General features: G+C 32.9%; 2 protein-coding genes across 4 annotated transcripts; one reads left to right on the top strand and one right to left on the bottom strand.

The window, feature by feature from the left end:
* Positions 1–15,655: 15,655 nt before the first annotated feature.
* LOC132719024 (death effector domain-containing protein-like) lies at positions 15,656–28,122 on the bottom strand. The gene is made up of 5 exons (XM_060702759.1): positions 27,767–28,122; positions 26,167–26,282; positions 25,498–25,642; positions 23,418–23,672; positions 15,656–19,848 (listed from the first exon to the last, which is right to left on the bottom strand). Exons 1-5 carry the CDS (start codon positions 28,089–28,091, stop codon positions 19,739–19,741), a joined length of 951 nt encoding a protein of 316 aa, XP_060558742.1. The 5' UTR covers positions 28,092–28,122; the 3' UTR covers positions 15,656–19,738.
* Positions 28,123–31,007: 2,885 nt separating this feature from the next.
* LOC132719025 (uncharacterized) lies at positions 31,008–42,416 on the top strand. 3 transcript variants are annotated; one of them, XM_060702760.1, is made up of 5 exons: positions 31,008–31,150; positions 35,149–35,275; positions 38,612–38,691; positions 39,861–40,561; positions 41,443–42,416. In XM_060702760.1, exons 2-5 carry the CDS (start codon positions 35,188–35,190, stop codon positions 41,909–41,911), a joined length of 1,338 nt encoding a protein of 445 aa, XP_060558743.1. In that variant the 5' UTR covers positions 31,008–31,150; positions 35,149–35,187; the 3' UTR covers positions 41,912–42,416. The 3 variants fall into 3 exon arrangements, with proteins under 3 accessions (XP_060558743.1, XP_060558745.1, XP_060558744.1); XM_060702762.1 differs by having other exon boundaries at positions 31,032–31,134; XM_060702761.1 differs by lacking the exon at positions 31,008–31,150 and adding an exon at positions 33,891–34,030.
* Positions 42,417–51,140: the final 8,724 nt, after the last annotated feature.

Here is a 51,140-nt window from a genome sequence, read left to right on the forward strand (position 1 = left end):
GATATGACAAGGTGAACATTTACAGTGATTATACTCATGATACGACCAGTCATAGTTCAGCTTTGAGCCACTTTGGATAACTATTTTCTGGTTGTTTAAGATTTAATTCCGTGATAGATAATAATACACGCATAGTCTGTAGTCGTCAGCGAAACTAATATCTAATTTTGAGCGGCTTTTCATATAATCAGTGTGGATGAAAAGAAGACTAGTCATGACTATGTCGTAATGATAACCCGGCGAATGCGTATAAAATAACACAATTTCAGTTCTTAAATGTCTTTATAGTTTTAATGAACGTTTCTTACAGAAAATGCGTCCGTTGATAGGGTTTCGCAAAAACGCACTGACAGACTCGTCTTTAACAAATGACAGTCTCTCTCGCATATCGTAGCACAGGCTAGAATGCCTTAGACACGTGGCGACCTTTAGGTTATTATATAGCATTGATCTGGTACATCATAAAAGCTTTTAAATTGGCTTACAGAAAGCACAAGAGACAAATAAAAAGGACGATGTGTCGTCATATTGGTAAAAGATTATATATGTTATAGCGGTGACCAATTGTCGACACCTTCACACCGTATTACAGCCGCCAGTGACGACAGATTACTGCAGTATTGACAGCAATATAATTTTGGTTGGTACATTAACATTAAGCAAATAAAGACAATTCCATTGCTTCAGACTTATTGGCTCTGGATACTTTCATGTAATTTTGAACTCGATTCCACATTTAATATTATATTTTGAGCGGGATAAAATGGCGGCTTATGACGTCGTGTGTTCTCAGCAGCGTGTCTTTCACGGTAGGGAATCACGTGACTTTTACGGTTACGCGTACAGACAATATGGCGGCCTAAAAACCTCGCTTCACATGTGTTTTTCAGGTAATTCTTTATTATATCCCTTTTACTTACATACGAGACCTGTTGCAGCCTACGCAGAATAAAGAATTGTTGCCGCCTATACCTTATTTTCCACCCCTGTGCTCATAGCTTTTACAAACACTCAAAAATTCAACAGAAATTTTCAATGTAAACAATTATATCTCGGGTAACATTCACGCAAAATTTGTATTTTTTATGAATTTGATTAAACTACGTCGAGTTAGCAAAGAGAAAATGTTCATAGAATTTCTTTATTTGAAAATGTAAATATTAGGCATGTTAAATGTTGACTGGTCATTTTCTATTCCATTACACGAGAGAAAAATGATTTTGGTAACTCCCACGCATACTTTTATTGTTGATAACTCCCACGCAATATTTTATGTGCAGGCAATATCTATGCAGGTTATAGCCTAGATATTGATTGAAAAAAAATCATGATTGATGCATTTAGCATCAAACTTTCATAGAATTTTGAAAAATATTAAAAATACCGCAAATAGGTCCTTGATAGAAGTAACCCAGCAGGCACATCAACGGTAAACGTTGAAGTATGATCAGATTTCAACGTTGAAATAACGTTAGATTTATGTTCGAATTTGAAAGTTTAAAAAACGTTGAAGTTCAACGTTGGCACAACGTTGAAGTTTCAATGTCATTTCAACATACTTTAATATAAATATAAAGCAAAGTACTGTACGTAACAGAGTTTAACAAAAAATCAAGACACTATTAAATACTTCAGCTATTTTATTTCAAAACTACAGTTCAAGTGTAGCTAAAATTCAAACGATTTAAGAAGTCCTTTTAGTTTAACAATTAAGCTACAATCTGTTCCAATCTACCACTAGTTCTTCTTCTAGAGCTCTCTTGGTATGTCTAAAGTGTGTCATGATGGTGTTTGAATACTTCTACTGCTTCTGCAAATAAAATAAGAAGTTACATGTTAAAATTGACTTGGTCAATCTCAAATTATATATAATTAATCAACTTAGTGATTTGTTTTATCTTAAAATGCTTATCTTCTAAGATTTACATAATAAAACAGCATATAGAAATTAAGATACAGCAGCTGAAGTTTCATATTGACAGTAAATTATGTACAAAAACAACAAAAACATTTTAAAAAGAAGCTATTTAACCCTTAACCTCATATATACGCGAAACAACGCACTTTCGACCCCCCCCCCTTTTTTAGGCCTGAAATAGTGAGAAAATGTCCTATTTTTCCCCAAACACATGTTTTCGTTTGAGAAATGTTGTTAAAAAAAAGTGAGCACTTTTTCGGCGCCGCCCCCTGTCCAAAAGATACTTCAGGGGGTTGTCAGAAGGGGGATGTGCCCCCTTCTTTTTGGGGGGTTTGAAGGGGGGCGGTGTCCCCCTCATCGCAAAGAAAATTTTTGACTTGTGAGAGGCTTTAAATGACTCCAGGTCGATCATAAGGTAAGGTGTAACCAACGCTGAAAAGCCTTTGACTCTATCTCAATCCCTTGAGAAGTTGCAGCACTTTGAAGTAAATTTTGATGGAAAAAATCGAGGCAAAATAGTGATTTTTGGCAATTTTGAGATGTCCCCTCGTTGCCATGGTAACAGGAAATTTAACTTGAAAGAGGAGGCTTTTCAGTGAAAATGGCCATTTTTCACAATATGCTCATGGGTGAAAGGGTTAACTTAAAAAATTATAAATGTTACAAAACAACAATTTTTCACCAAAATTAGGTAAAAGACCACATGTTAACATGTAAAAACTAGATTTTGGGTGATTCAAAAGTTTTTCATCATTTTTTGTTAGCCCTTTACCCCTCGTTGCCATGGTAACAGGAAATTTAAGACTGAGCATGTCGTTACAAAAGCAATGGTCCAGTCAACATTTGTGCCAAGTTTGATTAGTATTGAAGCATTTTTCATAGTTTCATAGCAGTTTGAACTTGTAAGAGGAGGCTTTTCAGTGAAAATGGCCATTTTTCACAATATGCTCATGGGGGAAAAGGTTATGTCTGACCTATGATTGGTAAGAAAAACTGCTCCCATCAGTTACGTCAGCATTTTCCCAAGAACAGTCCTTTCCATGTTAAATTTATGGTATAGAAGCTATAGCTGTAATACTTTAAATTTAAGCCAGGACCAGGATCTAGAATATAAAATAAACTTATTATTCCCTATATATTCAAGGCAATTAAACTTAAAATTTAACACTCAACTTTATTATTTAACCACAAACAGTTTAATCAATATTTATTTTGAAAATGCAATGGATTTAATGGATTTTTCAAACTAATTCACATTTAATTTTACTATCACTAAGATATAAAATTAATACAGCTAAATTGACGAATCGTCTTGGGGCGTAAATTATATGGGGCGAACAACACTTCATCTGCTTATAGGTTACAATAATATGATAAATAAATTTCAAAAAGGCATGGCTTGTAAAATCATAAATTGCCAAGGACATCAATAACTTCGCGTAAGGCCTACCAAACCCAAAACATTCAATTAGGTCGCGTTTTGATACAAAAGTCTAAAATGTTAGAAGGAGGTTTTGTATTTCTGTTTTTATTAGTAAAATTACAGTTGTCATTTTTCATATTTTGCAGATATGGAAGGTTCCATCTCGGATATTGTTTGTGATAAATGTGGGAAACATTTCATTCGCGGATAGCTCTGAAATATTGACCACATGAACAGTCTACACGGCACAGGACCTTATAAATGTTGTGGTAAAACATTTTATAGCCCAGCAAATCGGAAACGTTACGGGTTTTACTGCTGATATTAAGATGACATTCAAACATAAGTCCTCTAGATTTTATTACCTAGTTTGTAAAATAAAAGACCCATTCTAATATACTTTAGGTTGTTTTCTTTTATGCTTTAGATTAAAAAAAAACACACACAACATAATAATGTTAAATACAGACACTAATTTGAAAAAAGTTGGTTTCATAAAAGACTAAGTGATAAAATGACTTGAATGTCTTTAAAATCTTAATATAACGAATAACATAAAATGCCATACCTGTCACGTTTCGATTTGTCACAACATTTACAAAGTCCTGTGCCGAGTAGCCAGTTTATGTGGTCATTAAGACAAATATTGCCCAACATTATTCACAAACAATACCCGAACTGGAACCGCCCATATCTGCAAACTATGAAAAATGACAACTGTAATTGTGCTTATACTGAAATCGACCTCCTTCTTATATTTGAGACTTTTATTTTAATTCCTGCGATTAATTCATCTATATCGAAACTTCATTTAATATATTCACGTGAGTATGTATTCTGCTACCTGTATCCATAGGGGCTTTATTCTATCCAGAACCTTTTGGCGGTATTTTTAATATTATTCAAAATTCTTTGAACGTTTAAGGCTAAATGCATCAATCATGATTTTGTTCAATCAATATCTAGGCTATAACCTGCATAGATATTACCTGCACATAAAATATTGCGTGGGAGTTATCAACAATAAAAGTATGCGTGGGAGTTACCCAAATCATTTTTCTCTCATGATTTGGAATAGAAAATGACCAGTCAACATTTAACATGCCTAATATTTAAATTTTCAAATAAAGAAATTCTATGAACATTTTCTCATTGCTAACTCGACGTAGTTTAATCAAATTCATAAAAAATACAAATTTTGCGTGAATGTTACCCGAAATATAATTGTTCACATTGAAAATTTCTGTTGAATTTTTGAGTGTTTGTAAAATCTATGTGCACAGGAGTGGAAATTAAGGTATAGGCGGCAACAATTCTTTATTCTGCGTAGGCTGCAACAGGTCTCGTATGTAAGTTAAAGGGATATAATAAAGAATTACCTTAAAAACACATGTGAAGCGAGGTTTTTAGGCCGCCATATTGTCTGTACGCGTAACCGTAAAAGTCACGTGATTCCCTACCGTGTCTTTTGTATGTTTAGATCTTATCAGCACTGGGAACCGTTCCATTTTATTTTTGTCCTTAACGTCATTTTGTATTACAGCAATTAACATAATTACTAAATTGTACGCCGGTGAACGTTTACATATACATGTTTAATCGGTAGTAGCTCACGTACTTTGACCAAAGTAAGCAAAATGTGAGGACACAAAATAATATTGTCTATAAATTACTGTTTATTCTGAACATATTAATGACTGTTTCTTAAATTATTAAAAATATGTTCTTTTGCAGTGGCTAAGTCGAAATTAAGATCTTGACAAATTCAATGAACGCGTTTGTTCATCGCCTTCTGCTTTGAATGTCAATTTTCCAAATGTCTGTATTATTGAAAATTTTAGAAGATATTTGCTGCACTGGTTAATTGAAATGAAAATAATGCCAGGTCATTGAACTTTTTTTCTATAGCTGGCATTTACTATTTTCAATATTGACTTTTCTATTAACTGTCATAGAAAGGGCTTTACCAGTATATTCCCGTTGCAAATTGGAAATCCTGCTTCATTGATTTACTTGGAAGGTAAGTATTGGTAGGTCATTGAACTGCTGTTCTCTAAATTTGTCGTTTTCCCACTCATAGACTTTTCTATCAACATTTGACATTAATTAACACTCGAGGAAAGGGCTTTACCAGTATTACCCCTATATTTGTCATATACTTAAAGAAAACGGCAAAATCTGATAGTTCAATTCCATATATAATCAAACGATGATCATAAGCTGGTCTAAAAATACAAATCGGTTTACGTTAGTGTATACATGCTCAATTTGTCGCCACCTTTTGTGCAGAACCTCGTGTTAAAATTCATTTTAGATGAAAAAGATGAAATATTTACAAATCGGTCCAGGGTATGGGATCTACGATAATATTCCCTCATTTATGGCATGATGCGGTTATCAATGATAGCTTAAGGTTTTTATTAAGTTCTTTTGATAACGTTTTTTTTTTGGGTGGCATAGGGGAGGGGGGAGATTATAAACAATGACACATTTGTTCAATTGTTCGTGAAGTACAAGACGTCCTAGTTATAATTTAATATTACATGCTCGGCACGAATCACTAAAGCTGGTCGTGAATGATCATTGCGTATGATTAATTGCCATATACGAGTATAGACATTGTGCAATGCATACAAATCAAATTCTTATTTCGAGCTAGCAGTCGACTGCTCTAGAATAATATGTAATATAAAGCGAGAACATAGTTGATAAAAGAATTCATACTGATTCCTTACTTGTACAGTTATTCAAAGCTAATATATATAATAAAGTTATATTGATAATATTAAAGATAGCTAAATAATTTGAAATTTTAACTTTGTTTCACAATATTTTGGTAGAGAACAAATTTCTGTTTGAAAACTATATATCTCCACAAACCCGGCTAAGATTATAATGACAAAATATATTAAGAATACACTTTTTGTAGTTTTGTTTTATTTGTGTATTCCATAAACATGTAGTGCTTTACTTGTTGCAGTAAATGGTTAAGTAATTTAAAGACAATCAAATAAAAGCGTAACCGGATGTTCTAGATCTTTCTACAATAAGTAATAATTATGTTCTACAATAAGTTATAATATATGTTTGTTTATTTTTGGCGCCATGATTTCTTTAAAAGAAAAAGTAAAAAAATGTTGTAAGAAAATCCCAATTTCATTTTAAACATGATTATTGTTATGCCTATTTGCACAATCTATGACAAACCAACATAGTGCGTGTGCGACCAGCATGGGTCCAGGCCAGCCTTCGCATCCGCGGAGTCTAATCAGGATCCAAGTTGTTTGCTTATAAATCCTATTAGAAGCAGAGAAACTGATAGTGGACATAATGAATCATGATTAGACTGCGCGGATGCGCAGGCTAGTCTGGATCCATGCTAGTCGCAAACGCACTATGTTGGTTTTGTCATTGCACGGCTCAATTATTGGTTCAGTTGAATATTTCACGTACCCAGATAGTCTTTCATGTCAATAACGGTCAAAAGTTAAAAAGATAATCTAAATAATAATCTCAGAACATTGAACGTCTGTACAGAAATGCTCAAACTATCTTTCTTGTTTCAATAATATTCCATATGGAAAAAGTACAATAAAGATTTGAAAAAAGGTCGAGTTGTCTACGTTGGAGTAGACATAAAAAAACCTTAGGGACTTATCTATTTTAAGATAAAAACAATGTCTGTACATCTCTAATTCATGACATAGAAATTGTTTGCTGTCATATTAAATTCATACTAACTTGTTCAAGAAAATTGTCACATACGCATTTCACAATGTCATATCATGAATGCTTGCTCTAAATACAGAACTTTGAAAGTAACTATGTTAGTTCATAAATATGTTCACACCAATGCCACGTAGTAAATGACTGATCGGTTATTGATTGCGAAATATTAGAAATACATTTAAAGGATGGTTGTTTATGTAACTGGCATCGATTGTTGATTGTACGCAATAATAATACTCATTAAACGAAATGAATACCATTGAAGTTTGTTTTTGTCACGCAATTATTCATCATCATAGAAAGACAATAACTGACATTTCATTTTTAAAATTTCTCTTTGTTTTCTATTTTTGTCTAAATAGAAAGAAAGTCATTTTACTGTCTTGTACTCTCTTTACCAGAAAGCGATAAAGCACAAAGCAACGTTTAAAGATATCTTCTTAAATTTGTTCATTACTGCATTTATCTACTGGCTAAATGACATACTCAATGAAGAGCAAAGGGAAAACTTGCGCAAATGTCGTGTTGATGTGATTGTATGGCATTTAATGTGTGATAAAAACATAGAAGTATGCTGTCGCACGAAAGATTACCGCAATCGACAATGTCGACCATATTCTAAAAATGCTATGCACTGCCATATTACAAAACCACATTTGGACAGTCTTTAAAGATTGTATGATTATCATGTTATTGTCTAAAATTAAGAAAAACTAAAATGAGGTAGTGTAGTCAATTCTGATAGGACCTTATCATTGAGCATTGATTTGTTTCTATCATCATCTAATGAATTGAAATTTTCCTAATTTTAGTGGCTGATTTTAGATCCAACTTGGAATTTAACCAAATTTTTACATGTTATCATAAAGGGATGCAAAATCATAAACGTGCAGGTCTCTTAGATTATCCAAAACTTCCATCACAATAGGTAAGAAATCAATTGAGAATTATCAAGTCATGTGATTTGAGGAAGAATAATCGTATTATGCACCTAAATAATTATGTAACCACAAAGACAAATACTGAGTCAACTTTGAATTTTATTGTAAATATGTAACACATGTACGTTCTTTTTGTTTTTCTATCAATATTCAGTTTAAAGAACTGTAACAGATCCTCAAAGTTTGACGATTACTTGTATGTAGATTTATGACAGTTTTTCATTTTAAATCTGGATATTTGCATACTGGATTTAAATTGACTTACACCTTATGATATTACAGTATCATATTTTATGAACATCAATTTCATTTACATATTGAGAATCGTGTCAAATTCAAAAATACAGATTTTTCTCATAGACAAAGTGTTGAATATGCCAAGCAAAGTATAACAAAAGAAATTAAACATTTAATTTCAACCTACATCAAAGAACTGGTGATATACTAGAACAGAAATATGTTCGTGTGATTGATTGATTGATTGATTGTTGTTGTTGCCTGTGTGCTTGTGTTTGTTTTTTTTTGTTGTGTTGTGTTCTTTGTTTGTGTGTTTGTTTGTTTGTTTGTTTGTTTGTTTACGTTTTTGTCCTTTACGAGAACACAAGATTATGAAACCTGCGTGTGATAGAAAGCTTTCAATGTTAAATATAATTGTATTTAGAAATATATATCTTTTTTCTCTCTTAAGGCCTCAACAGACGGTAGGATTTTGAAGTACAACACCAATTAAAACTAAGATGTACAGACAAATCTTAAAGGCTACTATTTCTTAATTTCGGAATCTTAAGTCTAGATGTAAGGGATAGGACATGTTCTATTTTGAAAATCTTGTCGTACAGATTTTTACAGACCTCCCACAATGACAAGTAACAGATTACCAAATTATCTCCTGATAATGGGTGTAATGAATGAAATTCCAGAACAATTAGGGCTAAAAGGTAAACATAGAAGTAAGATGGGGTAAAAATGATGTTGAAAAACTCTTCAGGAGACCCAAAGTTGTGTTATGTTCGAATCCCAAATTATTCCGAAAATGATTATGTCACGGTATTGAATTGTTCTCTAATTAGGGGAGGGGAGGTAGTTTGTAGGCGGCCAGATAGCTTAGTCAGTAGAGCCGCAGTACGGTATTCCGAGGGTCCCAGGTTTGAGTCTCGGTCAGGCTTCACATTAAAAAAAATATATATATATATATTTTAAATGGAGGTGTTTCAATCATTACTCATGGCGACAAAAGTATTTAGTGAGTACAGTATGTAAAGAATCAATGTAAAGGGATCCTTTTTAGGGGAAGCCTCAGATGATTCTTACAGTGTAGAATTACCGTCTGTATGCAAGTGTTGTATAGCTTTGAAAATTGTACATCGTATCTCTAATTAGTGCTGTACAACTAAATCCTACCGTCTGTTGAGGCCTTTAGTCTATGTCAGTTACCTTCAAGTTATTTTTCTATATTTACCCACGCAATGTCTTTCATTCTTTAAGCGGCTATTTACTAACCACTTGGTGTGGCTGATGTGTGGGAGTCCTTGTTTGTTAGTAGCAAATTCATGCATTGTTTAGTCAAGCACGCTATCCTACCGACATCTCTTGTTTTTCATCAATGCAAATTTTTATAGTTAAAACATTGATATATTATCCACACAGAGTTGTATTTAGGACTTTTTATACAATTAAACAATACATTTTACAAATAGATAAAGAAGTCATATGTCGATAATTTTTGGTCAAATAATAAGCTTTAAATAAGTTTTTTGTTTCATAAAATTATTCCTTTTATTTTATGAAATAATTTTAACCATTTCTAAATGATAGTGTGCAATAAATTCGGTCTGGACAATGTCCTAACTTTTTGATATTTCAAGATACCATTAACTACTAAATAAAGTTGTTGATGTTTCCACAGACACTTATTGTACGTGTTGTTTTGCTTTTAAATGTTAGAGGAAAATACGTAATATAAGGGTAATTCGGAGTAACATTCACGTGATTGATGACGTAATATTGACGTAAGGCTTAACTAAGGTTCTTTCCTTCTCTCCACATAGTTTATACATGTTTGTAGGAAAACAAATGATGACGCGCTATGAGCTAAAGTGTTTTCAGTAAGTAGTAAAGTACATGCCTAAGTTATAACTTATTTCACATTTATAGATTTTATTTAAGATATTAGTTCTGTAGTGCTGTTAAAAGCGATGAAATATTAATGTCATGATAATACTAATAAAAACGATCTTATATTGGCTTTGTTATATTGGCAAAACAAATTTGTATAATTTATATTAGCTCTGTGTTAAAAGATATAAATACTCCCTATATTGCTTACACTTGTGAATAATTTGTTAAACAAAATATCTTAATTTTTAGTACAATGTGGTATAATATTGGACGGCATGAAAATCAGATGTACAATATATGATCACGAAATCTTAAGGTCTTAATGATCAGTTAGAAATTTCCTATGGATAATCCATTTTATATGTGTAGGTAATGTAACGCACTAACGCAATCTCCGATAATGCTGCAAACACATCATAGAAGTGGTCTTATTTAAAAGAGCCTATATGGTTATGAAATGACATGAGAATCGTAGGTGACAATCACATCATTTGCAATATCCATTAAGTACGAAAGACAGATATCTAAATTGAATACTTCTTTTAAATGTGTATTTCAAAAATCGAGTTCATGCTAGATAGATTATTTACTTGAAATTACAAATATAAAATAGTCTGCACATTATTAATGAAAAACAGTAGAAGAAACATATACATGTATATACCATTCAAATGTTTCCTGTCACAACCTGATGACAATGTCTGAATGGAAATCAAAATATTGTCAGGACTTTGAACGTCTGTATAAACAAGATAAACATTTCCTTCTTGTTTTATTGGTATGCCTGTTGGGAAAAATACAAAATAGATTTAAATAAAATCTTGTTATTTAGTTTGATGAAGAAGAATGGAAATATACTTTAACGGCAATTCTTGGGGGAATTGTACCTCTTTTTAAAATAAGGAAGCGTGGGTATAGCTCCAATTACAGATATGACATTAAAATTGCTTACGGATATAGTTTCAAGGACAAAAAACATTTCATATTCTTAATTGTTCAAACTTTCTGTCAAATTGTCTTTCATAGTTCCATGTAATAAAGTTATAACTCAATTATCATAAGTGACTAGATTCCGACCATTTAGTACCGGATAAAAATTGATTTTTTTTAGTGTACATAACAAACAATAAACGATAGAAATACGATTTTTTTCGGGATTACGTTTGGTTCGAGATCTTTATTTTATACACTTTTTTATTTTCTTGACCGGTCTGAATATAACGTTAAATAGATGGAGCCCGAAAAGCGATCGAAATGATTAATTTATTTCATACCTGGCGACCGTCTACCGGAAATAAAACATTTTTAATAAATATTGATGGTAATTAATAAATATATATATGATATTTTAAAGCATACATGTGTATCCGCTGAATTGAAATGCTATTAATATCGGCATTATCCTTTGTTTCTATATATAGAACAAAACCTGGAATGAGGCTCGTCAATAAGAAAAATGTTCTTTCATAAAGGAAGCGACGCTGACAGGAAAAAATATTCTATGCAACATAATCTTAAATCTTGGTATTTTGTTACGTTTTCTCCAAAATAAACTTTTTTGGCCATATAAAGTAACTATCTTTTGCTTATATTTGCACTTTTAGCAACTGGTATACTTATTATATTGAATTAGTATTTTGTATGGTAGTCAACAAACTACTTTATTTACATTTTGCTACCTTTACAGCACATAACTTTACGTTCAGACAGTGATACTTTCTTCGGTTATCAAACATGTAACATGCTCTAAATACATTCTTAAAACACGACTTAAACACATTGTTGATATTTCTAAAGAATTAAAAAAAATGTAAGTCTGAGTCAAAATGTGCAAATGTAAAACGTTCGGTACGTGGTCTTATCCGGTAGAAGGTAGAATGTCGGAATCCAGTTCTGATAGACTCGAATAATTATAGATATGCATCAATATATTCAATGGCCAATGCCATACTGTCATTTCTTTGTTTGCTTTATGATGATATTTGATCTAAACATAGTTTTAAAAAATACTTGTTTATGTAATTAACTTCAACAACAGTTTAAAACAAGAACTGTCGGAGGACAGTAACGCTCGACTATTCGAAAAGTTGTCACAAGGGTGTTTCATTGAGTATAATAATCCTTACCTATATGAATACATAAAATTGTCCTAAAAGGTACAAACCCTTCAATAGTTATGGAGATGCCAGAATACAAGCAAAAATTTACCTAGAATTTCTAAGTCGAAAAAGGGGCATAATTATACAAAAAAGCAAATCAGAGTTATGGGACTTGTGCCAATCATCTTAGTTAATCACAGAGAACAAATGTGTGAAGTTTCAATCCATTCCCTTCAGTGGTTATGGAGATACCAGCTTACACGCAAAAACTTAACCAAGAATTTCTTAGTCAAAAAGGGGCATAATTATGTAAAAAAGCAAATCAGAGTTATGGGACTAGTGCCAATCATCTAAGATAATCACAGAGAACAAGTGTGTGAAGTTTCAATCCATTCCCTTCAGTAGTTATGAAGATACCAGCTTACACGCAAAAACTTAACCAAGAATTTCTAAGTCGAAAAAGGGGCATAATTATGTAAAAAAAAGCAAATCAGAGTTATGGGACTTGTGCCAATCATCTTAAATAATCACAGAGAACAAATGTGTGAAGTTTCAATCCATTCCCTTCAGTAGTTATGGAGATACCAGCTTACACGCAAAAACTTAACCAAGAATTTCTTAGTCGGAAAAGAGGCATAATTATGTAAAAAAGCAAATCAGAGTAATGGGACTTGTGCCAATCATCTTAAATAATCACAGAGAGCAAGTGTGTGAAGTTTCAATTCATTCCCTTCAGTAGTTATTGAGATACCAGCTTACATGCAAAAACATAACCAAGAATTTCTTAGTCGAAAAAGGGGCATCATTATGTAAAAAAGCAAATCAAAGTTATGGGACCTGTGCCAATCATCTTAGATAATCACAGAGAACAAGTGTGTGAAGTTTCAATCCATTCCCTTCAGTAGTTATGGAAATACCAGCTTACACCAAGAATTTCTAAGTCGAAAATGGGGCATAATTATGTAAAAAAGCAAATCAGAGTTATGGGACTTGTGCCAATCATCTTAGATAATCACAGAGAACAAGTGTGTGAAGTTTCAATCCATTCCCTTCAGTAGTTATGGAGATACCAGCTTACACGCAAAAACTTAACCAAGAATTTCTAAGTCGAAAAAGGGGCATAATTATGTAAAAAAGCAAATCAGAGTTATGGGACTTGTGCCAATCATCTTAGATAATCACATAGAACAAGTGTTTGAAGTTTCAATCCATTCCCTTCAGTAGTTATGGAGATACCGGCTTACATGCAAAAACTTAACCACAGGGACGCCGGGTGACTGCATTAGCTCGATTATTCTGCGAATAGTCGAGCTAAAAGTGGGAAAAAATCTTTGACTTCTGCACGCGATAATTTAATAATTATGCTCGTTAAAAGAATGAAATTGCGGCTCGTAATCATCTTAAATATCTGAAATAACATTTATTCCCGATATTAAATTGTTTCATGTTCCAAATACATTTTCTTCTGTTTCAGGGAAACATTAGGCTGCACGTTTATATTGTATATCAATTATCATCATTTGTCTATGTGTTGATTGCCTTGCACAGTAGAGGACAATGGGAAACTATTACATAAAAAAGACATGTACTAATATAGAAAATAAAAAACATGTACATTTCAAGCCATATTATTGGAGACCATTACATGCTATTATTTCTTTATCTCATTTTGAAATTGTAACTTTGTTTCTTTTTTATTTATACATGGCCTCGGCTAAACTTATTTTTTTATTTTGACTTTAATGAGAAAATTATTCTTTTTCTTTCAATAAGAAATACAAGAATGAAAAGTAATATTTAACTGCTGACAGTAATAGAAAGTAATGATACGAAAGGCTGCCGAGCTGTTAGCATGTTGATATATGTTGCATGTCAATAACGCTGACAGACAAAATGTAATTTACCGAGAATTTTCTAAAATCTGAAGGTGCCCTTGGAAAACATAGCTCGCTTAATGAGACAGAAAATCACATAGTTTCTCTTATTTGCAGTGGAAATTTCAATATAATACGAGGTAAAATGGCTTCTAACAGGTAGTTCCTTTTAACTTTTCTACCGGTTTTCTAATATAAAACAAAATAGATTTCTCCAGTAATATCGACGTCTGTGATATTTTTTAAGATGAAATACTAGAATTGCAATATTGTATAAAAGTCAATTGTTAATATTGGAAACCGTGCCTGTTTCCCAACACGGCAAAATATTGCAGACTCAGATTTATTCGACAATTTATAGTCCAAGTCCCCATTAGTAAACAGCATAAAAAAGTAAAAAGATTCAAGATTACATTTAAATTATTACATAAATATTGAATATTTTATTTTTCCTAAATATTAGTACATTTTTCTCAGGTTTCACTTTATTAACATATTTTGGCATATGCAGCTTTAAAAGCCATAAAACAGCTAAAAACATACAAATATGGAAAGTAATATATTTTTTATAATTTATAACGCTTTTCGTCTGTCATCTTCGATATGACAAAATGCTATTTATGAACATGGTAAATGCGCAAAATATGCATTTATAAGACGTCAAAATCGTTCAAAATCCGTAAAATGTTGAAAGCTTTGTGCGATATGAGTGAAAGCATATGGTCCCTATTATAACATTATCAGAGCCATTTACGTGAATTGGTGTTACATGTTTTCATACAGATTATGACAGCTTGTATTGTAGGTCTTCTAAATCTTAATATACTTGCAGATCAACATTCTAGCTCTTATAGCTTTTGTTTATCTCGTGGTATTGTATAAAAGTGAAATTGTCAATTATACAGGAAACCCTGTTTCCCAACACGGAAAATTGTGTTGGCTCGGATTTATTCGGCCTGATGTTAGTGCAATCCATCGTCTAAGCCTCCATAATACTCGAATTAAATATTTACATGTGTATAAATAAAACGGTGAAATTTTAAATCAAGAAACACCAACGCGACTTCTGGAAAGTTCAAAGCGACATTTTCATGTAAGACATCATGGCCGCTCCAGATGTTTGCGCGCTTTACATATACAAATTTATTGCATTTCCTTGTAGCAAAAGACAAGTCATCGGAAACAAATGAAAAGCCAGGAACGTCATATATAAAAGGTCATTAGACATTTGACGGGTTTCGCTTTGTCAATATTACTAACGTCAAGAGTCGCATTTTTGTAAAATGTTTTATATTTGTCGGCTCCATGAGCAGACTAAATCGTATTTACGCCCACTAGTTTCAGCAGCAGACACCATTGAACTTCTTATAGCTTACTTGTTTGACTTTAAAAGGCTTTTTTGTCCCTATGATGTTTGGTGGTTATTCACCCAACATTTGCCTTGTTGCAAAATCTTATATAAAATGTCAAGGAATAAATTTTCTTGAAACTTGATAAATACTCTACTGTTTCAATATCATGGATTATAAAAAGAATACACTTTACACTAAATTAATTTCAATCAACTTTATTGATCAAAACACATTAACAGAAAAAGAATGGTAGGATCCGATTTACACTCTTCACACAGAAATTTCATATCAACATGTATATAAGTTTACAAAATATCCAAGTTTAAGGTATACAAGGAACATTTTTGCCTCGATTTACATGATAAAACTTCTGCAAATAATTTATTTCCTCATTAATTGTAACGGAAGATAAAACATGGAAAACTGTAAACTATTCGTCTTATACGTAAAAGTCTAAAAGAGTCATTGTTTTTCTACATATAATATACTTTCTTATATACCAAAGTTCATGACCTTTGGTTGCCATCTCAAAAATGCTCACTCTAACAGTTTTACCAAACGTTTATATAACTGATATAAGAATAAATAACACTTCGAAGTAAAAGAATGTTCTGCTTCCAAGCTTTATTTTACATTAGAATTGCTGACGAAATAAATTGTGTACAGCAAAACAGAATCTGTGAAACCATAAATAACGCTCAAAACAAGAGCATAAAATTCATCTGAAAAAATTTATCTATTTATTATATACTTATAAATGAAATATTGAGAAATATTGATGAAATAAAATGCGTATTTTCATTTTCTGTATTTTCACTGTAAAAATTATTATGTACATCGTTTTTATTTACTTGATTATAAAGCTACAAAGAAAAAATCATAAAGTCATAAATCGCTGTAGGAAGTATATTTAAAGTGTATTTATATTTAAAAGATGTATTTTTGAATTTAAAATAGTATGCCTATATGGTGTAATCAGATATGATATTATGCAAGTGATTTCTTTAGTAGTCTTATTAATAGCTTCAAAATAATAATAAATGAAATTAACAACAGATCTTTGACGATAATATATATGTAAAATCAATATCATTATCAATCAATGTAGGGTAAAATTAATATATTTAACAAAAAACAAGATTGCATAGACACTCACAAACAGCGTAGTTTTGTACCATACCCTTTTATATGTGTCCAAGTCAATAAAAATTGTATCCATCAAACATTCCTATATGTGAAATTTAGCTAGAACTGTCTTTGTTTTTAATGATAAGTTTGAATTATAAATGAATGCATGGACAGTTAATATAACATATGATCACTATTCAGAACAGTTTCAATAAATTACTCAAAATTTTCAAAATTTGTTTTCAACTGAACAATATGTATATTCTTTCTTTCCTTTTTTCTCTAAATTTACCACAAAATTGTGATATAAAAATTCATTCTTACAAACCACTTTTAAATGCGCATCATTGATTAGGCTCCTTTATAATGATGATATAATTTACATTTTTTTTTTCAAAAAAAATACAAAAGTTTTATTCTTTATAAAGCAAGCCAGTTATCTTGTTTCATATGGTAATTGTTCGTTTTGTTGAGCTTTAAGTCGCACCTCCATTGTAACGATAAAATGGCAACTTTCTAGCTTTACTGGTGGAGGAAAGCCTTGACTGCTGCTTCATGCACAAGTCGACACCCTGAGTAGAATCACAGATCTTCTGAAAGCTAGCTGGATAGCTTCTTCTAATGATAATAATATTACGTCCCTCACAGGTGGCTTATTACAATAGTTTAGAATACTGAAAACTATTTTTCAAAGTATAATGTGTGTGGAACAAAAGACCCTTAACTTGCCTTAAACGTAACAAATATATAGGCAACACATTGGTGTCCTCTGACAAGGCAGATAGCCTTGGTTTATACTATTATATGCTATACTATACTATTGGTAGTAAAATTCGCTTTTTGATGACAAAATCCCTAAAACTTTGAATGGACTGTTTCAAATTCAAAGCAGAATTAATTATACAATTTCAGCATAATACATGTATGTGTTAAAGCAAAATGTCAACAAATTCATACAAATTTCTTACAAAAATTTACAGTAAACCATTTAAATAATAACAAAATTCCAGTACATAAATTCAATTTGCATATGACACTTAAAACCCACTAAAGATACCTCTAACATGTAACAATTGTAACAAAAAGACATCTTTATTTCATTTAATACTAAGCAGAATATGGTGTTTATTACAACAGTAAATTTAATTTGTTTTGTCTACATTATCTCAAATGTTTAAAGGGACTCCACTGAGGTTTTGTGACATGACAGGACTGGAAATATATTTCGGAGATTTGTATACTATTTGAGTCTGAACCAATAACTTGTGTGCATATTTTTAGACCATTCCCTCATACCATATTTCTAGAATAACCATTTATATTTCACAAAATGACACAAAAATGAAAAGCGTGGCAATGTTTGACACTCAAATCAGGCAAAGAATTGCACTTACTACTGAATTTCTATTTAATTACAAGTATATTTCTTTAAGATCCTTTGCGGATTTTTCCATTTTCTGTTGATCTATGTAATAAATTTCAAATTTTATGTGTTTAGGCTTTTCAACCTCAGTGGAGCTCCTTTAAACTGATTGTGAACATAAACAAACTGCTTTAATTTGTAATACATTTTTCTAAAGTTTCATTCCTTCTAAATTTTCATCACTCACTTGGGAATGTATAGCTTTAAATTTCTCAATTTGTCTTAAACTGTTTACAATCCAACAAACATCCAATAAATTATATCTTTTCTTTGTGCTTTACATTATGTAGATTTATTGGCTTAAAATATCTAATCAATCAATTAAAAAAGATGTTTCACATATTAAAACTAATTATTCACTGACAGTGAATAATCTAAAATTCTATTTTAGAAATCTTTGATGCCGTAAACAATCCACTTAATTTAACTTCTGAGTTGTGTGGGGCTAATAGATCACTTTAAATGCATGTTTGTTTTAAAAGGAATTTCTTAAACTGTCAAAACATGAATCAATAAAATATCTACAATTCCATTTGGATTTTTTTCTCTGACATTAAGCTTGTTCCATTACTACAGTTTTGCTTTAGTATACATTAAAATTAGTTAACTATAATCAATTTCCCTTTTAAAGCCATAAAATTTAATCTTAAATTAAATTCATTAATACCTTAAGGGTATTATTCAATATTTTATTTTAAAAATAAATTTTTCTCTAAAAATAAAGTCAAAATAAATTTATATCTTTTTTAATTTTGCATTACACGTATTTCATTAGAATTCAACTCAGTAAATGCAATAAATCAATGATAATGAAATAAACATTGGATTCAAAAATTTGGTATAAATGTTTTAAAAAATTTCAGACAAAAGTATCAAAGTTATATCAAGTCACCCTTAGTTAAGGTATGACCACCATAGGCACTATAAGGAACTGAAAATTGACAACATAGGTCAGGCATATGCCTTAAGACACCTTTATGCAAATATAAACAAAATTTATGGTACGGTTTACACAATATGGACAACTTTCTGAACTAAAGCTTGGGTACTAGAAGGGCTCTTTTTCAGAAATGAGGAAACCCTAAATAATCTATGATATCATCATTAATAAAGAAATGTTTTCCTAATGATTATTGGGAATAAACAATTAACACATCTAAAAAATCCCACTAGCAAAATGATTTTTGTACTCAAAATGTTTTTAGTATGTACAATGTATAAAAACGCTACCATTTTTAACACTTAAACGTTTGACTATTTTCCTACTTAGAGAGCCTCATTTAAAAATAATAAAATTCACAAAAATGTGGGGCTGTTTTCAAAGTTTGCCCAAATTTTATCAAAAATATATTGGTTGATCTTGTTAAATATCAAATATTTTTACCATGTAGTTTTGATTTTATTAGACTTTAAAAATAAGAACCTATAATAATTATACAATTAAAATTAAATGCTTTTTTTCTTTCCAAAAGGGATCTGAGAGATACATAATGTTAACAGAAAAAAGGGAAAACAATTGACCCTTCAGGGTTTTGAAGTTTCAATGCAGTTGACAGTAATTCTAGCCTATAGAATATAGAATACTTTACAAAGCAGAGGTAATTCATTAGGGTGGTCATACCTTAACAATTTATAACATGTTTAATTACTTTGATAAATCCTTTCCTTATTTTGCAAATTTACATGGTAGTAAACCACTAAATGTCAAGTGTCCATGAGAATAACACATTGTGTCAATCAGTCAAATTCTTAAGCAGCTTCAGTCTTCCTTTTCTATAATCCTCTTCATCAACTGACACAAGGAGACACAGAGCTTCATGCCCTACGGCTTCATTTAATGACTCTGAAAATATATAGAGAAAACAAAATGTCATTCTTAATATAGATATAATTATAAATAATGGAAATGACAAACATGCCAGTCGCAGCAAATCTTATTTCCATATTTATTGTGCATTTAAATGGCTTTCTTTCTAGATAAATGGATGGATGGATGGCTTACATGATGCTGGAAGAGAGAAGGGATGTCAATTATTATTTCTTAGTTTTACGACTTACATAAACACAGCAGTGTCAAAAGTTGAAAATACTCTTGAGGTAAATTATTTTAACATACTACAATGTCTATGTGAGCTATCCTATTAAAATAAAGTGACAATTTCATCACACCCATTAATTCTGCATCTCAGATGCACTGATCAAGATATGTCTTTTCACTGTAAGGTATCCGAAAAAATAGTCATACGGTATCGGAAATTCCCCCTCCTGGACTCACCCCCTCTCAGTTTCACTAAAAAAAAATTCTGTGGATGGCCCTGATATGAATGCTGCAAACAAACAGTGAGACATTTCATACTTAATATATATGTTTCTATATTATGGAACTCAGGTTGTACAAACTGCAAGGTATTTTAATGCTAAGATTTACTAATGTTGAAGATTGACCAGGAATGTATTTGTCATGATTTTTCTTTCTCTTTAGCAGACAGGTATAAATCTAGTAAGATACTAGTAATTGTTATTTTGTAATTATTGGTTTTATCAATTAACTTAATAGTTGAATTAAATAAGGAATACTTTATGGCAAAGTACTGATCAGTTTCTCTCCTTCTTTGGGTTTTGGGAAATTTGAAATAGATCCATAGATCCGTTCAATAGTCTTCGGATACTATGACTTGGTATCCAGGCCCCATGTTCACAAAGAAAGGATCAGGATCAAGTGATCCTGATTTTATTTTCAATGTTTTATGTTACTAAAATTAATTGTGTTTTGCTAGAATTAAATAGTAAATATTCAAAATGAAAGAAAATGCTGATTTGCAAAGAAATCAAACTATTTTGAGATAAAATTAACAAACAATAAAACAAATACAAAATATTCGGATCAAAAAAAGGATCAATTTTAAGATAAGGATCAATATTTGGATCAACTGTAAAATGCCTGTATCATGTAAAAATAGCAATAAATTTACTCTAAAATTTCATTAATTTGCTAGTGCAAGTCAAGTTTTATCAAATTAACATTAGATATTTAATGTATGAGGATGAAAAAAGAAGAATATTAGAGTTTTTAAATTTGATCCTGATCTTGATCCTGATCCTTAAATCTTTGTGAACACGGGGCCTGGTTCCTGCAGGTAAGTATAAGATATCTCAGGTACATGTGCCCAAAATCTGGTACCCGTCCATGCCTTACTTTCTTTAACCCACACCCTGCTGGAAGCAACTATTTCTCCTCATAAAACAAGTACAGGCAAAGATCAGCCAGCATATCCAGATATGTACTTTTTAGTTTATACATATCTTTAATTTCCCCTAAAAATGATTAAGGGATTTGTCCTCACTGAAATATGGACAAGTTCATTTAAGATACAATGTATTTACTGTAGTAAAGGTAAAAGATGCCTAAAAAAGGGTACATATTTTCAAAAAATCATGACAAACTATATATTAGATCAAAGGGAAATAAATGCTACTAACATCAGATTTTTAAATAGTTATAAGTAACGTCCCCATCATGTAATGTTTACTAGTATAAACATATCATATTTATGTTTTACATCAAATAAAACGACACCCTTAAAAATCAGTAAAATGACCAGTAATTAGGTACCACTCTGAAAGTAAAGAAAATCTTTAATCATATAGATAAACGTTCTATTTCAAGAATTGTTCTGGAAAGCTCATATATAGAAAGCTAGTAATAGACTCACTGTTATTAATTGATGCAATCCTGTTAATACATAGAGCAACTTTCAACTTATTTCTGGTAAATAAATACCTCTTATACTATTACCAACATAATTTCAGAATGGCCTGGCACCATGGTAAAACCAGACTAACCATAGACACTACTTGTATGTGGCTAACCACATAAAGAAGGAAGCCTATGCCTTGGTGCCAAATGGTTGTAACCTTTATGATACAAGAGGGCCATGATGGCCCTGAGGTCGCTCACCTGTATATAGGCCCCCCCAACCCCCACCCCCCAAACGTTGCAGGGCCAATTTAACCCAAGGGCTTTTATTTGCACAAACTTGGTAGACACCCATAAGAAGATGTTTCATGCTAAACATCTAAGCTCTAGCTCATTTTTTAAAAGAAGATTTTTTTTAAGTTTTTACTATACACATATAGTTAAAAACAATGACACCCCTGGGGCCGGGCCAGTTTTGATCCCAGGGCTTTTATTTGAACAAACTTTGTAGACACTTACTAGAAGATGTTTCATGCTTAATATCTAAACTCTAGCTATTTGGGTTTTTTCAAAGAAGATTTTAAGTTTTTGCTATACACATATAAAGAAAATCAATGACCCCCGGGGGGGCCAATTTTGATCCCAGGTCTTTTATTTGAATAAACTTTGTAGACACTCACTAAAAGATGTTTCATGCTTAATATCTTAACTCTAGCTATTTGGGTTTTTTCAAAGAAGATTTTTAAGTTTTTGCTATACACATATAAAGAACATCAATGACCCCCGGGGCGGTGCCAATTTTGACCCCAGGGCTTTTATTTGAACAAACTTGGTAGACACCTATAAGAACATGTTTGATGCTAAATATCTTAGCCATAGCTCTTTGAGTTCTTTAAAAGAAGATTTTTTAAGTTTTTACTTTATGCATATAGGGAAAATCAATGACCCCCCGGGGCGGGGCCAATTTTGACCCCAGGGCTTTTATTTGAACAAACTTGGTAGACACTTATTAGAACATGTTTCATGCTAAATATCTTAGCTCTAACTCTTTTGGTTCTTTAAAAGAAGATTTTTTAAGTTTTTACTATATGCATATAGGGGAAATCAATGACACCCTGGGGCGGGGCCAATTTTGACCCCAGGGCTTTTATTTGGACAAACTTGGTAGACACTCACTAGAAGATGTTCCATGCCAAATATCTAAGCTCTAGCTCTTATGGTTTTTTAAAAGAAGATATTTAAAGTTTTTTCTTTCGGTTGCCATGGCAACCAGAGTTCTGCATGGAATTAAATTCTTTGAACAATTTTTAAAGGTGACCACCAAAGGAACATTCCTGTGAAGTTTGGATGAAATTGGCTTAGTGGTTTATGAGGAGATGTCATTTAAAGTAAAAGTTTACGGACGGATGACGGACGGACGGACGAACGAAAAGCGATCACAAAAGCTCACCCTGTCACTTTGTGACAGGTGAGCTAATAAAAAACGAGTTATAACCATTTTGAACCAAGCCTTCAGAATATAGTCCCTGGTATGACATAAACACAATATGATAATAGCCGAACTATTTTGACTGAAGCCAGCTTGAGCTATATAAAAAAATCAATGCTTGTTTTATAGGTAATAAAACTACAAAATCTGAAGATTAGTGAATGAATTCCACAGGCTCACCCTGAAGCATACTGAAAATAACATTTACAAATAACATAACAAACACCTGTTATAAAGACCACTTTTAGAGCCTCCAGTAAAGCACCGTTTGTATAATCCCTCCAAAATGCATCCAGGCTGGTTAACTCAGAAAATTTGATATCACATACAACTGTTCCAAGGTCCCGCGACTTAAGTATGGCACACGCTTGATTAAACTTTTCAAACTGTCGTTCTATCTCATGCTGTTTGTGACTGTGTACACTATTTCCTAGAACAGTCCGATGATCCTCATACTCAACCTTTACCCGTAATCTTACATCTGAAGAAAAACATGAATGTAATTAGTTACTGTATAAATAAACACTGCTGTGATGGCCATTTGTAACCATCCACCACACACTGGGAGAATATTCGGGTGTGAGGGGAAAATGCTAGGAGAACTAGTATTAAGAGTGTTAAGGATAGCTGGGAAACAACAGTTCAAGGGGACAGTAGGGAAACTACCAGGAGTGCGAGGGGACAGTAGGAAAACTACCAGGAGTGTGAGGGGACAGTAGGGAAACTACCAGCAGTGCAAGGGAACAGTAGGGAATCTACCAGGAGTGCAAGGGGACAGTAGGGAAACTACCAGGAGTGTTAGGGACAGTAAGGAAACTACCAGGAATGTGATGTGACTGTAGGGAAACTACCGGGAGTGTGAGGGGACAGTAGGGAAACTACCAGGAATGCAAGGGGACACTAGGGAAACAACCAGGAGTGCGAGGTGACAATAGGGAAACTACAGGAGTGCAAGGGGACAGTAGGGAAACTACCCGGAGTGCGAGGGGACAGTAGGGAAACTACCAGGAGTGTGAGGGATAGTAGGGAAACTACCAGGAGTGAGCAGGTTTCCTTGAAAACTCCCAGGAGTGTGGGGATAAAAGGGAAACTACCAAGAGTGTGTAGAGAATGAGAGATAACTGGAAAAGTGAGCAATGGTCAAACACCGCAGGGTCAATATAGTAATATTATTGTGATGCCAATTTGCCATGTTAATAAAGTCATTTTTCAATAGTGAATTGACAGTACATCAATATATAAAGACAATATGCTGTGGCCCTTTAACAGAATGGAAATGTGCAGTTTTGATTCAATGAAAACTTAACAGTAACTATACAGACTAAAATATTTGAACTATGTTACTGTATGATGTCAACCTTGACCACTGTACCACCAGTCATGTCTGACAGGCCAGTCCCCAACATTTTCAAATTTGGAAAATTTATGCTTAAAAATACATGATGACAATTTATTAAAGTTGATGATAGCAAAAAATAAATGTTAATTTAAATGAAAGAATCAATTTTTGTTTAAAAGTTACATGTTGTATTATGCAAACATTGAACCTACTGAAGTCTGAGACTCGAACCAAGTTCTATACTGTTAGAAGCTCAATTTTTGCACTTTCATATTGAAATTAAGACCCTTAAAATCTTGCATGGACTGATGGAAACTCAAAGTAAGACAAATCAAATTCATACTTTTCAAATTCAACATGTAAAAGGTTAAGATTAGGTGAGTATACCAAAGAAAATCTCATGACATTTTTATAATGTTAAAAGTTATGACTATAAATATATTCCTTTGGTAAAGAGACAATGCTGAAGTCTTATCATATGGTCACATGCAAGCATTTGCCAGTTTACAGATTATGCCAAACTTTAATCAATGTCCCAAAGTAATTGAATGCAGTATAGAATTTAAGTGTGTGCACTGTTACTATAAATACGAGGCCATCAAATCAAAAAACCTGAAAATATGAGACAGCTTTTATGCGACACAGACTATAAATAGCGAATTAGAAAGGTTAGGATTTCTTTTTAAAATGTTTTTCTTTTCATAATATAAATGGTTCTATTTGTTTGTCAAAGTTTTTACTTGTTGATGCTTTGGGATCCATTTATTATTAATTCAAAAACGGTAGCTTGAAATTCAAATGTTAAATCCCAAACACCATAGTTTAGGCATAAAAGTCCTTAACCCCACTGTCTTTACCATGATTTGAACCCATTGTCACGGTGACTTTTGTGATCTGTTGTGAAGACAACTTCCCTAACCACTTAATCATCAAGTCCCCCCAAAAGCAATAAGACAAATTAATGTACCACAAGATTGAATTTGATGATTATGAAGCGAATTATATGAGGTAGAACTACTACAAGTCTGGTCAGTTGTTGGTGGCAGTCTTCTCATTTCTTTCTTCCTTCTCATCTCCAGAAACTCCATGACTTCATCTGTACATATACGTTTCTACAATAAAAAAGATCAGTATCAATGTACATGTACCTTCTCTATACTCAAATGGCAAAAAAGTATCTTTGAAATTCCTATATTTTATAAGGAACAAACCTTTTTATTCTTGATCATTCAGCATTATAGATTTATTTCAAGATTTACAGTGTTACCACTTAGTATTTATGACATAGAAGAAGGTGTTGTTGTCAAATTTTTAACACTTTTATGACCTAGAAAAAGAGCAAAACAAATCACTTTAACCAGACTCTTTGATGTTGAAAATAATCACATTTTGACATCCGATGACAATTACTATGATAGTGAAAAAAAATAAAAGAATCTATCATTGTGCCAGATAGAGTCTAGAGAATTGGGAAACCACAACCCAAAGGATGACCTCCTGGCAATAGCTAATGCTGTACTTAATCTTCAAATACTCAATGCCAATGATTGCAAAGGACCAGAGAAAATTAAAACCTCTAACACTGCTTCTTTGGAATATTTAAGTACATACATTTCAGATTAATAATTATACTAACCCTAATTCTCTCACTTCTTCTTGTTGGAAATCCAGGTATGGGACGGTGATAGGTGAATTCACTAGGCTGCAGTGGTGCAGTCTTCTCTAAATAGTCTACAACAGGATCTACTTCAACTGTTCATGACACAAAATATTTCATCATGTTAAAATTTATGACCATAATAAAATTAAAAATTGCTTAAGCAAAATAAATATAGATAATGCTTAATTGCGTGTTGTAATACTCAAATCTTACAAACTTCACATTAACTGATGACATCCTACTTAGTATTACAGCACAACATTTTTGGTAGAATTGAGACTAAAACTGCTTATCAATTAAAACAAAGTTATTCTGAATTAAATGCCCACCACGCCTACAATCTTCGGGATTTTGTAGACCTTTCCAAAAGGTTTTAAATGGATTTTCCTCGCTTCGAGAGTCAGGCATTTTCCTTACTTCACACTGTGTAAATAACCAAAGGAAGTGGCTAGCCGTACGGGCCCGTACGGCTAGCCAAAAGTTCTAGCCGTACGTGAGTCACGTATGACTAGCCAGGACACACTGTATTGGCTAGCTGTACGGCACTTTTCAAAAATATATGGAAGGCGAAAGTGCATATGTTAATTATAACTTAAAGCGAGAATTTTAGACAAGAATGTTTACTTTTTAGAGATTAATCGACGCGTTGGCTACAGTAAAGAATGTACTTCGTCATCTCAAGACGTCGAGAAAAAATAGCGTTTGGTTGCAGTTAAAATAACATCAATTGAAATAGTTTTACAAAATTTTGATGATAATCCTTTTTTTGTTCCATTAAGTTTAATTTTTAAATTGAAAAAAAAAAACACCGAAAATAATTGTTGTTGGGCTCTGATAATTGCGTCAAATACCGTCGGTATAGAAGTTTGTCCATCGTCCATCATTAAGGAAGTTTGCATTATTAAATTATTTTTTCTTTTTCACTGTTTTTTTTAATATTCTTTTTTTTATTTACATGTATTTATTTTATTCCCCTCCGATCATTATTTATTCGATCCATGTGCTTAACAGATTTAACAATTCATCTTTCATACAAATCATAAGCATGAACATTAAGGACGTTAAATTTTATTAAGCTAGATTATACAACGCTTACTCGTATTCATTTTTTTTGCAAAATTGCGGAGCATCTTTATTGAAGTGAACAAACTAGGACAAATGCGGAGATTTGATTAAAATCGTCATTTAAAGACACAAAATAAAATATGCATTTCGACTTCCATATATTTTTGAAAAGTGCCGTACGGCTAGCCAATACAGTTTGTCCAGGCTAGTCGTACGTGACTCACGTACGGCTAGAACTTTTGGCTAGCCGTACGGGCCCGTACAGCTAGCCACTTCCATAACCAAATATAAGCCGAATGGGGTATTGCAGAAATATAGGTATTGACCACTTTGTTTACCAATTGATCAAATGTCAGCTGGACATCAACACGACTGCTTATCTGCTTGCTTGTCGGACGATTCACAAAGTTGTCCCATTGAAATTTAGACAATGTGACAAAAAAACTGACAAATTATACCAGAATACATGTAAATCTTCTGTAAAAGAAATCACTTAAAAGACATTCATTACCTAATCGACTAGCCTCTGTTGTGACAAGCTCTTTCAGTTCGGGCTTTACTGACTTGATTGTGTTCTGCACAATTTTTGTATTGGTCTCATCAATGTACCCTTTACTTTCCAGGAACCGCAGGAAAGTGAAAGCATCACACTTGTACATTTTCCGTGGAATTTGAGACGCTCGATTACGTTTCCAAAATTCTCCGAATACACCAGACAAAAGCACTTGAGTTTTAAAGCGTTCTGTATCAGTTGAATTCATGTTCGTTTCTAGAATATCAAACATTTTGTGCAAATTATTGTTTACTTTTTTGCAACGATCCATGGGGGACGCCATTTTGAATAATGTTTTTACGCAGAAGAACAGAAAATATCGATGTCATCTTCAGATGCGCTTGACGTCCTGTCGGCTATTTATCTAAAGTAGAGTAACATGCAAATATGTTGTAATGTTGTCTATTGTCCTTTTGTTATGGGTAATATAACTAGTTCTGCATGTTTAGTAATGGGTTATTTATTTGGTATAAAAATCCTTTTAGCTAAATTGTTTCTAGAAAAGCTTTAATTACATTTCTTAATAACTTACCACTCCTCTAATTGTTTTCAAAGTACGATATAAAGTCTCTATAATACTTATATCGGCTATTTCTTACAAAAAAAATCATAAATTTATTCATAATTATTATCACTACAGTTACTGTTTTAAAAATCTCGTCTATGATAAACCTTGTATGTATACTTGTATGTATATATTTATTCCAATTCTAATTGTAAAATGTCAATAATGTAATGTATCAGGGTCCTACAAATAAAAATTGAATGACCATGACTGTAGACTTAGCAAGGCTACACCAAACTGATTTCTTATAAGTCGGATGCAGCGTTCCTATTTTGTAGACTTTCAGAAATAAAATCTTTTATTTTTCTTCTAACAAACGGCATTTCAACTCTACCACTTGATCTCCGAAAATGTATTATATTTTATCCCCCAAAATGAAGATTATTATTTAATAATAATAAAATATTGAGCTAAACAATCGATTTAATTTAATCTGTGAAAAGTCTATAGATGCTTTTCCTCATTACTCATGTATATTTTTAGCAAAACATACCTAGAAATGTGCCTGAGAGACACGTATGCACGGACGTTCCCGCTACATATGTTAAGACACCGACGTGTACAAATCAAAAGATCTGTAACCTGATAATATGAATAAAGATATTATAAAATACAACATGACACAATAGTTGGTATTTACGGAATGCCGTTAGGGCCATCGCCTATGAATGTGTTGATCGGAAACGCGATAGTCGAAAGTACGATGGTGAAAACGCGAAATCACGAAACTACGATGGTGAAAACGCGAAATTACGATGATGAAAACGCGATAGTACGATGATGAAAACGCGACAGTACGATACTACGATGATGAAAACGCGATAAACTATCGTGTTTTCACCATCGTACTTTTGCGGTTTCACCATCGTAGTTTCGTGATTTCGCGTTTTCATGATCGTTCTGTCGAGTATCGCGTTTCAGATAAAACAATTCATAGGCGATGAAAATAACGGCATTCCGGAATGCCGTTCGGGCCATCGCCTATGAATGTGTTGACCTGAAACGCGATAGTCGATAGTACGATGGTGAAATTGCGAAATTACGAAACTACGATGATGAAAACGCCATAGTACGATGATGAAAACGCGATAGTACGATGATGAAAACGCGATAGTACGATGATGAAAACACGACAGTACGATGGTGAAAACGCGATAGTACGATGATGAAAAACGACAGTACGATGATGAAAACGCGATAGTATGATGGTGAAAACGCGAAAGTACGATGATGAAAACACGACAGTACGATGATGAAAACGCGATAGTATGATGGTGAAAACGCGAAAGTACGATGGTGAAAACGCGAAAGTACGATGATGAAAACACGATAGTTAATTGTATTATCATCATCGTACTGTCGTATTATCGCGTTTTCGTTATCGTACTGTCGTGTTTTCATCATCGTACTGTCGCGTTTTCACCATCGTGGTTTCGTGATTTCGAGTTTTCATCATCGTACTTTCGAGTATCATGTTTCAGATCAAACCATTCATAGGCGATGGCCCTAACGGCATTCCGTAGGTATTTCATAAATTGGTTTGCAATAAAAGTAAGAGGACAGATGGCTGTTGATAATAAAAACCTTTCTGACCTTTTCTCTTGTAATATTCATAAGGCCTTAATTTTTCTTTTAGAGTGAAGTACAGAGCACACATTTCATAGTTTAGACTGCTCTAGCGGACACAAGTGGAAAAATAAAAATTCAATAGGTTTTTACTAAAAAGAACAATTACTTTTTTATTGTCAAAGTAAAGCATTGGTTAATGATGATCACAACTGCAAAGTAATAAGGATACATTATGCTCAACACATTTGCCGACTGGCTTAAAAACAACAACTTGATGCGTATCAGAGTTATAGAACGGACAGACAGAGTTGCCAATTTTCGTCCCATTCCCCAGTAATAATGGCGGGGGCATACAAATTTTTAAACACTTTATTCATATCTCAGGCAGAACAATTTCTTGATGCATGATAAGGTTATGGACCTGGTAAGTTTTTATAATTGCTGACCTTTGACCTCTAAATGTGGCTTTGACCTTGAAGCTTTGTGTGTAGGTCTTACGCATGACACACCGTCTCATCAAGCCTCACATGTACGCCAATATGTTTCAAAATGCATAAGAAATTTATTGGCCGGACAAGATTTTCTAGCTGCTGAACTTCGACACCTGACAAACCGTCTCATCATGCTTATCATCCCTTGATGACAGAGTAATGGGTCCGACAAGGTATTAGATCACACCCACGCACGCTAGCACACACGGACGGGCGAACGGACGGACTGTCTGGGGTAACAGAATTTGGTCCCTTGCAGGCAGTATCATAACGGGGCATAAAAACCTTAACACTAAGTTTATGGATTTAGTATGACCATTTGCTTTACTAAAAGTTATACCGCAAACAAAATATGATAGCATATATGATAACAATAATTCTAATAAGTGGTTGAGATCATATTTTGTCCTATGAGATTGTTCCATCATTTATGTTATTTATTAATCGATTTATTAATCGATTTATTCTTTGATACATTTACTTCATTAAAAACTTTCCCGTTTAATCAGCGATTATCACCCGCACTGTGTAAAGATAGCACAGTATCGCACATGTATTTTCAGTGCAGTGGAGACACGTGAAAATCGTGCTGAGCAGTTGTTGCATATATCGCTATCGCACGTGTGTAAAAAAATACTGTGGTACATGTCAGACACGTGTTGGCATATTGCCATAAATGCATATATATATGGAAGTACGAGGTAACTAGTTTCAGAGGTAAATTTAAAATTTGTATATCGTCAAACTAACTATAGAATGTGCTGCAAAATATGTGCGGTTATTTAGTTTTTATGTGATCAAAGGGAAACAACAAAAAATGATAAGCTGAATATTTTATAGTACAAATTACTTCCCCTATCTATAAAAAACGGAAAACTAGGAAACTGGTACTTCACTAAGTACCATAATTACTAAATAAACATAATTATATGTAAAAAGAAAAAAACCAACTAACTTGATATGTTTTATCTGTCATTAAAATCTCGTGCATGAGAGCATGTGCTTGTATGTTTGGTTTTATGAACGCATCCACATTACGTGTATTTTTGCTCTTCATTTCAAATGGGAAGACGTACGCAAAGGGATCTGTAACAGTTTTTAAGTATAAGTACTATATAAAGATATTCAAATAAACATGTACATGTATTAATATATGGCATACTAACTAAATAATACTTGCAAGTATTAGAAACTGTTACAGATCATTTTGGGAACACGTTTTTAGAGCTTATCCACCTAGTGCATGAATTTGAAAATTGATGCAACATCCTGAAGTATACATACAATTCATGTTCATTCACTTTATGTTATAAACAAAATTATTTTAGTTATTATATAACGATAAATGAAATATTGAATAATACTGAAGAAGTAAAATGCGTGTTTTCATTTTCCGTATTTTCACTGTAAAAAGTATTTTTCACTGCAGTGAAACATATATTCCGTATTTTCACTAGTGTCTTGTCGGACTACTTTCTTCAAAATTCAGCTAATACACAAAATAGAATGGGAGGTGTTTCAAACTCTAATATCAACAAATAGTAAAATGTATAAATTAAACAGAAAAATCAAGTTATTTTTCTATAAATACAGGATTTATTTTCATCTTGTGTTACGAAAATTATCATATTTCACTCGTGGCTACCGTCTCTCATGAAATATTTGTTTTCATACAACTCGATGAAATGATTCCTGTATTGATATCCTCAATTTATTGTTACATTATGCAGTTGATATACAAAAATGTACATACAAACAAACATACAGAAGATGTGTGCAAATATAAATATACATGAGAAAGAACTGTAAATGCTACCGTTTAAATAAATATTTAAAGAAGATCTTTTGTTCAAAAAGCTTAATATAACGACCCCTCTACAGTAAATAGTAAGCGATTAACTATGTTTAGCCGATTTGCGAGACTTACAAACACCTGAACAATGCAATTGTAAATACGACAATGTGTAATGTAGTGGTCACAATTTACAAATAATGTTAAATTTAGCGAAACCCGATTTGATTGAAGTTAAAGACCAGCAAAATAGCTTTTCCGCACTCAAAAATTAGGTTAGCATACATTGTTGAGTACAATACTGCATTTTATTGGACGAGTACACATCTGTCAAATTTATATTGGACGCAGCGCTAGCCGAGTCTGATATAGGATTGGCAGCAGTGCTCGGTATTGTTATCAACAATGTAGAATGACCTCTTAATTCACATTTTTTGAAATTTTCACAAAATTTGTTACTTAAAGTTTAATAAGGAGCAGGCTATACGGTGTGTGATATGCATTTAATATGGATGTTTTGGACTCGGGAAATGGAAACGAGCCTATGTTGATCAGATCGGATCCGATATGGAACATCACGTGGTTCAAACGCTGAATGTTAGTTGCTTATATTTTATTAGGTGTGAAAAATTAGTATTCAGATCGTTTCTTTGTTATTAAACATATAACATTTTTTACTAAACTTTGCCATAACGCACTATAATAAACGCAAAATGTGATCTAAACATACATGAACGGACAAATAACGGGAATTTGGTCAATATTTTTTTACATTATTAAGTCTGAATCTAAATTGAATATTTGAAATGTAAATAAACACATTCTGTATTAGTTCTATTATGTTATTTACGGTTGAGTGTTTGACACATGGGATTAAAGAACAAAAAAGTCGCAATAAGAAGGTAATGCTCCTTAAATGAAATCTGATAAGAGAAAAGTTAAAAAGATTGTTGTTTAAGTCGTTTTAGGTCTTTAAGTCAAAGAAAAACACAAGACATCTATGTATAATACTCTTACCCATACTTCATCTCATACACAAAGAAATAATCCGTCAATAAAAACGTAATCGTGTGAATTAATCTACATGGATTATGTTAATGAAAACTAAAGCCAAAATATTTTCTTTATAAATTCATATTATCATATCATTTAAGGACTCTTTTTCGTATACTTGTAAGCTAAAGAATGATGAACTTTTTCGGTATATATTTTGTTTCGTCTGATTATGGTAAATATGTTTATGGGCAAAATAACTACAACCTATATAGTTTTTTTTTTTTTTTGGTTGTCTCATGTAAAAAAATAAGAATGATTTCTTAAGTCACAAAAAATCTTTCCTTTATTATTTTGATACGCAATCCAAATGCTCGGGTACATTTATACGTACTTCTATTAACATGTTGAACGAATTTGGTCATGGTTTTATAACGTAATTTATATACCATAGAGAAAACAAATAAATGGTGTTTTAACACCTTATGTTTTGTTTGCAATGATTTACGGTACATTTATGAAATTCTCAGATCATTAAAGATAAGTCGTTTAAAGCAATCAGTTACTATAAAAGAATACTTTGCCGTGGCCTGGACGTTCACCAGTATTTAACAGATTAAAGCAGTCGGTCGGTGTCAAGTTAGAACGCGCTCGAATAACGCAATATAAATTAATTCCTTTCTTACAAATTGAGCTTCCGTTTTAAAATTTGACCGCATGTATATAGTAACGGCTTTTATAGTTATATTTGATTTTTGTAAATAAACTATACCCAATATTTCTGGAATAAATGGACTAAATAATAAGATCAGGTAAATGACCGTTATTATCCATATTTCTGTTATACTAAATGAAGATAAGTATCAACATTTTCATTTATGTATCTATTGTGTGGTTTTTCCATATCCGATATAGGGACAGAGTTAAATTCGTGGGCTCGAGTTAGAGTCCTAGGTTCCAGGGTGCGCCATTTGTTTTTGAGGTGTTTTGGGGGTTAGTTGTCTGTAAAAATTGTGTTGACCAACTGTGTTAAGATGACACTTTGACTAAATCCATACAACTTTTATCGCTTTTTTTTCAAATGATGATGGAAATATGCTAGTAGTCGTGCAGAATAAAGAAAAGTGCTTTTGTTAAACTTAGTCTGTCAATGGGGCGTACGTGGTTAAGTGGTTAAGGTCGTTGACTTCAAACCATTTGCCCCTCACCGTTGCGAAATTGAGTCCAGTCAGGGACTTTGAGAAAGCTATCCAGCTAGCTAACGGAACGTCGGTGGTTCCACTCTGGTGCCTGACATAAGGACGGAGAGCCTAACGCCTTACTCAATCAGTAAAGCTGGAAAGACGCCAGATGTTTTCTACTATGTTGATGCGACTTAAGAAAACTCAACTTCCAAAAGTTCATTTTATGTGAGTCTAACATGCTATCAATCCTTTAATGCTGGTACTAAATTTAACACAAAAGACAATTTAGCAAATTGTTCACTTGTTTTTAGATGCTAACATCGAAGCCTGAAAAGAAATCCAGTTTAATACAGGTGAAGATGAGGTGTGAAGATGAGGTGTACTTATTTAATGTGTTTTAGTTTCTGAACTATTAAGCCCACGAATTCAGTAAACGCTGAATGACGTATCTATAGGATAACTAAAATTTATCTCTTTTGAACTATCAAACAATATGACAAGACTTTCGCAAAGTTTATTTAATCCGTCGACCCATTTCAGCCGCTCGGAAGTGATGAATTGATTAAATCCAGAAGACCAGGACATTTATGCATTCTTTCTCAAGTCCCTAGTTGCGCCCCACATATTATTTATACAAAGCATAATGAAGGCTGGGTGTGTTTTTCTGTAATCGTTACGTGACGGTGACCTAGATGACTTCTCAATGTTTTTTCTATTTTTTTTTCTAAAAGTGTTTTACATTTCAGGACACTAATCAAAGCATCAAGGTCGCCAAGTAACTGGAAATGGCTTTAAGTCAGAAAGTTTTCAAACGTTTGACAGCTGTTATCCTCGTTCTGATTGTGTTTCAAATATTGCTGTCTCATAACCAAGGTAAGTGTATCAATAATATAACATTTAACCCTTAACTTGCTGAATTTTTGTAATGGATTTACCCTACATTGAATTTAGAACAGTCCATTTAAACTTTAAGGTAATTGAATATCAAAATACCAAATATTCATCCGTAGTAACCTATGCGTACTTGTAGCGTATACATTTCTTTCGCGTGCTGAATTCAGTTCTGCGAAGTATACGTGGGTTACGACGATGCCAAAAAAAAGCCGCAAGGCGCCAACAATATAGATCAAGCAATGTTAGACTGCACATGTGCAGGTTTGTCTTGCTCAAGTCTAACTACTTCCGGTTAAAGCAGGTTAAGGGATACCCATTTATTGACCGGTATATCTGGTCATATCTTCCTGTGATTCGAAGAGCTGATTTTAGCGGAGCTACACTGAGGCCCAAACGCCTGGATACATAAAATAAAGAAAACTGTATTTTAAATTATTTCATATTAAATTAAAAAATCTTTAAACGGGTAAAGCGCAATCAAGAAAAATGCTTAGAATTAAATTGAAAACAATATTTTGTTCGATTCCTAGCCCGATTTGAGTTCCCAACCTGTAAAAAATCTCAACGGAGTCCCTGTAATCAATGGAGTTCTCTTTATAAGGTGATTGTGCAGTATATACAAGTTCTTCCGCATTAGCAAAGATTTGTATAGTCTGTTCAGAGCCTCCTTGGCAAAATTGTTACTTTCATAAGCGTTTAAATCCTGTCTGAACGTTGAACTTTTTATGCCCCCGGGCATATAGTAATTGAACCGTCCGTCCGTCTGTCCGTACGAGGTTAACCTAGAACGGCAAGTTGGATTTTTCTTAAGTTCTTCCTGTACCAATGGCTTCTAAGTTTACACACTTACTAATCAATACAAAGTACATGATCTGGGCAAGTTTCATAACTCTGGCTTTCATATTTACCAAGTTATTGCTCTTTTCAGCACTTAGAAAATGAATAATGGTTAACCTAAAACGGCAAGTTGGAAATATCTTAAGTTCTATCTATACTAATGGCTTTATAATTTCCACACTTACTTATCAATACAAAGCACATGATATTGCCAAGTTATATAACTGTGTCATCCATATTTCCCAGTTATTTCCCTTTTTTCACTTTGAAAATAGGGCCTTGTCTGGTTAACCTATTTCGGCAAGTTGGATTTATCTTAAATTTCTCCTAATTGCTTAATTTCTTTACTGATATCTTTCATATTTAGTAGGTGGATACCTTTGATGGTCCTCTAATTTTTTTGGAGTAAGCGGTCTCTAGGGTCAAGGTCAAGGTCACTGGTTTAAAAAATAAATATAAACCTTTTTGCTCATACGGCCTTTATTTTTTAGTTGATGTCTTAGTTTAATACAAACACCTCCTTCTTTGGGTGTAGTATGGGGTCATTTGGGTCAAGGTCAATGTTACCAATGTCAAGGTCACCAATGTTAAAAATAGATTTTTACAATTTCACAGGTGTATTGACCTTATTCTATAGACAGATGTTATTTATAATTGATAGAAACATAAACTTTGATGGACTTAGTGGTCAGTTGGGTCAAGGTCACCAGTGCTAAAAATAGATTTTTACACATTTGCTCATACAGCCTTTATTAAGTGACAGACATATTTTATACTTGGTAGGAAGATAACTTGCATGGTATTCCTCCTTTTGATTGGGGTAGGGATCAGTGGGTCAAGGTCACTTGTGCTAAAAATAGATTTTTACACTTTTGCCCATACAGCTTTTATTTATTGACAGTTGTATTTCATATTTGGTAGGAAGATAACTTGCATGGTATTCTTCCTTTAGATGGAGTAAGGGGTCAGTTGGGTCAAGGTCACAAGTGCTAAAAATAGATTTTTACACTTTTGCCCATTTAGCCTTTATTTATTGACAGATGTATTTCAAATTTGGTAGAAAGATATCTTACATGGTATTCTTCTTTTGGATAGAGTTAGGGGTCGGTTTGGTCAAGGTCACCAGTGCTCAAAATAGATTTATACACTTTTGCCCATACAGCCTTTATTTAATGACAGTTGTATTTCATATTTGGTAGGAAGATAACTTGCATGAAGTTGAATATTTTTCAACATCACTAGTCAGAGCAATTACTTGGCAACTTATATTTTCACAATTACAAAATGCCATGACTTTGTCAAGCTATAAAACTTGTGTTTACAATTTTTTGGCGATTTTTCTGTCCATAACTGAGTGAATGGGTAAACATTTTTTGAAGAATTGCTACTGACAAGAATCTGAGCCGGGGGCATTTGTGTTTAACAAACACGTTCTTGTTTTGTACAAGAAATCATAACCATCTTGTTTAAGATTTCGGGATCTCTCATGGTTTGTCCTTTCTGGTAGCAGGTGCTTGTGATCTTTCTGGTAGCAGGTGCTTGTGATGTCATCACTGTGATACCAGTACTGCCAAGAGAATACACCGAAAAACAATGCAACACATGTACATATATAACCAAAATGTTGTATTTCAATAAAAGAAAAACTGTCAAATTGAGATAATATACATATTTATACAATGTACATGTGCATGTATGTCAAATTGTGTAATTGTAATAATTTCGGTATTCTCATAGAAAATTTAAAAAAATGAAAAAAAAAATAAACAGATCTTATCACCAATATAGGTCCCAGGATGATAAATTGATAATGCACACTCCCACAACATTTGAGCCGCGTCACGACAAAACCAACATAATGCGTTTGCGACCAGCATGGATCCAGACCAGCCTGCGCATCCGCGCAGTCTAATCAGGATCCATGCTGTTCGCTTACAAACCCAATAACAAGTAAAGAAACTGATAGCGAACAGCATGGATCCTGATCAGACTGCGCGGATGCGCAGGCTGGTCTGGATCCATGCTGGTCGCAAACCCACTATGTTGGTTTTGTCGTGACGCGGCTCATTTTTGTTTTGTGTTAATTTATCCGAAGCGAAGGTCTGTAGCTCTGCTTAGATGCAAACACATCCATTAGATAATGCTCAGTGGTTGGTGACGCTGTTTGGATGTATGTCATGTGAAAGCTGGGAAGTCAACATTTAAAGTGGCCTACAGTTTTTCTAAAGGTTAAATGTGTTATTTTTAGATAAATCGTTAAAGTGAGAAATCGAAAGAATTAAGATTGAAAATGAAATTTGCTGTCGATAAAATACGTGAACTAAAAGGAAACCCCTCGATACTCTAATCTACCGATCCGCTCCGAATTGTCTTCCCAAATAAAAAATGAAAGCTGAAGGCCGCTTTTAAATCTTTGTCGGGGTAACTAAAAAAAATAATAAAAGATGTGAATGAGATTTTGAATCAATTATTTTCTAGGTTCCACACGAAGTAAATCAGGAGTACATACCCACTTTGGCAGTGTAAGAAGAATAACTACGAAGAACAATCGAACACTTGTGAGTTTAAATATGGTTCTTTAACTTAACGTTGTATGTTGTACAAAAGTACTTTTCTCCAAATTTCCAAATCAACGATTAAAGCCGAGCCTTTTGTTGACCATGTAAACTCATATTTGTTAATCAGCAACCCAAACACCCGGTCAAAAATTGGGGGGGGGGGAATCACATAGTTTTGCAGTGTCAGCACATGTTGAGCCTGGTCAACAACTTAAATATTGATGATGAACGGATGTGTTGTGCTTAATGGCGACCTTTTGCACAAGAGTCAGGTCTGTAGTTCAATAGACAAGGTTACTCTTGTAAGTCCAAAATCGTCATGTTATGATTTTTTCATAAAAAAATATTGTTGGTTGTCTCTGGTCAACAATTCTGTAATTCCTAGATGGATTTTGAAATACCATACCACAATATGCTGGCCATACTAATGACATGTCGTGCGCAAGTATCAGTCCTCCAGCTCTAAGGTCATGGTCATACCTGTAGATAGGAATTTTCTACTACAGTGTATTGATGGTCATGTCAGGTCAACAACTCTGCTATACCTAAATTGATTTTAAAATAACTTTTCAATGATATGCTGGACATGAATGATGTTGATGTGTGATGTGTCTTAAAGTTCAAGGTCAGATATGTAGGTCAGCAGTCACGATTATGAAAACATGTTCTTGTAAATGTTTATTTTTTATGCATAACTTTTTTTACTCTGTATAATTCATGGGTTGATTTTGTAATAATTAAATTAATTATGCACACATATTCTGCATATTAAGATTGACATGTGAATAAGATCAAGTCAAACAGCCTAAAGGTCAAGGTCATACTTGAATACTAGTATATGATAGTGCATTGTGTGCTGTGTGACGTAAATCCCGAACAAAACAGACATAAATACACATTAATTATTCAAACCTACGATCTCTAGCTGCAGCAAACACCGTTAAAACTTATATTGTCTGTAGTGTTCATTTTTTTCTCACAATCAAAAGAAAGGGGACTATGTTTCACGTTAGAAGACTACGTTGTAACTTTACATACTATAGTGTGTTTAATGCTAAGTTTTGAAACTGAAAGCCTTAACACTAGTTAACAACGGGACAGTCCCGATTTTTTAGTGGAATTAACAAAGGTCACGGAAGTTTTTCAAGTATCACTTTTTTCTCTTTCAGGTTAAGAGTGATGTCGGGTTCATAGGCTCTAATGTGCTTGATGGATTTAAACTCGCCTCTGCTTCACAGAAAGTGTGTAAAGCTAAACAAATAAAATCGTCATTTAAGATAAAGCCGGTTGTTTATATTCCGGACAAGAGACTGGTATACTGTCCAACGGAGAAAGTAGGTACTACATTCTGGAAAAGAACGCTATACATGTTAGATATTCGAGAACCAGCCAAATACAAGCAACCATATGACGTACCTATCAAAGCCGCAGATGAGTGGTATTCCAAATCGAGAAAGGATAAAAAACGTTCGATGAACCTTTTATCCAACAATGAGAAATTTAGATTTCTCTTCGTGAGAGACCCGTTCTCAAGGTTATTGTCTGTTTACATTGACAAACTTGTTCCTCCAAATCCGACGTTCTGGGAATCATTTGGCAGAAAAGCGGTAAGCAAGTTTCGGCCGTTTTCAGATAAAGTAAAGAATTTCTTTAAGCATGCTTATTTTAGGTCAGATGGACATGACGTCACTTTTGCAGAAAATTTGAAATTCGTCACCGATGAAGAAAAGAATAATAAAGGAATAGATCCCCACATAAAAAGTGTTTACAACGGATGTAAGCCGTGTACGTACGACTATACGTTTGTTGGACGTATGGAAACGTTCAAAACTGACGCTTTGTATATTATGAAGCGCGTTGAAATGAACTGGTCCGGCTTTCACTAACGTTCTCAAACTGAGATATATCTCAATTTAAGATTGTCTCAATATTGACTGAGATTCTTACTCACCTGAGAAAAATCTCAAGTTGGCTTTCACTAAACTTTTTCTCAACATTTGAGAATTTTCTCAACTGAGACTGTTGTTGTTTTTTTTCTCAAGACATAAGCGGCTATCTTAATGTACATTGTTGATGGGCTTCTATGACTAAAACATAGAGTGTTCCTTTTTGTTACGTAGTATATCATGTATATATTAATATAGTTGCTGTTTTGATGTAAGATGACGCAACAGGGAAATGTTTTGTATATTTATTATATTAAGAAGATCTATATTTTTTTGTTTTATTTAAAAAGAACAACAACAAGAAAAACAATGACAAAAAAAAGCAATTGCAAACGTGTGAATATTTGAATGCTTATGTAAATGATTTATCAAGAATGAATGTACATCAAAAGAAAACAAAATCAATTTTAGTATGATTATTGTGACGTCATAATTTCATGACGTCATGAATTAGAGCGCATGATGTCACCCACAATAATCAGTCAATATATTACTAAATATATGAAAATTATAGGAATTTAATTGCCAAAAAGGTCAAATTATGTTTATTTATCAAAATAACCATGCAAAAAGTAAAAATACCCCTAAAAATAATAATTTAGCTTCACTGAGACATAATCTGAGACAGCCAAACCTTGTCTCAATATATCTGAGAAAAATCTCAAATCTTAAGTTGAGATTTTTCTCAATATTTTTTAGTGAAAGCCAAACTGAGAAAAATCTCAATCTCAATTTCTGATTTGAGAAAAATCTCAGATTTGAGCTGAGATTTTTACTTTGAGAATGTTAGTGAAAGCCAGGCCAGTTCGCTGGCGTTATTGAAAGACTCTTTCAATGAAATGGCGTTAGATGACGCAATCACAGACTCAATAAGAAGTCCATTCTCGTGGAAAGATGACGTCATCAAGTATATCGTGTGGGAAAAGGCGTTGCAACGGATCTGGTTAAAATTGCAAATGCGGGGAATTATTGAAAGTAAAATTAAACCTGATATACAGAAAACTGACGTTGATAAAATAACTGCTGATCAGTTTATAGAAATGGCAAGAAAAGCTCATAAACTATCAAATCCGGTAGAACTGAAGAAACAAAAAGAAAGGGTTAAACGAGAGGCGTTTGCTTCTGTTCCTCTTAGCGATATTATCGAATATGTTGAAACATACAGACAGGATTTTGATCTATTTGGCTATGACAGATCACCATCTTACATATTCGATCGTGAAGAAGACGCTTTTCCCCCAACGGAATTCTTTAATTATGATCATTTAAATTGAATTCAGTATTTAAATTGACTTTAGTTATTTTGGTGCTTTTAAAAACTTGTATAGGAGGGATCTATTCAAGTGCTGTTTAAAACAACGGGTGGAATTGAAATAACATTATTTTGTTTTGATTATGTATGTTTAGGTCATGTGGTTAATTTTAGGACTAAATATTCAGTTGATTTACATATTTATGATGTATATTTAATTAGCTTACTAGATAGGAACCTCGGCTTAAGTGATTTTAGCGTGCGACATTGACATCTGGTGACAAAACTGGGGGAAGACGAGCAACTTTGCTTAAAAAGTTCGCATGCAACCTAGATGGCTTCCAAATACTTCGCGCATTTTTAGAGAAAAATTGAGAAGATGCATTTAGTTGTAAGTTTTATACCGTGTTTTTAGTTGTTGATGTTTTGCTAAGATAAAAACACATGTGTACTGATTTAATAAATACTTAAATCAAAAATTGTTCTTAATGTAAAAAAAATGATATTAAAAAAATTGTCAAAAGGCTCATTATGCCTCGGAAATGATTTTATTTTTATTTCTCAAAAGCTTTTATAATTTTGGTGTACTTTTATAATATTAAAAATTTACTCGTTGGCCAACTTCCTTTACCAACTTTTTCATCTGTTGCTTTTGGGAAATAAGTACAGTTATAGTGAATAAGTATTTCGTATGGGAGTCAAAATACTACTTTGCTTACATTTTGCTACGTTTATGACAAATTATTTCTTTCTTCAGGTAACAAGCATCTTACATTCTCGAAAGCCATTATTTAAACATAATAAAGTTCATGTTTACCTCTTCTAAGAATTAAAAGAATGTTTCTGAGGCATAATGTACCTTTATCTACTTCTTGCCCTAACTAGAAATATGACTATGAATATGGAACAGTCGGGTCATATTTTACATAAAACATCCCAAATATATTAATTGTGAATATTAAAACATTTATCAAACAACGATGATTAACGTGTTATTATAAGGACAGATAGATCTATGTTTAAGTTGATTTTTATTTTTTTATTATTTTGTTTTTTCATCTTGGGTTGGTCAGCCGCTGGAACTTAGTCATTAATATGGGCTATTTATACTTTGCGGAACGGAACGAAACGGAACGGAACAAACATTGAGGCACCACACGGGGCACAGCAATTTTTTACTAATATGTAAATATATTAAATAAAAATAATGAAATATTGAAACTGCCTCACGAACAGTCGATCTAGGGCATCTGAATACCCGCTTCTAAATGGACATTATTTATATAAAATCTTCGGGACTGCAAACAGTTGTTCCGTTTCGTTCCGCAAAGTATAAATATCCCATAGAACAATGATATTCTACGGAACGGAACGGAACAAGATTTATTTTTCTTGTCAATGGAATCAAAATCAATCGACCATGAATCTTGAGCGCTCGGGGACAACCACTGATCGATTCTCACCAAAAAAACTTTGACGCCAGCAAAACATTCCGATATCTTTTCTATGGAAGCCGTGGAGGGTCACTTTTGAGTTTCGACTTACGGATGTTTTACTTTTGACTTTTGATTTGTGATTAACGTATTTTGACTTTGGCTAACTCATTTTTCACGTGCTCCAAAAGCTGAAAGCAGCAACGTTGGTTTTAGGCATGTTGTTTTAAACGTTTTAAATAATTTCATTGAGATTTGTCATGGAAGGGAGGATGTGTTAAGGAGGAAATTTAATGTTACATGTTGTATTTTATATAATCCCATAGTGGTAATATAAATCACAGACTTTAATTCCACAAGTGCGACTGTGTGTTTTGTGCAATCTGCTATGTTCAAATATGTTCATTATATTAGTGTTTATACATTTTCTGTCCTCATCACAAAATCTTGCCATGAGTAAATTACAAGTAGACAGGGAATACAAGTTTTAAAAAATACGTTTTTAAATGGCATGGTGCACAGTATTAAACATGTATGTAATTCAGCTTTTTTGATTAGCTAACCAAAATCAGTTTTTCTCTGAAGTTTTGGACTGTTACCAATTTTCGTGAAGGCTGAAATGCTAGTTCATACACAAAAGTAAAAATTAATTATTTTGTGATCGAGCCCCTTTTTGCATTTTAGCATCAATGCAAATTTCTGTGTTATTTTAACAATAAAAAAAAGAACATTTTAAGAAAAAAATAGAAAGGGCCCAGTTAAAAAAAAATATTCTAAGAGTTTTTAAAATTTTTATAAGTTTTTTGCCCCAAAACAATTTTTTTTGCGGAGCAAGAGTTTTACCATTTTATATTCTATGAATTATAAAGTTTTTGATAATTTTAGAAAACTTTTTTTTCAGACAAAATTTACTGAAAAAAGTAACCTTGATGTTATCTGTGTCTTTCATTTATACTGTTCATATTACCCAAACTCCCGTTCAAGGACCTCCCATCAACATCTATAACAAAAAACTTTTAAAAAAGAGTACTTTCAGAAAAATTTTTTAAATCTATAAATCGTAGATTTTTAACTGGTTTTACAGGGCGTTACGACGCTTGTTTACAGTAAGGAATTCTTAAATGTAAAAATTTAAAAGGGTTTTAATAAATTATTACTCCTTGAGACTTGTTTAATGTTTAAACGGGGAAATAAAGAAAGGGAAATCATGGGGTTTACCTACAATGTGGCGTAGGTTAATGCTTGATCACCACATGTACGTCAAGATGGACGACGTCATGGAAATACATGTAATGAGAGCGCTTGATCCAGATGGTGTTGAGATGCAGAAAGCACATTGCTTACGCCGGCGCGTATACTACGCCAAAGGACCCAGTTTTATACGGCATATGGACGGTTACGACAAACTTAAACCATATGGATTATGTATCCATGGTGCTGTGGATGGGTTTAGTAGAAAAATAATATGGTTTGAGGTTTTGGATTCAAATAACGACCAACGCCTTATTGCAAGATACTTTTTAGACGCATATAATGAACATAAAAAAGCCTCCCCCCCCCCCCCGAAATACTACGTTGTGATAGTGGTACAGAAAACTAAAACTGCATTGCTTTACTATTACAACAATACTTCAGACACTATTTCACAGATCCGAATGCTGGTACTCGAAGCGTTGTAGTTGGAAAAAAGCACATCTAACCAACGCATTGAGAAAAGGTGGTGTACATACGACAAAATTGAATCCATTGGTGGATTATTGTTTTCAAAGACTTACGCGATACAGGAATATTTAATGATCTGGACCCGATTCAATGTGCGAACTTAAAAGTTTGCTTCATGGACCTCATACAAACCGAGTTAGACCGGAATGCACGTTCATAAAATAAGGCCACACACCAGTTCTTTTGTTATTTGGAAAACCCACATTTTTTTTCTGTACCCCTGTTTTATGAAAAATCAACTTTTACAATGCAGTTTTAACTTGAGATTTCATTTCCTGTACGTCAATGAAATTTCGCAGGCAATGTTCCCTGTTCCGGAAATCAAAATAAAAAAATGGATACTCAATGCAATGCAAGCAAAGTATTTTCTTTTCTTAGTTAATTAAAATTACATTAGAAAAACATTCTGTTCTTGCATATGAGCCAACATATTTTTTGTTAAGTTCCCCGGAAACTTACTTGGTAAATGAACTTACCTTGTCTGAATCGTTGTCATATTCTGCAGGCATGAGGCAAGCACGTGGGACAATTACAAAATCCATAATTCAAAAATCAAAAGTCATAAATCAAAAGTAATAAGAAACTAGAATTCGGAACTCAAAAGTGACCCTCCACGGCTTCCATAATTTTCAGTCACATGATTTAATTTGCTATGTACTTAATATATGAAACTATTGTTCCCCGCCTGGATTATTCGGAAGGACCCAAAAGTTAACGTCGTTGGCACACCATCACGTGACATGCGCGGACCAAAAAGTTTACGTCGTTGGCACACCATCACGTGACATGCGCGAAACAGTTTTTAATCGTCATTCGAGCATTAAGACGCAAGAACAATTGGAAGTGGTATCAAAATGAAATACTGAAAGAAGCTGGGAACTTAAAGTTAAAAACGGTTTATAATAATTATATTAGTTTTTTAAGGTATTTAATTAAAGGAGCTCCACTGAGGACCTGAAATCTTAACACATAAGAAAATACATTCATACATAGATAAACTGCATGGACATTTAAAACGGACAAATGTGCAAAAGATGTTAAAAGATATAGAGGATACTCAAGTTTTTTCTGTAAATACATGATTTATTTTCATCAAGTGGTATGAAAATAAATATTTCAAGAGTGGTGGTAGCCACGAGTGAAATGTGATAATTTTCATGCCACAAGATGAAAATAAATCATGTATTTATAGAAAAATCTTGAATTTTCTGTTTATAATATACATTTGTCTCTATTTTTAAATTACAATTTGGAAGACTTTTCCTTAAATTTTGTGTACTGGCAGAATTTAAAAGAAAGTAGCCCGGCAAGACACCAGTAAAAATAGAAAAAAAAATGTTTCACTCAAATACTTTTTTACAGTGAAAAAAAAAAACGAAAATGAAAATAAGCATTTTATTTCATCAATATTTCATTTACAGGTATATAATAAATATATATACTCATATTTGAATTAGATATAAATCATATTTTGTCACGGATCTTAATAACAATGTAATATATAAATCCGCGCTTTTGTGTAATTCTTGTCCGATCTGGGTTAAAAGCGTTTAACCACTTTTCATTTATGTATACTGGAAAAATGGAGTGAGCGAATAATCTGAAATCTTGCACACCAGTTAGGCCTATGGTTCATACATGCATCAAATAGTATATAAACCTCGAAAAAGATTTAACCAGTTTCGTCAAAGCAATAACGTTTATCAGAGATGTAGATTTATCTATATCTCTGCGTTAGTTTTAAAAAATTCATACTTTGGTTTGTATATTTTAACTGGAACAATAATATATTTTTGGTTCTAGATTTTAATTAGAATAGGAAACACAGGCTTGACATTGTAACAAATGTAAACAAAAAAGTAAATTACATGAACACCAAAAAAAAACATGAAATATTTCTGTTACCTTTTTCATAATAGATGCCACAACTTAAGCAAAAGAAGAAAAACTCAATATTCTGTTCTTTACTGGTTACAAATACAGAGAAAGTAAGCTAAGAAAAATAAGAAAAATGAATCTTATTACTCACATCATGTGATAAACTTGAAAACGATATCGGTGAATGGTTTTCTCTAATGCAAAGTTTAGAACATTTTTAATTCTTACTCCAAATAGGTCCTAAAATGTTATCGTTAGAGTTATTTCTTTTTAGTTTTGACTATAAACTCTACTTATTTTGGAAATGTGATAAACGTATATTTTCTATTACTTAATTCGTTGGTTAAATAAAGAAGTAATATTTTATCAAATGTGTTCAATAATTCAGTTCTGAACCGTAAGCGACCATGTACTAGACAGTCTGAGTAAAACCTGGACACTTAAAGATTGTTGTTTCTTATTTCTCATATTATGTTTCTTTTTAACCAAATGTAAGATTGTTGGCGTCCGCGCCAAAGCGCGACACCCCTTATGGATGTGAAAAGGCAAGTGCAACTTCTCGGGCCTTTTCGTCAGTCATAATAGCCGATCATTCCAATTGGCATGAGGGTGTTTGATTATCAAAAATGAAAGGTCGCGATGTGTACAATGAATAGCGAACTGGAGAATTTTGCAATGCACACATATTCAATGAATAACGAAGTAGGAAACTTTGCAGGAAATGAAATGCAAACATATTCAAACAATTAATTGCACTCTTTATAAATCAACAGACAAAAAATTAGAATGCCATTTTTAGGAATTGTTATATCATTTTGAAATTGTCTTTTCTTTTTTTTAGCGAAATGATGATTTGCCGAATATTGTGACAGTTTAACAACAGAAACTTTCGTCTGCAATTTTAACACGAGTTATTATCACCCTGGATGAACAAGTTTTGTCACGTGACCACAAATGCAAACGCCGATTTAACATTTCAGCAATTACGACCCGATTTCAGGTAATTATTTGAAGATATCTTTTTTTCTACTGCATCCACTAAATTAAGACCTAGACCGTAGGACCCGGCGTTAATTGAGCTTTCATTTTATGTATGTAGTAATTGTGAGACTTAGGTGTTCTTTTAGAACACTTCGACACAAATTTTCTTTTTGCAAGGCAAACGCCGGTAGGTTTTACCTTTTCTTATCTTTTTTGTTCACTGGAAACCCATGTAGAGGGAAAATAATAGAAGATATGTCTTTTTACAAGTAATTTTTTCGTACCTAACTAATTTATAATTTCATTGGCAAGGTTATATTCGATATAAACCCATGTTTTCCACTTATTGTCGATTTTGCAAACGTCGTTTGATCATGTAAAATGTGCAAACGTCAGTTGGTCATTTGGAATATATGCAAGCGCCCGTTGATGTCTTTTTGAACGCTGAACTATATCTATCTCATTTCCAGAGTTCTTCATCATATGAAACAATTTCATTGCAAACTGATTCTAATAACTCCATTCTAGCCACGACGCCCATGGTTTCCAGATTTATTGAATCTATCGGTAGCTCAACCGTTAAGTCTTCTATTGGTTACAAATCTGTTACAACAACCAAATCTCAGATATGTCATCCAAATCCAGGTGTTCTGAAACTGACTGCATGGTTGCTATCGACAGACAGTTTAGAGAAAAGGTTTTTTTTTCAAAACTTCTTACAGCCAGCTGGAGAACTGGTACTCAGAAAGATTACTACAGTAAATTAAGACAATTTATGATATGGTGTCGTCAAAAGAATATTGATTCCTTCACAGCATCCTTAAATACTTGTGCTGAGTTTTTATCAGATCTGTACAATAAAGGTTTACAGTAGGTTACCGCCCTATTTTATCTGCAGTTTACCTCCAGTAGATAGCACTCCTATTGGTCAACATCTGTATTATATCAGATTATTAAAAGGAGTATTCAATTTAAGAACTCCTGTAACAAAGTTGTTGCCTGAATGGGATTTGCCTAAAGTTCTTAGTGCGCTACAAACAGTTCCTTTTGAACCTTTGAGAAAAACATCAATTTAATTTTTAACATATAAAGTTGTTTTTCTTACAGCTATCAAGGCATTCAGGAGAGCCAGCTACCTTCAAGCGTTAACATTAGGAGGAGCTATTTCTGTGAAGGCAGATGGGGAAACTTTTATCAGACAAGGTTTGGCTAAACAGGATATACCTTGTCATTCATCAGCAAAAATGTGTGTACCAGCTTTTAAGTCCATCCAAGAAGAGCACTAATCTTGCTATCTATCTTAAAAGAACTAAATCCTTCAGACGTAAAGATGAAACAAGTTAATTTATTTCTGACAATAAAATTAATGTACCTCATTCTAAAGCTTCTTCACAAACTTTGGCTTCATATATTCTTAAAACTATTCCAGAGGCTTATGCAGATAAACATAAAAGTGAAACAGCACATTCTACAAGAGCTTTAGGTCCCAATTCTCAACGCTGCAGATTGGTCAAAAGAAAACACCTTCGTTAAATTTTATTTGAAACAAATAACTCCAAGTGATCTCACTGTGTAGTTCAACGTCGCTGTATAGTTCAAACTAAGATGATTGACTTTTATTTCTAAATTTTTAAATCAAAGTTTATTCCCGACGGATTTTGTTTGGAATTGATTTTAGAGAAGATTATACGGTTTTATGTATACATGTATATATGGGATATAGATCTACAGAAGTTTTATAAAAGTTTGTTATTGAAGAAGAAGAATGTTTTAAAATAAAAAAGAAAGAGAAAAGAGAGAAGTCTTTTGTTCAGAGAATTGTAATCTCTATTTGCAACTTGACTTAAAATAACCACCGGTTTATAAGAATCTTACACCGGCTGCCGGTACAGACCGGAATATATATGTCGAATTTCCGTTAAACAGTTACCCGAGAGATGGATATTCCCTACCAACAGCCGGTGTTTGATTCTTTTCTTGCGTATTACATGTCAAATATTTTCGGAACAGAAATTATGAAAACTGATATATATATTACGCACTTCTTTCTTATAGTAGCGTATGATTCATAAAGGAAAATGACGTCATCCTAAGAACGCGATTCATTCATAAAAGGCGCGCGTCAATGACGTCATTTAAAGCACGCGACTTGTCTTACATGGGGGTGTAAGACAGAGTTTTCCAGCATGTACCGGTGTAAACAGTAGATAATCCTGTCTGAGATGCAAGAAATATATATATTTAAAGACGTTTTCGGGAGTTTTCATATAGACATATAGGCAAAATTAAAACTGTTCAATAGAATTTTTTAAACTTGGCTTGTTGAACAGAAATATTTTAAGCGAAAAAAAATTTGGGTCACCGTTCTCATTTTTGAAATATCTGCCCTTGAAATGGACTTTTTTGTTCAATTCAAGGCCAGATAATTATTTTCCTATTTTCATGAAGCTTATCTTTGTTTTAGTTGATATGCAAAATTTCAAGAACAAACTTAGAGTGGGTAGTTTTTATATCAACTTCTTCTTTTAACCTGTGCATTTTTTCTAAAAAAATGGACTATTTTTTAAGAATTTAAAGTAGAATCTACCTTTATTTTCATTGAAAACTAACAGAAACGATGTAAGGAATTGCAAGTTATTATGTATTGTACTCAACAATAAAAAGAAAAACATAATCCAGAAGTAAAAATAAGAATTCATTTAAGTATGTATAAGTTATCTGCCCTTGAAATGACCTCAAATAAGTAGAAAAGTCTGATTCAGGGGCAGATAACTCAACAACGAGAACGGTGACCCCAATTTTCTTTTCGCTTAAAATGTTTCTGCTATCATATTCTAACAACATGCCAAGTTTAAAGAAATCCTATTGAACAGTTTTAGTTTTGCCTATATGTCCATATGAAAACTCCCGAAAACGTCCTTAATATGTTCAACCGGCGTTTGCATATTTAACATGTTCAAACGACGTTTGCAAATTAGACAATACGGGGAATAACATGGGATTATGTCAAATATAACTTTGCAAATGGAATTATAAATGAGTTAGGGACGGAATGGCATTTTAAAAAGACATATCCTCTATTATTTTACCTCAACATGTATTTCCAGTGAAAAAATTTATTGGAAAAGTAAAAAACCTATCGGCGTTTTGCTTTGCGAAAAGAACATTTGTGTTCGAAGTGTTCTAAAAACTACTAAAGTCTAGTAATGACTACTCACATAAAATAAAAGCTTAATT

This window comes from Ruditapes philippinarum, unplaced genomic scaffold (genome assembly GCF_026571515.1).
Source record: "Ruditapes philippinarum isolate M1 unplaced genomic scaffold, ASM2657151v2 ctg2203_1_1_1_1, whole genome shotgun sequence".
Classification (NCBI taxonomy): Eukaryota; Metazoa; Mollusca; class Bivalvia; order Venerida; family Veneridae; genus Ruditapes; species Ruditapes philippinarum.

Excerpts from the sequence above, each read along its gene's own strand:
- LOC132719024 (XM_060702759.1), bottom strand. The coding sequence starts at position 28,091 with ATGGCGTCCCCCATGGATCGTTGCAAAAAAGTAAACAATAATTTGCAC. Across the intron at positions 25,643-26,166 it reads GAAGAAGTGAGAGAATTAGG|AAACGTATATGTACAGATGA; the intron begins GTTAGTATAATT and ends TTTTTATTGTAG. Across the intron at positions 23,673-25,497 it reads TCATCAAATTCAATCTTGTG|ATGTAAGATTACGGGTAAAG; the intron begins GTACATTAATTT and ends GTTTTTCTTCAG.
- LOC132719025 (XM_060702760.1), top strand. The coding sequence starts at position 35,188 with ATGGCTTTAAGTCAGAAAGTTTTCAAACGTTTGACAGCTGTTATCCTC. Across the intron at positions 38,692-39,860 it reads CGAAGAACAATCGAACACTT|GTTAAGAGTGATGTCGGGTT; the intron begins GTGAGTTTAAAT and ends TTTCTCTTTCAG. Across the intron at positions 40,562-41,442 it reads AAGCGCGTTGAAATGAACTG|TTCGCTGGCGTTATTGAAAG; the intron begins GTCCGGCTTTCA and ends AAGCCAGGCCAG.